Source organism: Esox lucius, chromosome 2 (assembly GCF_011004845.1).
Source record: "Esox lucius isolate fEsoLuc1 chromosome 2, fEsoLuc1.pri, whole genome shotgun sequence".
Taxonomy (NCBI): domain Eukaryota; kingdom Metazoa; phylum Chordata; class Actinopteri; order Esociformes; family Esocidae; genus Esox; species Esox lucius.
The window spans coordinates 36306326-36367273 of NC_047570.1; the positions used below are offsets into that span (position 1 = coordinate 36306326).

The 60948-nt window shown below is 45.2% G+C and overlaps 1 protein-coding gene across 1 annotated transcript; it reads left to right on the forward strand.

Annotated features, from left to right (window-relative positions):
• Nucleotides 1–18210: 18210 nt before the first annotated feature.
• Nucleotides 18211–60406, forward strand: otud7a (OTU deubiquitinase 7A). The gene is made up of 15 exons (XM_034296267.1): nt 18211–18263; nt 19308–19447; nt 28259–28441; nt 28665–28883; nt 31628–31723; nt 32113–32240; nt 36492–36583; nt 39315–39442; nt 39856–40005; nt 47914–48028; nt 51386–51470; nt 51563–52528; nt 52688–53433; nt 54534–55230; nt 55375–60406. The coding sequence occupies exons 1-15, from the start codon at nt 18211–18213 to the stop codon at nt 56215–56217; spliced, it is 4641 nt and encodes a 1546-aa protein (XP_034152158.1). The 3' UTR covers nt 56218–60406.
• Nucleotides 60407–60948: the final 542 nt, after the last annotated feature.

Sequence of the window (60948 nt, forward strand, 5' to 3'; positions counted from 1 at the left end):
TTGTGGATTGGGAGTGTTTTGGGTGTGTGTCTGGTGGATGGTGAGTGTTTTGGGTGTGTGTTTGGTGGACGGGGAGTGTTTTGGGTGTGTGTTTGGTGGATGTGGAGTGTTTTGGGTGTGTGTTTGGTGGATGGTGAGTGTTTGGGTTGTGTGTCTCTTTGGTGGATGGTGAATGTTTTGGGTGTGTGTTTGGTGGATGGGGAGTGTTTTGGGTGTGTGTTTGGTGGATGGGGAGTGTTTTGGGTGTGTGTTTGGTGGATGGGGAGTGTTTTGGGTGTGAACAACATCTGTTATTGTTCAACCTAAAAACTCTACCTCGCTGTAATTGTTCTACCTCCCTGCACTATCTTGTTGTTCTATCGCAAAGCACTACTGCAGTGCACTACCTTACTGCTCTACCTTACTATTCTACCTCACTATTCTACCTCATAGTTCTACATACTATTTAATAGTACACTAATAAATACTACTCTAATAAATACTACTATTTATTAATACACATTATTAAATATTGCACACTTTTAAATATTAGACATTATTAAATACTATGCAATATAAAATATTACACATTAATACATTTTACACACTGTTAATTATTAAACATTAATTAATACTACACACTAATAAATATTAAACATTATTAAGTTATATACATTACTAAATTCTTTACAATATTAAATGCTAAACACTATTAAATATTACACATTAATACATTCCACACACTGTTAATTATTAAACATAATTAATACTACACACTAATAAACATTACACATTATTAAATAATATATTTGACTAACTCCTGTACACTATGAAATGCTACACACAAATATTAAACATTATTAACTACTGCATACTATTAAATGCTACAAACAATTACATAATACACATTATTAAATTCTAGACACTTAAATCTTACATTACATGCTATTAAATAAATAAATATTATCCACTGTGAAAAGTGACAGAATTTTAAACGCTACACATTTAACCGTCTGTGTGTTTGGGTTTGGCTACATCACCCCCTGAACACCCCTCTGGGTTCTCCCGTCACCCCTGGGCTGTAAAGAGACCAGCCCTACCACGACAGGCCTGTCTATTCCTCCCACACCGTTAGACAACTCCATTTGTGTTAAAGCAGAACACTAAAGAGGCATTGAAGCCCACTCAATTTATAACCCACACCACAGTAGTTAAAGCTAGGGGACGAGTCTGAAGAATTGTCCTCTCGGATGTATCGTATACAAGGAATGACTCTTCCAAAGGCGTGTTGGTTGAACGAAGAAAAGCTCATGTTTATGGGTTAGGCAATGAATCTGAGCTCATTGGGTATTTGTGGTAAACATAAATACATAAATTGTTTATTTAAATGGTCCAAAAAGGCCTTTGAAGATCGAAGTGTTTCCTATTTATGTATCCAATAGCCAGGTGAAACTGGAGACAGAGACTGAAAGAGAATGGAGGGGAGAGAGATGGAGGGAAAGATAGAAAGCGAGAGAATGAATGAGAGGAGAAGAGATGAGAATGATGGAAAAAGAGTCAGTGATAGAGAGTAAGGAGACAGAAAAGAATGTAGACCGAGGAAGAGAGGTTGAGAGAGTTGGAGAGGCTGACGGAATGTTACTGAGTTTATTACTCGACAGATCTAGGCAGGCGTGAACGTGACCTTTGTCCCTCTGTCTTTCATTCCACCTCTCTCTCTTCTACCTTCCTCACCATATCTAGCTGTCTAGCTGTCACTTTTTTCGTTTGAGTGTCGGAAAGTTTGAATCAGACCGCTGATGTGTTGAGTATGGGCCTGTACCAGAGACTGTGAACAGACCTGAGAGGCCGTTTTGTTGTATTTCCAGACCTGCTTGATAACCTCAGAAACCCGTATCCTCTGACCGAGCTTCCTACTGCCTCCCTGCTAGAGCACCATGACTCATGGAGGGGAAACACCTCGCTCCGATTCGGGAAGTTACACCTCGCAAAATGAGTTGACTGCTCAGCATTTTCACAGCGGGCACAATCTTTTGCACATTGTGATTACGTCCTGGTGTATGTCCGGGCACTTTCCTTGGAGAATCAGTGTGTGTGTGTGTGTGTGTGTGTGTTCATCAGCAGACTCTGTCCTTCCCCCATACTGCACTCAGCTTTTTCCTAACTAACTAACCTACTGTATTAGCTACCTACACACTGCTGAAAGTGCTTCCTGTACGAAGAGTACAGTGAGTGTGCTTCTGTGCATGCTTATTTGTGTGTGTGTGTGTGAGTGCGTGTGCGTGTGTGTGTGTGCTGAGTGCTTCCTGAATGAGTAGTACAGAAGGCTTTATAGTACTTTTAAGGAAGGAAAAGGAAGATGGAGAGACTGGAGAGAAGAGGTTTGAAAGGCCTTACTCCGTGTGAAGAGCTGTGGACCAGGAAGGGTTGTGGCGTGTTACCTAGACAACGCTGTCATTGACACGTCTGCTGTCGGCATGTTGTCATCGTTGATTACATGAACATTTCAACACGCATTCGCCAGCGTTGTGCGAAGAAGCAAAAGCAGAGGTCTCTAAACGGTTTGTTGTTGTGTAGTTAGTGTTCGGCACCCGTTAATGAGTGCAGGTGTGTGTGCCCCTCCCTCCTTTTACATACCAGCTTAACTCCCTCCCCCTCTCCCTCTTCATCCCCCTCTCCCTCTTCATCCCCCTCTCCCTCTTCATCCCCCTCTCCCTCTTCACCCCCCACTCCCCTGCCTGTCTTCCTGGCTGTGTGTGTCAGACAGAGCACAGGAGTGTGGAGTCCTAGCCATCCCCTGGGAGCCTCGCTGCTCAGAACTAGGACAGACTGAGATTGGATGGTGGAGTGTCTTTATCTCTCTGATCCCTGCTGCGTGTTACAGGGCAGCGAGCCCACCTCTCTCTTTCTGCCCATCCGACCGTCTGCTCTGAGGGCTTTCTAAACCTGGGGTGTATTTGGGTCGTAGCAGGTGAAATGTAACCCATTTTCCCTTATAGTCTCCACTGGGAAAAAGTCACTTTAACAAAGGTCAACCATGAGGTGCCGGTTGCTTTTCATTGTAACCAAACGACACTGAGATTACAGCTGTAGCTGGCCACAGCATGACTGAGCTGGACTGCAGAGGAGAGGAGGGGAGAGGAGAGGAGAGGAGGGGAGGGGAGGGGAGAGGAGAGGAGAGGAGAGGAGAGGAGGGGAGGGGAGGGGAGGGGAGGGGAGGGGAGGGGAAGGGAGAGGAGAGGAGAGGAGAGGAGAGGAGAGGAGGGGAGGGGAGGGGAGGGGAGGAAATGGAATAACAGGGGAGGACAGAACAGGAGGGAGGACAAAATGAGAGGGGGAGGGGATGAATGAGTAGAGGAGGAGCAGATGTCTCCACCACTCTGAGGACTTTCTGTCCCTGTAGTGATGATGCTGTCACAAGACACTGGACCAAGAAGAAAAACCCCTTAAACAGTTCCTCTGTCCATCTTTTGGAGTCTCTCTCTGTCTGCCTGCCTGCTTGTGTTTTTCTGAAATAGAGATGTGAGCAGTCCCTTGGCTCTTCCGAGGTGATCCAATTCAATCTGAGGCTAGAAGACAGTGTGATTGGATCTAGGGCAGTCAGTGAGTAAGACAGAGACAGGATGGAGTGATTTGGAAAGAGAGAAAAGAAAAAGAGAGAAGTAAAATAAAGAAAAATAAGACAGGATAGAGAAAAAAGACAGTAGAATAAAAGCAAGGGGGGCAGACAGGATGAGGTGATCGAGATAGAGAAAGTGTCTTTCCTCTATTCCCATGAGCATATCTGGATTGTAGTTTGGCTAGATTCATTGGGACATTTCCCTGTGCTATTTCCTGACCCTCTCATCCATTTCTGTACCTGTTTCTCTTGAGGAAATAGACAGAGAGAAGCTTCCAGAGAGAACCAAATTACCTGCTCCCCCAAGATGTTGAAGTCAGCACCTCCTTTTGTCTCCATTCTCTATTGTTTGGGATGGTGTGCATTAAGTGGGTCATTCATCTTCATATAGTAACTTACAAGTGCATTAAACTAACATTCCCTGCTGAGATGCAGGATGCTTTCTTTAGTTGTTAAACTTTAATACTTTGCAAGAAATTAACATCTCCTGAGGACCGTAACTTATAGAAATCAAGAATTCTGGAGTGCGTGGAATGCTCCTTGGGGTGTGGCTTGTTGGAGTGTGGCTTGTTGGAGTGTTGCTTGTTGGAGTGTTGCTCCTTGGAGTGTGGCTTGTTGGAGTGTGGCTTGTTGGAGTGTTGCTCCTTGGGGTGTGGCTTGTTGGAGTGTTGCTTGTTGGAGTGTTGCTCCTTGGAGTGTGGCTTGTTGGAGTGTTGCTCCTTGGAGCGTGGCTTGTTGGAGTGTTGCTTGTTGGAGTGTTGCTCCTTGGGGTGTGGCTTGTTGGAGTGTGGCTTGTTGGAGTGTTGCTCCTTGGAGTGTGGCTTGTTGGAGTGTGGCTTGTTGGAGTGTTGCTCCTTGGGGTGTGGCTTGTTGGAGTGTTGCTTGTTGGAGTGTTGCTTGTTGGAGTGTTGCTCCTTGGAGTGTGGCTCCATTGTTCCAATTTCTGGGCCTTGTCCCCGCCCAACGACGTTGGTAAACAAATATTGCAGAGTGTGGCTTTATTAAGAAAGTGTGATTTCATCTTGGCCATGATCCCATCTGGACTTCCAGACCACAGAGATTCCTTTGTCGAGTGCGGCCAGAATGGCTCCCATCGAGCTTGTTTCAGAAATGTGACACTGTACACTATTCCCTGCATAGTGAGTCACCTTTGACCTGGGCCCAAAATGCTCAGAAGTAGCGCACTACACAGGGAATGCAATGCCATTGTGGACGGCTAGCGCCATTTGGGACGCACATGCCTTAATTCCAGTTGGCATTGTTAGTGTGTGTTAGTGACGTTCAGCCCTCGTCTCATACGCCGCACGGCATTATGGTCACCAGAGACACATGCTGCTTTGTTGTTTCAGGCGATTTTTAAATCCCAATTTTTATTAAGTCATCAAAATGTTCAGAATGCGCCTGATGCCGTAATGTATATATTTCTCTCAGTGGTGAACGGTAACTTTTAAGTATTTACTTCTGCACAGATTTCATTTTTCACAAATGGGAACAATGTACAAATAACACAGCAAAAATTTTAATATCAGCTTTTTCACAGAAGGTTCCATAACTACACAGCTCAACACAGCGCTCCAGCTGACCTGTCAAAGAATAATGCATCCCTAAGGTCCCTACAGGCAGCCATGGACACCTTTCCACCTCAGTAGGCACATTCCACAAGGAGAGAGAGCGAGTGAGAGAGAGAGAAAGACAGAGAGGTAATGGGGGAGAGAGAGGGTGAGCGATCACAGATGCCCTGTTATTTTTGTTGTTGTTGTTGTTTGTTCACATCCTTGGTGGACATTTTTGCAATTTCTGACATAGAAATAACACACTGAAAGAAGTCACGTCAGCTCCAGTTAAAGCTTAGAAAGAGCCTGGCCTACAACACAGGTTTTATTAGGAAGTATTGTTTACGTAACCTTGTCCACAGTTCCAAGTTGTCCAAAACCATCCTCTATTCACTTTCTACAGTATGAGCGTCAATTGAGTCTTTATTACCTGCTAGGTTGTGTGTGCAACTATTGCTGACTTGGACATTGGCTAAAATGTATGCTACCGTGAATAAGTTGCTCCTTCTTTCAAGGACAAGGTCGTTGATAATGTCTTTTGTCTGATTAATCTGAGGTACAGTAGGACGCCACACCTCCAGGAAGACAGACTCGATCAGTCATTTTTTATGCAATTTCCTCCGACCTGTGATTCCAATTATCTGCCCGTTCTGTGTCGGTTCACCTAAAGCCCCCTCTGGTGTTTATATCCATGGATATTTTATCCATGTTACATGTTTATTCGTTAAGTTTGCATCTCTGTTACAAAACAAGATTCAGCACAGACAGCATGTATATTCCCTAAAGACAGGATTTCTATTTTCTTGTAAAAAGTTTGAAGCTGCTGCCAGTTGGCTTATTTGACAGCCCAGTTCCAGGTTTCCTACGACGCGTCTCTGTGGTCCTCCCCAGTGTTTGCATGTATTATATGATGTCACTCTGTCTATAATTAACAATGATCTCAGGGCAAACAATAACCGACAACACCAGACCGGATACAGCAACTTAAATAGGATCCCCAATTAGATCCAATTAGATCCCCAAACAAAGGCCAGCTGCTTCCAATTGGGGACACCTAGACAACACTGATATGCCTACAGGCATCTGTCTCTGTCAGGTCCTGACTATGACCCCAGACCAGCGCAGAGATGGCTAGGGGCATCCCCATAACCAGGACCTGACAGCAGGGGATCTTTGTTTTCTCTCTGCCTCACACAAATGAAAAAGGTGTGAAATAAAGGATAGAGTCTGTTCACTGAAAAGAGGTCCTTGATTCATCACTAGTTATAGACACTAAGAAAACCACAGGGGCTGATGTGCTCGATCCACGCTTATTGGTTAGTGCTGTACCAATGATCAATTACTTCATTTTTGGGGGATATCCCATATGTCTGGAAAACCTCTCATTCGCTCCCACTGCATAAGGGTGGAGACATTAGTGTCCTTTATAACTATCTCCCTCACTCTACATTGTCAACCCTTTCTAAAATCCTGGAGGCACTGATAAATAAACAGTTGCATTCCTTTTTATCAGAAAACTGCATTTTGAACAGATTTCAGTCTGGTTTTAGACCTGGGCAAAACACTATCGCAGTAACTACACTGGCTGTAAATTATACTGTCAATGCCTGTGATGAGAAATTAAGCAGTGTTTCTCTGTTTTCTTGACCTGTCGAAGGTGTTCAATGCAGTGGATCACTCAGTCTTATTGAAATATCCGTCTTCATTGGGCCTGGTCAAGTACACTTGACACAAAATTATCTTAGTGACAGAATATAGTGAAGTCCACAAAGGAGTTCCACAGGGTTCAATTTGCAGTCTTATATTGTTCACTACATTAATGAAATCTGTCACTCTTCAAGAAATTGTGAATTTCATTTTATGCTGTCAATAAATCACTTATGGACTGTAGATTGGTACAAACTGCAAATAAAACGAAGTAAATGCGATTTTGTAGATAACAGAACCTCACAGAACCTTGTTCTTTACGGAATATAGATGCTGTCTGTGCTGAATATTGTTTCTGGAAGGAGTTTTGCAACGGAGAAGCAAACTTTGCTAAAATCCCTCTGTTAATTGGTTCTTTTATGGAATGTGTTGCTTCTTATAAATACTTGGGATTTGTTTAGAGGAAAAGCTGCATTTTAAAACGCATGTTACTGATTTGGTGAAATTGATAAAGATTAAATATTTTTTCTTATTATTTTGTAGGAATAAATCACGTCTGTCATATCAGTATAGAATAGATATTGTGCAAGCACCTTTGAAGTCACTACTAGATTATGATGATATAATATATATGCATGCCTCAGCTTCTGTATTCAAATTTGAAGGCAGTTTATCATTTGGCATTTCATTACTGGCGCAAATCTTCACACTCATGAATGTCTGTTATCTGCTACAGTTGGCTGGGAGTCTTGAAGGGCCAGACATTCGTTAATGTGTTTATATGAGGCAGTCATGCAAGAACGTCCTGATTATTTAACAGAGAAAAATAGTTTGAAGAACAGAAGTTACCAAACATGCTTTTAAAATGGGACAGTGCTGGAGATACTGCGGGCCTAATCAGAACTGGGTAAAATTGCTTTTGAATACTTTGCCCCACACTTGTGAAATACCATTCAGAGTGATCGTAAGTTAAATGTTTTAGTCACTAATAGACATTACACTTCTTATCAATTATATTTTTATTATCAATTGTGATTTGTGCTGTCATTTTTCCTGTTATCCATCTTTCCCTCTCAATCTGATCCACAATTGGGCCACAAGCCAGTTAAAATCTCAGCCCCTAGTAGCGCCCTACAAAGTACCCTATAGAACAGAGCCTAGTATAGTAAATAGGGAGTAATGTGCCATTTGGAACAAAAATAATTTCTACTGTTAAATGTTTGGGACCAGGAATCCAGTCTAAAATCTGCCATTACATGCTGTGATTTAAACTGATCTGAAAGTTTATTCTCAGCTCCCTCTTGTCCGTAGCAGCAGCTGGGAGACAGGGAGACCAGGAGGCAGGGAGTTAGAGAGACAGGGAGACCAGGAGGCAGGGAGTTAGAGAGACAGGGAGACCAGGAGGCAGGGAGTTAGAGAGACAGGGAGACCAGGAGGCAGGGAGTTAGAGAGACAGGGAGAACAGGAGGCAGGGAGTTAGAGAGACAGGGAGACCAGGAGGCAGGGAGTTAGAGAGACAGGGAGACCAGGAGGCAGGGAGTTAGAGAGACAGGGAGACCAGGAGGCAGGGAGTTAGAGAGACAGGGAGACCAGGAGGCAGGGAGTTAGAGAGACAGGGAGACCAGGAGGCAGGGAGTTAGAGAGACAGGGAGTCCAGAAGAGAGGGGAACCGTGAGACAGGGAGATCAGGAGACCAAAAGACAGGGAGACCAGGAGACCAGAAGACAGGGAGACAGGGGAGACAATGAGGCAGGGGAGACAGGGAGACCAGAAGAAGGGAGACCGGGAGACAGAGAGGCATGAGAGACAGGGAGACAGAGAGAAAGGGAGACAAAGGGACTGGGGAAACAGAGATGCAGGGGAGACAGAGGAGACAGAGAGGCAGGGGAGACAAAGAGATAGGGGAGACGGGGAGACAGAGAGACCAGAAGACAGAGAGACCGGGAGACAGGAGGACAGAAAGACAGGGGAGACAGAAAGACAGGGGAGACAGGGAGACAGAAAGGCAAGGGAGACAGAGAGACAGGGAGGCAAGGGAGACAGGGAGAGACGCCATTGGGCCCGTCGTCAGTGAATGAATGTTTTATGAGTCACACTGGTCAGAGGAAGATGTTCCAAGAAGACGTCATGAGTCAAGGATTCTGTCCCAAATGGCACCCTAAACACTGCACTATGTTTGGCCAGGCTAGGGGCAATGAGTACTGGACCATCTAGGGAATAGGGTGTGATTTGGGATGATGACATGCAGTGTTTCTGGTCTGGACTCATCCCTTCAGGATGCGGGATGTCTTCCAGGATCTCTCGGGGCTGTATTCATGTGTGGCGTACAGGACACAGCGGAATAGGACGGACGTGCCGTGCTTCACACATTACACCTCTCAGATGTCAGTACATTCTCCATACTATCAGCGCCACCATCCACCTGGCGCTGTTTAAATGACTCTCTGGCGGAGGGGGGCAATCAGGAGAGTTACATAACAAAGGAAACCAACTGGAGCATACCTCACATCCCTGACCTTTCACTTCCGGGTCAAACCATCATTGACATTAACCCAAGGATACTTGGTAAATCATACACCGAAAGATGTACATTTCACCCACATAGAACCACAAGTAAGAGGAAGTACTAATGCCACCACTGATTGCTTCCTGGATCTTATGTCCAGTCTTTATTCTTGAGGACTTCATCCTGTTTCTGTTCTCATTCACACTATTATTGCATTTCTATTATCACACAGTTCTTATCCAGAAAATTACACCTGTAAGTCTATTTACAGTGTCATACAATTTTTCATTGTTCTCATGGAATCAAACCAAGAACTGGCATTGCTCGAAAAATCTTGCTCTACCAACTGAGCAAGATGGGACCCAGGTCTGATGAGACTAGGATGAATAGATGGGTAAAATCAATATGGTAGAAACTAACTGTTGCTTAGGTACACCTGCTGGTTTTCTAAGATCCATGAAGGGTCGTTAAGGGGGTCAGAAAGGAAGGGACATTTGTCTAGAAGGAATAACAGCACTTTTCCCTATCTGACAATTAAAACTATCACATTCAGCAATAAGTTAAAGGAAGTGAGTATTCTAAGAATGTATGATTCAGACCAGGCTGGTGAAGGAAGCCTGTATTACGGACATAGATGTTAAGAATGCTGTCACAGTGAAGCACCCCGCTCAACATTATAATATTGCACCACCTGAATCATACTGGTCATTCTGATGATGTGTTTTCTTCTCAACAGGATAAGATGGGATACGGCGTTCCACTGTGAGATTGTGGGGCTTTATGGCCGGTCTCTGGAACCGCTGACAATCCCAAACAACCAACACATGGTGAGTAGATAGATGATGTTGTTATTGTTGGCTTATTGTTGTTGTTGTTGGTGGCGGTTGTCTGCATGCAGGATGTCACCCTGCTGTTTATAATATAGTCATGTCGTTTTTGGTTTTGTGTTGTTCTAAACCCTCATTTTACCAGGCAAGTCACTTGACCACCAATTCTCATTTTCGTGGACAGTTGAATTGAGTTTACCTTTGACTTGTACATCAGTGGACCCCAGGAAGAACTTCTGTATTCACCTGAAACGTGAAACACTGAGTTCTTTGTGATCTGTCCTGGTGAAGAATGACCCACAGAGCAGACGGAAGCACATAAGACTATATTTGAGTTTCATCTTGTCTCCAGTAATGAGGCAGAATGTCTGCAGTGGAGGCAGAAGGCCTGTAGTGGAGGCAGAAGGCCTGTAGTGGAGGCAGAAGGCCTGTAGTGGAGGCAGAAGGCCTGTAGTGGAGGGGGTACGCCTGTAGTGGAGGCAAAAGGCCTGTAGTCAATCAATCAATCAAATGTATTTATAAAGCCCTTTTTACAACAGCAGTAGTCACAAAGTGCTTTTACAGAAACACTGGGCCTTAAATCCCAAGAAGCAAACAACAGTAGTGTTGAATTTCACAATAGTATAGCAGCGTAAGACCTTGGAACTGAGACGGGGGGGTCCGGCGACACTGTGGCCCTACCCTGTGGAGGCCCCGGACAGGGCCCAACAGGCAGGAAATCAATCCCACCCACATTGCCAGGCATCAACCAAAGGGACACCCACCAACCGCAACCACCCTGAATGAGGGCAGAGTATTGCCAGCAGAATACAGCCTAATTGCACAAGTGTGCAACAGAGACAACAACAAGCCAGTGACTTGTAGTGGAGGCAGAAGGTCTGTAGTGGAGCCAGAAGGCCTGTAGTGGAGGCAGAAGGCCTGTAGTGGAGGAAGAGGGTCTGTTGTGGAGGTAGATGGTCTGTAGTGAAGGCAGATGGTCTGTAGTGGAGGCAGATGGTCTGTAATGCTCCGGGAACAGATGGTGTTTCAGGTCCTTAGCTCTTCCCTACTGTGTGAAATGAGAGCTTTAAAAGCTGCATGTCTGCTGACAGAGTAAGAACTCGTTGTCAGTTGAAGATGTGCACCTCCGACTGCGAAATGCATGACCCGGTTAGGGAGCTTGGTTAGCAAGCGGCCGAAAGAGACCACACTTTTTAACGTAACACCATGACCAGCGTCAACACTGTAATGGTGAACCTTGGTATTTGACAATTTGGTGATTACTTTGTCGCTTGGCATTGGTGAAGATTCTGGAGTGGACCAACTGTACGTGTAAAATATTAAAGCTGAATCTAATCTAATGACACCAAGTTGGATATGCGGACCACACGGGCAGATACACATGCATCTTTCAGTCCAGTTTCAGCAGTATGGCTGGGCTGGTTCATTTTGCTCCGCTGAGCTGATTTTCAGTCTGCCTTGGAACCGAATGTGTCTGTCTTTACTTTGTACCTGTTGGTCTGAAGATTCTGGAAGATTCTTGCTCTTTGTTCACCCTCTGTCTCTCACTGGCTTGATGTCTGTCTGTGTGTTGCTGGCTGCCTGTCTTTTTTTAGGACTGGCTGACTGCTTGCCAGATGACTGTCTGTCTGGTTTTCTGTCTTTCCTTTTGTCTTGCTGTCTGTTTTTCTGTCTTTCCTTTTGTCTTGCTGTCTGTGTCTATTTAAGACTGGGTTCAGACGGTTTGTGGACCTTTTACCGGAGAATGGCTTTGTTTTCTACTTTTCTGTGTGTCTGTATCAGAGACTTTCTATCTATATGTTCATCCAGTTGTCTGACCCGTGCCAGGCAGACTGTTGGTAACCATGCCAACCAGCTCGAAAAACGAATTCACAGCAGTTGACAGTTTTTCTCAGTCACTTCGGTACATTTGTCGTCTTCAAACCAGTAAGTGCATTTCTCAAAACAATTCCTACAAACAGCACCACGCAATGCATTACCTGCAAAAGCCTGGAACTCAAAATCCTCAGTTCATCTCTCAAAAGTATTTAAGTCAATGAACATATCAGTGCCATCAGAATGACATGTCCTTGTGTCATTGTTCACAAACAAGACAGTGAAAATGCTCAGCCATGTTGTCAATACACCATGAACTCTGTAAGTATTTTCTGGTGTGAACTATGGCTACGATGTTGTTTGAAAATGCACAAGGCTGCACTTTCAACAGCTACATACAGTGGGGAGAACAAGGATTTGATACACTGCCGATATTGCAGGTTTTCCTACTTACAAAGCATGTAGAGGTCTGTAATTTTTTTATCATAGGTACACTTCAACTGTGAGAGACGGAATCTAAAACAAAAATCCAGAAAATCACTTTGTATGATTTTTTAATAATACATTTGCATTTTATTGCATGACATAAGTATTTGATCACCTACCAACCAGTAAGAATTCCAGCTCTCACAGACCTGTTAGTTTTTCTTTAAGAAGCCCTCCTGTTCTCCACTCATTACCTGTATTAACTGCACCTGTTTGACCTTGTTACCTGTATAAAAGACACCTGTCCACACACTCAATCAAACAGACTCCAACCTCTTCATAATGGCCAAGACCAGAGAGCTGTGTAAGGACATCAGGGATTACATTGTAGACCTGCACAAGGCTGGGATGGGCTACAGGACAATAGGCTAGCAGCTTGGTGAGAAGGCAACAACTGTTGGCGCAATTATTAGAAAATAGAAGAAGTTCAAGATGACGGTCAATCTCCCTAGGTCTGGGGCTCCATGCAAGATCTCACCTTGTGGGGCATCAATGATCATGAGGAAGGTGAGGGATCAGCCCAGAACTACATGGCAAGACCTGGTCAATGACCTGAAGAGAGCTGGGACCACAGTCTCAAAGAAAACCATTAGTAACACACTATGCCGTCATGGATTAAAATCCTGCAGGGCACGTAAGCCAGCGCATGTCCAGGCCCATCTGAAGTTTGCCAATGACCATCTGGATGATCCAGAGGAGGAATGGGAGAAGGTCATGTGGTCAGATGAGACAAAAATAGAGCTTTTTGATCTAAACGCCACTCACTGTGTTTGGAGGAAGAAGGATGAGTACAACCCCACGAACACCATCCCAACCATGAAGCATGGAGGTGGAAACTTTGGGGATGCTTTTCTGCCAAGGGGACAGGACGACTGCACCGTATTGAGTGGAGGATGGATGGGGCCATGTATCGTGAGATCTTGGCCAACAACCTCCTTCCATCAGTAAGAGCATTGAAGATTGGTCGTGGCTGGGTCTTCCAGCATGACAACGACCCAAAACACACAGCCAGGGCAACTAAGGAGTGGCTCTGGAAGAAGCATCTCAAGGTCCTGGAGTGGCTTAGCCAGTCACCAGACCTGAACCCAATAGAAAATCTGAAAGTCCGTATTGCCCAGCGACAGCCCCGAAACCTGAAGGATCTGGAGATGGTCTATATGGAGGAGTGGGCGTTAATCCCTGCTGCAGTGTGTGCAAACCTGGTCAAGAACTATAGAAAGTATGATCTCTGTAATTGCAAATAAAGGTTTGTGTACACATTACTGTATGTGAGAGATTGATTTCAGAATTGGCCAGGATTCACATTTACCCTTTTACTGTTGGTCTGTCAACAGGTTACAGTACAATGTCATAGCGATGCAGAAAAGAAAAAGACAAGACTATTTCACAGCACAAAGGGACAAAAACTAAAAACTATAAAGGTTAACATAGGAAAAACCCATTAGGCAGAACTGTACATCCAGCGCTGTATGGGAAATGACAGTGCAGTCTTTCCACACCTCCTGGTGCCCTGCTCTATATGTTTCCCAACTGAAGGTTCATAAGATGCACCTCTGAGTTATTTTAGAGAACCGGTTGATTATTGGTCGATCCACTGCTTCAGACATTCTCCTTCATGAGTGAAAATCAAGTTTGACTTCAGACCAATTAATCAATTCAGGACACATTTACAAAATGTCTAACGGAACTGTATAGACAATATGCTTCACAGATTATGAATACTGGTTCAACCATTTCACATTTAATTGCTTATGCAATGAACTGCCTAGATGTTTTGGGGGGTAAGAGTGTTCAACAGAGAACCAGTACAATATATTTTGGTCAACATTACATGAGCAATTGATAATGTAGGAAACAGCAGGCAATTGTACAAAATCAATGGCGTGAATGTAACTGGGCATTGGCAATTTGTTCAAAAGAACGAGAAATTGCATTTCTCATGTGCCCAGGGACTAGATGATGTGGAGGGTGAACAAGTAGTTTTAAGAATTTCAGCTGTGATCTGGCGAATGTACCAAAGCCAATGAGAAAAACTGTATTATACATACATAGACCCATTCCGGTCCTACTGTCTGGCCAGGACGTTAGGTGTGTTTTGCATCCTGTCTGTGTGTTTACGGTAAATGGTTATTTACTTGTGACTGCATATGGTGCATGACTGACTGAGAGTTACTGTGCTTCTTGCTATTGCATGGGGTGTATTTTCCACCTCAGGGAAAAATGACACAGTGTTATTTGTGTGCCGGTCGTGCTTTCATCTTTAGTGTGCTGGGGTGGGGGTGGGGGTGGGGTGATGATGTTCATGTTGTTTATGATGATGATGATGATGAAGTTTATGTTTCCGGCTGTGTTTTACAACCTAAAAAACACACACTCGTGAATACGGAGTAATTCTTCCCCAGCTGCATAGGGTGAAAGGAATAGTGTTTGTGTATGTGTGTCTGTGTGGTTGGTACACAGTGTGATAGAAAGACTTATTAAATAAAATCTCCACTGTGCATTAAAAGGCTGTCAATCTTTTAGGCTTTTATGTCTGTCTGTTTATCTACCTTTCTGTCTTTCTGTCTTTCTGTCTGTCTGTCTGTCTGAGGTGTCTGTCTGTCTATCTATCCATCTACCTGTCTGTCTGTCTGTCTATCTGTCCCTTATTTTCTCGTTCTTGTCTGTCTCCATCCAGACCCGTCAGTAACCAGTCGTCTGTCCGTCAGGTCTTCCCAGAGAACCATGGACTAACAGGAGTGTGTTGAGTGTGGGACATCTGACTCAAGCATGCCTCTGAGAGGGTATCCAACCACCTCACTGTGATCAGCTGGAAAGTAAGTCAGACTCTTCCAATTCATTACTGTAAAATACTGTAGTATGCAGAAAAAGGATATGCACATTTGTTTGTATACAGTAAATTTTGCAATGTGCTTTATCTATACAGAAAATGTACATTTGCATGTCAATTTCTACATATTTCTTACATACCGTATGTGACAGTGAGCAGGGAAAGAAATACTGCGACACAACAATGAAAAACCTGCTGTAGTTCTTTGAAAAAACAATAAAATGTTCCTCCTCACGGTACGTAACACTACAAGTTCCCATCATCTTGGTGGACATCCTTTCACTCTTGTTGGTCTGGCAAGAGATTTTCGTCAACATTACATCTAATATTATCCCTTACAAAATGTTTTTATCTCCTGCCGATTCCTATTTCATTACCACGTCACCTGGCAGGTAATTTGCCAATTTAGCAGACATCACAAATATTCCATATCATAGATATTTATGGAATATACATTATCTCTGACAGATGTTGATAATTGAATGGATCATTTTCCATGTGATGGCTCACATGATGAAAGAATGTTTAGAGGTGGTGGAGAGTAAGACAATTTCACTGAGAATCAACTCTTCAGTTTTGATCAGCTGGCCATGTGCATGTACCGGTAGGTATTGTGCCTATTGTAGACAATTGTACTTTCTCCTTTGCACACATGTTCCATAACCCGTGTAATTGGCTTAAATGAATAAGATATTCAAATTTGGTGTGAGCCAGAAACTAGTTGTTCAGAGATTTGAACAGAGATTATATAATTCAAGAATTGAGCCAAAACAACAAAAAGCTGTAAATGTAATGACAATTCACGTTTCCTGTTGCTACTGGATGGTTTTCCAACTGTAATAAACTTGCTCACATTAAGATACGCGCCGCAAAACATCTTCAGGACACACAGGATTTTAAGTATAGAAACCCCTCACTGGATGTCCATTAATATGAACGGAGAGAGCATGGTCAGACTGGACTGGAGGCAGGTTTCCTTTCCTTTTACAACTATTCAGCTCTGAAAGCCTGCTACATATCTAATGAGGTGATGTGGAATTTAAGGGAGGCGGATGAGTGAGTGGTTTGTTATTCTGGGTTGGTTCTCCCTCCCTCACAACGTTTCGGTGAAATTACAAGACATCATGCGAACCTTATTTCACGAAACATTGTTTGAGACGTTAATCATGAGCTACATTGGAGAGAGGAAGTCTCCATGGAACCCTTTACATTTCCCCGACAGGGAGACAAGCACCCTAAAACATGGCCACCGTTTTCCACATCCCAACCGTAAGTCACCTTGAAAGACAGACGGCGACACGGAGGGAGACAAGAGACTGAGAAGGAGAGAGAAACCAACAGAGAGAGAGGCAAGGAGAGAGAGGGGGGAGGGAATGAGACAGGGAGAAAGAGGGAGTGTTGGAGAGATAGAGAAGAGTGGGGGAGAGATGGAGAGGGGAGAGACAGGGAGACAGAGAAAGAATGTAGTACACGACCTTTGACCATGTAGCACACTATAAATGTAGTACACGACCTTTGATCATGTAGCACCCCATAAATGTAGTAAATGACCTTTGATCATGTAGCACACTATAAATGTAGTACACGACCTTTGATCATGTAGCACACTATAAATGTAGTACACGACCTTTGATCATGTAGCACACTATAAATGTAGTACACAACCTTTGATCATGTAGCACACTATAAATGTAGTACACAACCTTTGACCATGTAGCACACTATAAATGTAGTACACGACCTTTGATCATGTAGCACACTATAAATGTAGTACACAAACTTTGACCATGTGGCACACTATAAATGTAGTACACGACCTTTGATCATGTAGCACACTATAAATGTAGTACACAACCTTTGATCATGTAGCACACTATAAATGTAGTATACGACCTTTGATCATGTAGCACACTATAAATGTTGTACACAACCTTTGCCCATGTAGCACACTATAAATATAGTACACAACCTTTGACCATGTAGCACACTATAAATGTAGTACACAACCTTTGCCCATGTAGCACACTATAAATATAGTACACAACCTTTGACCATGTAGCACACTATAAATGTAGTACACAACCTTTGACCATGTAGCACCCCATAAATGTAGTAAATGACCTTTGATCATGTAGCACACTATAAATGTAGTACACGACCTTTGATCATGTAGCACACTATAAATGTAGTACACGACCTTTGATCATGTAGCACACTATAAATGTAGTACACAACCTTTGACCATGTAGCACCCCATAAATGTAGTAAACGACCTTTGATCATGTAGCTCCCCATAAATGTAGGGAACGACCTTTGATCATGTAGCACCCCATAAATGTAGTAAACGACCTTTGATCATGTAGCACCCCATAAATGTAGGGAACGACCTTTGATCATGTAGCACCCTCTCAGGCCGGACATTCAACAAGGCTTAACTATTCTGATTAGCTGTTTTGAAGTTGCAATTAAAATGCCTTTCTTGTGATTTTTGCCTTGTAAGCATCTCAGTTGAAGACATTTAAAGGCTTCACACTGAATAATGTACATAATGACTCATTCATCGATGACGTTTCAACACATGCTTCCATGTGTTATTGAGAGACTCTCAAGTCGTTTCAGTGACATTGCTGTAAAATGCAACGCCCGACGTGGAGGAGACGGCCATTTGTGTTGCCTGTGTGATGTAGGAGGAAATGCACAGCCCCATCTCAGTGTGTCTGCATGTTGCTCAGGTTTATGCTGCAGTTTAAACAAGATGACAAGTTCCTCTGGTTGTGTGAGGTCATCCTAGAAGAAGTCATCTGACGTTTTCTCACCCCCTACACAGAGAGAGGAGGGAGGGAGGAGGGAGACAGAGAGAGTGAGGGAGAGAAAGAAGGAAAGTGAACAGACATCTCACCTTGTTGACACCTTGTTGACACCTTGTTGCTCCCAGGTTCTGCCGAATCATGAAGGTCAAGATGAACAAGACAGGAAAAGCCCAGGACATACTGACAGACTGGTGCTGCTCCGCACCAGTGAACACACACACACACACACACACATGCACGCATGCACACACACAAAGCACACCTTTACTGGAACAGGAAGACGAAAACTCTACGTCTTAAACACGACGAGTGTTACTGAGTGTGACTGATCTGTCTGTGTTGGTGAAAGACCGAGGAGAAGATGGAGGACAGTGGTCGTTTTAGTAACTCACTATGTCTTTAAGCTGTTATTCAACTAAATCTCTGAACAACAGGTGTTTTGCAGTTGGAAATATTCATGGTAAATAAGAAATCATTCAAATGTGGGTTAGTTCTAGCTGACACTACATTGAGAATGACCCCTTCACTTTGTTGTGTTACTGACTTTGTTTCTAATTGATAAAACAATTGTCATCAATTTACACACAAAACCCCATCATTTCTTTATTGAACGTGGAGACAGAGAGGAGACATGGTAGACCTCTCTGCTCTTCACACAGTACCATTAGTGACCTCATCAGTCATCCTGATATTACACACACATGCACACACACATACAAACACCCACACATACAAACACACACACACACACATGCACACACACACACATACAAACACACACACATACTGGGAAAATTGTTGAGTTTCTGCACGCACTCTCAAACACACCCGTCCACCCACACAATGAGGAAGAGGCATCTAGATTTCATTGTACACTCCTACACACACACACACACACATAAACACAATCCAAAACACACACACACCTACAAAAACACAATGCAACGCACACATACCCCTATGCACACTGCAACACACAAACACACACACAAACATACAAACACAGGTTGACACACTCATCTAAACATACTCAAACTTTCCAAAACACACACACACACACATTAAAGATCCTCTCCTATTTTCTTTCCTTTTATTTTGGGGGTCTGTGTGAAGTCAGTGGAAATATGTCAGGTTCCTGTAATGTCCTGACTGAGTTTTCTCCGGTGAACTCATGAAAGTGCATGTGTGTGTGTGTGTGTGTGTGTGTGTGTGTGCTCCCAGATGACAGTGTGAAGGCTGGCGTCGACTAAGGTGACCGCTGCGGCTTGGCCCGCCCATCCCCATGATCACATGACTCTGGACATGGACGCGGTCCTGTCGGACTTCGTCAGGTCCACGGGAGCTGAGCCGGGCCTGGCTAGAGACCTGCTGGAAGGTAGGACCAGAACCGTATCTGGCTGGGGTGGACCGGGCCGGCGGTTTGTCGGGTGTGACTAAAGGGCACTCCTAAATGCAGTGGATATAAAAAGTCTTCACACCCCTGTTATGAAGACAGGTTCATGTGATGTAAAAGAATGAGACCAAGATAAATCATGTCAGAACTTTTTCCACCTTTAATGTGACCTACAACGTGAATAATTCCATTAAAAAACAAACTGAAATCTTTGAGGGGGAAAAATAAAAAACCCACAATAACTTGGTTGCATAGGTGTACACACACTTAAACTAATACTTTGTTGAAGCACCTTTTGATTTTATTACAGCACTCAGTCTTTTTGGGAAGGAGTCTATTACTATGGCACATCTTGAAGTGGCAATATTTGTCCCCTCTTCTTTGAAAAAGTGCTCCAAATCTGTCAGTTCTCCTGTGCACAGCTCTCTTCAGATCACCCCACAATTGGATTCAGGTCTTGGATCTGGCTGGGCCATTCCAAAACGTTAATCTTTTTCTGGTGAAGCCATGCTTTTGTGGATTTGGATGTGGGCTTTGGGTTGTTGTCGTGCTGAAAGGTGAACTTCTTCTTCATCTTCAGCTTTCTAACGGACGCCTGAAGGTTTTGTGCCAAAATTGCCTGGTATTTGGAACTGTTCATAAGTCCCTCCACCCTGAGTAAGGCCCTGGTTCCAGCTGAAGTAAAACAGCCCCAAAGCATGATGCTGCCACCGCCATGCTTCACTGTGGGTATGGTGTTGTTTTTGTGCCAAACATACCTTTTTTTATTATGGCCAAAAAGTTCAACCTTGGTTTCATCAGACCATGCAGAACTCAGTTTGTGTCACCCGGGAATGGGCTGTATGGAAGGCAATACACATCTTATTGTAAGTACCAAAACAGCTTCAGGCAGTATTAAAATTTCATCTTTACATCTCTCTCTTTTTTTTAATGTTTTTTTGTAAATGACTTAATCAAGCAGACTGGAGAATTGAGCTTTGAAAAAGGTCAAGTCGCTGGCGGAAACCAAGGGCGGTGTTCCCCTCAGGCCAGTGGGATTAGGCTGTAATCTAGACCGCCAGAATATACAGGATGTATTCATTTAACTGCAGTTCAGTCCAGGGCACATTTCCTTATGCTGGTCATGTTTACTGGCAGTGCAGATGTCTGGTTAGGGAGTGTTTCATGCACCCTACAGGGTCAGCCCTCTAAGTCTTTTGGTTTTTACATAAAGAGATGTTTCACTGCAGTATCCCTCGGTTACAGACAGGGTTGTCTACAGATGCCGTATCTTAATCGGACGGATATTGTAGGAAATGCTAAGTTGCATTTCCTACAAGTTCACAAATGTTTCCAGAGTTTTCTATTTCCTCTTGAAAATTACTTTATTATTTGAAGGGAAAATGTGTGTTTGTATATTCCATACAACAAATCATATTTCCTGTTGCTCTAGGAAGATTTTGAAACAGGGTGCGTGAAACAGGGTGTACTCATTCTGTAATTGTTCCACCTTCGCAGATGGTCATCAGTTACGATCATATTAACCAGTAGAAGGAGGTGGAAATTATACATGTATAGCATGGAAATAACTATCCCCCCATCCAACCAGTTTGAGGAGCTAAGCAAACATGTCTGTGTTCAGGGAGTGGTTAATTTCACAAGACCACTGTGTCATTTTTGATTGAGGAAACACAAAGCCATAACACAGCCCTGCAAGCTGAAGGAGAGAAGAGGTTTGAGCTGGCTCTTTCTTTTCAGGACCCTGGTCTTGGATCAGCCACCATAATGCACTTCTTTAGAGCTGAGGTGGGAAGGATTCATTTCCTGGGCCATCTGTGGGTTGTGTCATCAGTTTGTGTCTAATACTAGTAATGATAATTAAAGCTGCGAGCAGCGTTTCAGGGGGTCAAGCGGGGCCCAGGAAGCATCTCACTGCATGCTCTCACTAGAGAAATGTTTTGCTATTTAAAAATGCCCAATGCCGCTAGTAGTCAGGATGTCCAATCAAAGAAGAGGAAATCAAAACAAAAGACCTCGAAACCAGAAAAGGAACCAGGCAATTCTAGTTCAGCCGATTAGGAAGGATGAATATTGTTGTCGCTGGCAGGTTTCAATCCCTGGTTTTCTATGTGACAGACTTTCTTTAATCATTATGCTATTTAAACAGCAGAATGCAACTTTTACCTCAGCCATTACATTTTTGCTGAAATAACATGGACAACAGAACATTTATTAACGGAACTAAAGAGAAGTCTTGCACAAAGACTATATATATAATAGCTATACAGCCTACTTATAACAAAAACAGTAACTCCAATCACTCCATGGCTGATTTGTCTCTTTGGAAAACAATAACATTATATAAGGGTCAGGTAAAAAAATTATTCTCCTAAATATATGAGAATCATGGTATTACAGAGGGAATATATCTTGTTGTGTGAAGGCTGAAAAGCACCTAGTGGATAAACATTTATGACATAGAGAATTTGCAATGTCTGAGAAGGGAATTCAACTGGGGTCACAATATTGAAGGACCGGGATGTTCCCACTACACCACAGGGCTTGCTGGCTGTCCAAATAGTCTGAATGGATTGTGATCTATAATATCCGAAATAGCATACACAGGGGCATATTTTGAAAATCCACCAGAAACATTTACAATATAAATAACCGTAAACAGTTTTGGGCATACTATAACACAGCTACTGAAAGTTGCAGCCAGCGAGGTTTTTGTCTATTCTGAACAAATCTTAATATGTAGTTTTGTCTGCAGCGAGGCTGGAACAGCAGTCGGCTTCATGGCAGTCTGTGTCTCTAACCACTACGCTTTTTATCAAGGGATAGCATATCACTCCCTCACTTACTCAGTAAGAGACATTTGCTCTTCTTGGGCAGCTTCACTTATGCGGTCTGGCAAAAACCATATAAAGTGGAGAATGTGTGTATGTGTTATGTGTAGAGATATGGGACATTGTGCTTGTGGGGGTGGAGGCGGGTTTCTTGGATGAAAATAGGAATGTCTGTTTGCTGAGTGACAGGAGAATGTGTGTGTCATTGTATGTGGAGATATAAGAGTGTGTAAAGAGAGACAAGAGAAAGTGTGTTTGGAGGGAGGGAGTAGAGGGTAGGGTAGGAATATGTGTGTGGAGCAAAGAATGTGTCTTGGTGAGGAGTCGGGGGAGGAGAGTGTGTATTGTGTGTGAAGAGAGAATATAATGTGTGTGTGATAGTGTGGAGGGAGGAGTGCATATATTAGCCATCTTGTGTTAGCCACCCTGCGTTAGCCAGTGTGAAATGTCACCCTGGCTTGATTCCTAATACCATTGACTTTGAATGGGAAAGGGTGTAGCTTGTTAAGCTGGAGAATGTTTGGCTCAGTTACCTCATTTAGTGATTAACATCTCCAGAAAGTTATGTCTCTGACATATTTGGCTGATTTTTTTTTATGAATTTCGTAAAATCAGTGAGGTTTGTAGCACCACCATGAGAGCTAGCTGTTCATACCTTTCAGGGTTAATTCCTGGCCTTGGTGTTTATCTGTAAAGCAAGTAGCATCTTTCTTGGATAATCGTTTTAGGATTTATAGCCTTATATAAGATTTGCCACAACTATGTCAAATTAAATTGCGCATTGTGGCCACATTGTTTGAGTTATCAACTTTTTTACAGACTTTTAGAGATAATGGTCCACAAATCCTTCACAGCAAACAGCATGCCAATCTATTCAACGGTCTCAGAGATATCATTTAAGATGTCAAAATAACGCAAAACACTGGTGAGGTTTATAGCGTACCCATAAGGTCATTCTATACTTGACCTCTGCTGTCCATTTATGGCAGAGATGTTAATGGGCATTATTCGTTTGGTAGCTGTTGAATATTCCCATGAGGATTTATGGCCTTATATAGTCATAAACCCGCCCGCATCAATTTCGGTCGCTGATTTTAAGCCATATTGTTTGAGATATAAACTTTCTTCATATAACTTGAAAAGAGAATGGTTCAAAGGTCCATCACACCCAATAGCATGCAAATCTGTTCAGCAGTCTCAGAGGAGATGTCGTTAATGAGGTTTTCACAGATGTCAAAAAGGAGGCCATATTGTTTGAGAGATCAACTTTTCTTATATAACTTTTAAAGACCAGTCGTCCTTCACACCAGTTATCATCCAAATCCATTCAGCTGTTCGGAGGAGATGTTGTTTAAGTGTGTTTTTATCAACGGCAAAATCGTGAGAAACATTGGTGATGTATGTAGCGCCCCCAAGCGGTATTTTTGTATGGGACTTTTCCTGTCCATTCCTAGCAGACACATTTACGAGTATGATTCGTTGCGTAGCTGTTTGATGTTCCGTTTGGGATTTATGGACATCTAAAGTCATAGACCCGCCCAGCTCAATTTCATTCGCTGATTTCGGGCATATTGTTTGAGATATCAACTTTCCTTATATAACATTTAAAGATAATGGTTCAAAGGTCCTTCACACCAAACGGCATGCAAATCCGTTCCAGAGTCTCGGAGGAGATGTTGTGGAGAATAATAATAATAAATATAATAAAATGTACAAACAGAACAGGGTTCCAGCAACTTTGTTGCTTGGCCCCCTAATAACTAATAGTATTAGCTTATTTCTAGCAGAACGATCACTATAGCTGTAAAATATACACTATGGTCCAAACCTGTCTAACTGCCAACTCATCCGTATGAGTTTCCTACAGCATCTCAGTGATATCCTCATTACTCTTCCTACAGCATCCCAGTGATATCTTCATTATCCTTCCTACAACATCCCAGTGATATCTTCATTATCCTTCCTACAACATCCCAGTGATAACTTCATTATCCTTCCTACAACATCCCAGTGATATCTTCATTATCATTCCTACAGCATCCCAGTGATATCTTCATTATCCTTCCTACAGCATCCCAGTGATATCTTCATTATCCTTCATACAACATCCCAGTGATATCTTCATTATCCTTCCTACAACATCCCAGTGATATCCTCATTACTCTTTCTACAGCATCTCAGTGATATCTTCATTATCCTTCCTACAGCATCTCAGTGATATCCTCATTACTCTTTCTACAGTATCTCAGATATATCCTCATTACTCTTCCTACAGCATCTCAGTGATATCCTCATTACTCTTCCTACAGCATCCCAGTGATATCTTCATTATCCTTCCTACAACATCCCAGTGGTATCTTCCTTATCCCCTCCTACAACATCCCAGTGATATCTTCATTATCCTTCCTACAACATCCCAGTGATATCTTCATTATCCTTCCTACAGCATCCCAGTGATATCCTCATTACTCTTTCTACAGCATCTCAGTGATATCTTCATTATCCTTCCTACAGCATCTCAGTGATATCCTCATTACTCTTTCTACAGCATCTCAGTGATATCCTCATTACTCTTTCTACAGTATCTCAGATATATCCTCATTACTCTTTCTACAGCATCCCAGTGATATCTTCATTATCCTTCCTACAGCATCTCAGTGATATCCTCATTACTCTTCCTACAACATCCCAGTGATATCTTCATTATCCTTCCTACAGCATCCCAGTGATATCCTCATTACTCTTCCTACAACATCCCAGTGATATCTTCATTATCCTTCCTACACCATCTCAGTGATGTCTTCATTACTCTTCCTACAGCATCTCAGATATATCTTCATTACCCTTCCTAAAGCATCCCAGTGACATTCATATTCTCCTCATCCCTGTAACATGAAGGTCATCTAAAGGTCACAGTAAACGTCCCTTCTGCTGGGGTATACACATATTATGGCCGGATCTAACACTCTAATAACAAACACGCACACACAAACACACACACAGAGTACAAACAGTTTTTGAGTAAACTGCTCTCTCGTTCTATTTGTGAGTGTATATGCATGCATGTGTGTGTGCATAGGTTTGTGCTTGTGTGCAAGACTTTATGTGGTTATGTAATGTATGTATGTATGTACGTGTATATGTGTCCACTTGTCCAAAGGGAAAGGTGTGTGTGTGAGTGTGTGGTGGGGGCTCTCAGCTGGAGTGGGGAACATCTCTATCTGCAAGACCATGGCCCAGCCTGGTGTTTGTGTGATTTGTGTAATAGAGTTGGGAGGCGCTGGAAAAGTGGGAGGGGCTCTGGAGAGGTGAGAGTGACTCTGGAGAGGTGGGAGGGACTCTGGAGAGATGGGAGGGGCTGAAGCCATTTCAAAGAGACCCATATGAAAAGGCTTGAATTTTCAAATGCACACACTCTCACACAAGTGTGCATATGCACACACACACTCACACACACACACACTCTCTGTCTCTCTACTCCTCCTTCTCTCTCTTCCTCCCTCCCCCCTCTTTCTAAACATTGCTGTGAGGTGAGCCAGGCATCAAAGCAGAACGGCTGAGCTGAAGAGAGGCTTTCAGGAATGAGGGGGAATAATCTGTGGGAGAGATGGCTGACTACCGCCAGAAGACTGTGTCTGTCCCAAATGTTCCCTGTGTGGAACACTTCCTTTTAAAAGTGATGAGCACTGCGTTGTAGGCATTAGGGTCTGGCTTGGGGAACCGTTAGCGTGTTCTGTAGGTTGGCGCTACAGAGGAGGTCCAATTAGAAATGCATGAGCTAGCATTTTTGGGGAGGCGCACACAGTCTTTTAACTATTAGCGTTTCTCCTCATTCTCCTCCCACGTCTCTTCTTCATCCTCCTCCGTCTCTTCTTCAGCCTCCTTCTCCTCTGCGGTGTATTCCTGACTTTAAGTGTTCTGTGGATGATGTATGGAAAAGGGAGGGATGATGCACTGCTTAGTTAAGTGAATACCTCAGACTGAGGGCTGGACAGGGTTACAGTTACAGAACAGGTACTGTAGCTCTGTCATCCTCTCACTCTCTCCCATCCTCTGACTCTCTCATCCTCTGACTCTCTCTCATCCTCTCACTCTGTCTGATATTCACCCTCCATGTCTTTCCCTGTCTCTCTCCCTGGTACCACTTCCTTTCTTCTCTTTGTCTGTATTTGCTGTATTTCATTACATCAAGGCAATTTTTGAGCATAAGTTAATTTGCTTAATGATTCAGAGTGATTTGGACTGTGATGATTCTCTCAGTCCCTTTCTCTCTCTCTTTTACCTCTCTGTTAATCTCTCTGTACTCCTTTCCCTCAGTAACTCCTCTCAATTCAATTTAAATGTCATGAGCTTTATTGGCATAATGCATTTTGTTAACATTGCCAAGTCAAGTGGAAAATAAGAAAAATATATTAAAAAAGATAAATATGTTAAGAGGTGTATAATCTGTGTGTATGTCTCTGTCTGTCCATTTGCCCTCCACCAGTCATCATTTGACCCATTTAGGGGAGGATGTGCCTGGACAGCTGGGTGGATCCTGTCTGCACACACACAAACACACACACACACACATCGGCTTGAGTCAGGAAGCCGGAGGAAGCTGTCAATCACAGATCAGTCAAGGACACTCAGTGGTGACCATGGCAACCACAGCTGCACTGCTCGAGATTCAAAGAAAGAGAGACAGACAGAAAGACAGAGAAACATACCGAGACAGAGAAAGAAGGACAGACAGAGACAGATAGAAGATGGCATAAATCAGAGCCTGTCTTTACTAGAACAGTATTGTAATGACGGGGCATTATTCATTTATATGGAAAAAAGTTATCATCCAGATGTCAGGAAAATATATATAATTTCACTGTAGGAGGAAGCACCCTGAGACCCTTAGACCCTGAGACCCTTAGACCATGAGACCCTTAGACCATGAGACCCTTAGACCCTGAGACTCTTAGACCCTTAGACCATGAGGCCCTTAGACCATGAGACCCTTAGACCATGAGACCCTGAGACTCTTAGACCCTGAGACTCTTAGACCCTTAGACCATGAGACCCTTAGACCATGAGACCCTTAGACCATGAGACCCTGAGACTCTTAGACCCTGAGACTCTTAGACCCTGAGACTCTTAGACCATGAGACCCTTAGACCATGAGACCCTTAGACCATGAGACCCTGAGACTCTTAGACCCTTAGACCATGAGGCCCTTAGGCCATGAGACCCTGAGACTCTTAGACCCTGAGACCATGAGACCCTTAGACCCTGAGACTCTTACTTACCTTGTTCTGACTATGAGTTCATCTGGATGTTTTGTCATGGCCATAAAGACTCTAACAGATACAAAGCACTAAAAATGTTTTGCAGTTAGAATCACGCTGTAGAAACTTAACCCATCAATTACAGATTATCTTAAATTATTAGTGTCGACCAAATGTAACATTGACGTGTCATATTGTACTAAGCAGGCAGTTCAAGGTGCTAACAAACTAGCGTGTCTCGCAGGGGTTTCCTGTTTCCTTTTTGAACCTGGTGTACTGTATACTTTTGGTTTGTATTGTGTCTGCTATGATCTATTGTTTTTCTCCTCTTTTACATTCACTTCTTGTTTTGTCATGTAGCTACTCTTAACCAGAGCCATTTAAAGTAGCTGTGTGGGTCAAGTACCTTGTTCAAGGGCGAATTGACAACAGTTTTTCAGTAGCAGAACAAGCGGTCCAACCACAAGTTTGTCTGGTGTGACACTCGATGTTTCCCTTGGTTGAGGGACAAGACAGGAGACAGGAGAGAGGAGCTGATGGGATTGTGCTCCCCTTGCACCCAGAGACAGGAGAGAGGAGCTGATGGGATTGTGCTCCCCTTGCACCCAGAGACAGGAGAGAGGAGCTGATGGGATTGTGCTCCCCTTGCACCCAGAGACAGGAGAGAGGAGCTGATGTATCGATATGTGTGTGTGTGTTCTCTACAGGTAAGAACTGGGACCTCAGCGCGGCCCTCAGTGACTACGAGGAGCTCAGGCAGGTCCACACTGCCAACCTGCCCGCTGTCTTCAACGAGGGCCATTACTACCGGCAGCCGGACCATGACACCCCCCAGCACCTCAGCAAGGTGGATCGGCCCAGCGTCCAGAGGCAGGAGGATAACACGCAAGGTGGGCCAAACCACCCGGAGAGACGGGGGGGGGGGCGTCATGTAGAACAGTTGAAAGCCCTGGAGCCGCCATTTTTGTTTGTTCACATTATGTTCTTACTTTCTCCACACCCCCACCTCACTCTTCTCGCTCTCCACCCTTTATCTCTTCTCGCTCTCCACCCTTTACCTCTCTTTTCTCTCTCTCCGCCCTCTCTCTCTCCGCCCTAACTCCCCCCCTCCAGAGAAGCGTCTGTCCAGAGGCATCTCCCATGCCAGCTCTGCCATTGTGTCGTTGGCACGGTCCCACGTGGCCAGCGAGTGTATCAGTGAGCAGTTTCCTCTGGAGATGCCCATCTACACGTTCCAGCTCCCGGATCTCAGCGTCTACAGCGAAGACTTCCGGACCTTCATCGAGAGGGACCTCATCGAGCAGTCCACCATGGTGGCCCTGGAACAGGCTGGTTGGTGCAACACACAAACACACACATACACACACACACACACACTGAAACAGATATCCACATGAACGCACACACACACAGAACCCACTTGCACGGGTTTTTACTGAAGTTTACTGCATCTGAAGTTCGGAATTCGTTTTTTGCCCTAACTACAACTAACAATTTCTTAGGCCCTGAAGCTTCTAAAACATGTTTTTTGGCCCAGAATCATTTCAAACTCCTTATTTGGTGTTGTCTGATATTTGAGCCACTCCCATGTTTCCTCCTGTAGTATCTGAGGCCACACCTCCAACGGAGCATGAGATTACAGGCTGTCGGCTCTGTGGGAGAGCAATATGGCCTCCATGATTAACAAACAGAACAGGATTTTTGGTCCTTCATAGAAAACTGGCTTTTATGGGACAATCTGAAATTGTTACATAAATCTTTAGACTTTTGACATACACTGAACAAAATTATAAACGCAACACTTTTGTTTTTGCCCCCATTTATCATGAGCTGAACTCAAAGATCTAAGACTTTCTCTATCTACACAAAAGGCCTATTTCTCTCAAATATTGTTCACAAATCTGTCTAAATCTGTGTTAGTGAGCACTACTCCTTTGCCGAGATAATCCATCCACCTCACAGGTGTGGCATATCAAGACGCTGATTAGACAGCATGATTATTGCATAGGTGTGCCTTAGGCTGGCCACAATAAAAGGCCACTCTAAAATGTGCAGTTTCACTGTATTGGGGGGGTCCGTAAACCAGTCAGTATCTGGTGTGACCTCCATTTGCCTCACGCAGTGCAATACACCTCCTTCGCATAGAGGCAATCAGGTTGTTGATTGTGGCCTGTGGAATGTTGGTCCACTCCTCTTCAATGGCTGTGCAAAGTTGCTGGATATTGTCAGGACCTGGAACACGCTGTCATATACGCCGATCCGGAGCATCCCAAACATGCTCAATGGGTGACATGTCCGGTGAGTATGAACTGGGATGTTTTCAACTTCCAGGAATTGTGTACAGATCCTTGCAACATGGGGCTGTGCATTATCATGCTGCGACATGAGGTGATGGTCGTGGATGAATGGCACAACAAGATGGGCCTCAGGATCTCATCACGGTATCTCTGTGCATTCAAAATGCCATCAATAAAATGCACCTGTGTTCGTTGTCCATAACACACGCCTGCCCATACCATAACCCCACCGCCACCATGGGCCACTCGATCCCAACGTTGACATCAGCAAACCGCTCACCAACATGACGCCTCGGTGAAAACCGGGATTCATCCGTGAAGAGAACACCTCTCCTAAGTGCCAGATGCCATCGAATGTGAGCATTTGCCCACTCAAGTCGGTTACGACGACGAACTGCAGTCAGGTCGAGACCCCGATGAGGACAACAAGCATGCAGATGAGCTTCCCTGAGACAGTTTCTGACAGTTTTTGTAGAAATTCTTTGTTCATGCAAACCAATTGTTGCAGCAGCTGTCCGGGTGGCTGGTCTCAGATGATCTTGGAGGTGAAGATGCTGGATGTGGAGGTCCTGGGCTGGTGTGGTTAAACTTGGTCTGCGGTTGTGAGTCCGGTTGGATGTACTGCCAACTTCTCTGAAACGCCTTTGGAGATGGCTTATGGTAGAGAAATTAACATTCAATTCACAGGCAACAGCTCTGGTGGACATTCCTGCAGTCAGCATGCCAATTGCACAGTCCCTCAAAACTTGCAACATCTGTGGCATTGTGCTGTGTGATGAAACTGCACATTTTAGAGTGGCCTTTTATTGTGGCCAGCCTAAAGCACACCTGTGCAATAATCATGCCATCATGCCACACCTGTGAGGTGGATGTATTATCTGTGTTAGTGAAGTGCTCACTAACACACATTTAGAAAGATTGGTGAACAATATTTGAGAGAAATAGGCCTTTTGTGTACAACGAGAAAGTCTTAGATCTTTGAGTTCAGCTCATGATAAATGGGGGCGGTTATAATTTTGTTCAGTGTAATTATACTTATATAACCATTGGTCCTTAAAGAGTATAAATTATAAAAGCCTCATTAGCTTAGTTTAACTGTTGTATCCGTTTACAACAAAAAAGATATGCTTGTTCTATTCCATTTTTTGTAAACGATGTACCTCAGTCTTTAAAAGACAGTTCATACTACATCACATAAGATACTACCAAGCCACTATTTCAGACTGTTGGCATGTTATTGATACACTGCATGTAGATTGAACCTTACTCGATTTCAGTATTAAATAAATCCACCATTTTATTACAATAGTATCAAAACATATTTTAGGAGGAGAGCTACTCTGAGAATTAATAGAATGGTACGTTCATTTTGTAATGTGAAGCTACAACGCTGGATGTTAGGGTGGAGTGATACCGACCTCTGACACAGAACAGCGCCCCCTGTCCTCTCCTCCTACTGTCACAATCTCTTCATGTCCCCCTGTCCTCTTCTTCAACTGTCAGGCCCTCTTCATGTCCCCCTGTTCTCTCCTCCCAACTGTCATGCCCTCTTCATGTCCCCCTGTTCTCTCCTTCAACTGTCATGCCCTCTTCATGTCCCCCTGTTCTCTCCTCCCAACTGTCATGCCCTCTTCATGTCCCCCTGTTCTCTCCTCCAACTGTCAGGACCTCTTCGTGTCCCCCTGTTCTCTCCTCCAACTGTCAGGCCCTCTTCGTGTCCCCCTGTTCTCTCCTCCCAACTGTCATGCCCTCTTCATGTACCCCTGCCTTCTCCTCCAGGTCGTCTGAACTGGTGGTCCACTTCTAGCTGTAAACGTCTCCTTCCTCTTGCCACTACTGGAGACGGCAACTGTCTTCTTCACGCTGCGTCTTTAGGTGAGTCTGTCCTGGCCTGCGTGGGAAGGGAGGGGGGGTTGGATAGATAGACAGAAGGGACAGATGGAAAGAAAGGGCAACATAGATGATAGAAAGATGCGGACAAGAAATTCCCATTTGCCAGGAATCAAGGAGTTCATGAACCCAGCAATATGGGGTGCTGAGGTGTTTGTGTGGAAAACTGTTGAGGAGACTCTAGGAGAGGGAGAGGGGCACGTGAATGTGCTTACGAGGCGCGGAGAAGGGAAGAAAAAACACTCAGCACATCTGGAATGCCCCTAGTCCTATCATGAATCATGTTGACAATGTACAGGCCTAGGGCTTCCATAATGAGGGCGTGTCTGTCTCTCCCTCCCTGGGCTTTATGCTCATCCATCTCTGTGTTGTAGGTATGTGGGGCTTCCATGACAGAGACCTTGTTCTGAGGAAGTCCCTGTATGCCATGATGAAGAGTGGAGCGGAGAGGGAGGCCCTGAAGAGGAGGTGGAGGTGGCAGCAGACCCAACAGAACAAAGAGGTACTGTACCGAATACTCTCCACACACACACACAAACATAGAAATACAGACACACACAGAGACACGGGACTTCCAGGAGTCCACCATTGTGTCTTCTGTAGTGTTTCCTCTACGTACCCATTTGACCGTGGATGTTTCATGATCTGAAAGTGAGCTGGAATCAACATAACAGCATCAGAAATGCAACAAGTGTTTATGTGGTAGAAGGTGTGAAAGTGTGTCTGTGCGTGGGCTGTTTATTTGCATTGTGTGTGTGTATGTGGGTGTGTGGGTGACCTGCTAATCTATTTCTGGCTTGAGCTCCACCCAGGGCAAAAACCTCAGCTGTTCCTACGCAATTAACACTTACTTTCCACAACTTAGTCACATCAAATAAATGTAAACTGCGAAACAGTCGTCACAACAAGGTCTGATGACATCAATTTGTCAGGAAATTTTAATTCCAATAGTATTACTACAATTGCCTCCACAAAAAGTATACCTTACAATAATAGTTATTATTATTTAGTAATTATTATTACACAAATGCTTTGTTGGTGGGGAAAGTGGTGAGATTTAGCTGAAAGGGCAGTCGGAGGGATTCAAACCCACACTGCAGCAGAACATATGCACTGGAGGCAGTCCTCTTCCTCGGGGCTCTATTCCTCTGGACAAACCTCCCAGAGGTCAAAGGTCAGGCCAGACACTCAAACCGCTTCCCCCCGATGCTACGCCTGCGCTGGAGGCGACCATGTCTCTCGGTTTCCTTCGCCGCTCGTCTGATGCGTGTTGTCCTCGTTGACGCCGACAGTCAAGGCCAGGGTGGGGTCCTTCTGCCCCCCCTCACCACCCGGGAACGTACAACTGCATGCTGTGGCATTAAAACTGAGGCCAAATGATTCCTGTGTCTTTCTGCAGCGACTGGTGCCATCTGCTCCCTCTGTGCCAGGAGGGACCAAACGTACATTCCGAACTACCCTGATCTCTGTGTAGTGAACTAGTTTACCCTGATCTCTGTGTAGTGAACTAGTTTACCCTGATCTCTGTGTAGTGAACTAGTTTACCCTGATCTCTGTGTAGTGTACTAGTTTACCCTGATCTCTGTGTAGTGTACTAGTTTACCCTGATCTCTGTGTAGTGAACTAGTTTACCCTGATCTCTGTGTAGTGTACTAGTTTACCCTGATCTCTGTGTAGTGAACTAGTTTACCCTGATCTCTGTGTAGTGAACTAGTTTACCCTGATCTCTGTGTAGTGAACTAGTTTACCCTGATCTCTGTGTAGTGTACTAGTTTACCCTGATCTCTGTGTAGTGAACTAGTTTACCCTGATCTCTGTGTAGTGTACTAGTTTACCCTGATCTCTGTGTAGTGAACTAGTTTACCCTGATCTCTGTGTAGTGTACTAGTTTACCCTGATCTCTGTGTAGTGAACTAGTTTACCCTGATCTCTGTGTAGTGAACTAGTTTACCCTGATCTCTGTGTAGTGAACTAGTTTACCCTGATCTCTGTGTAGTGTACTAGTTTACCCTGATCTCTGTGTAGTGAACTAGTTTACCCTGATCTCTGTGTAGTGTACTAGTTTACCCTGATCTCTGTGTAGTGTACTAGTTTACCCTGATCTCTGTGTAGTGTACTAGTTTACCCTGATCTCTGTGTAGTGAACTAGTTTACCCTGATCTCTGTGTAGTGTACTAGTTTACCCTGATCTCTGTGTAGTGAACTAGTTTACCCTGATCTCTGTGTAGTGTACTAGTTTACCCTGATCTCTGTGTAGTGAACTAGTTTACCCTGATCTCTGTGTAGTGAACTAGTTTACCCTGATCTCTGTGTAGTGAACTAGTTTACCCTGATCTCTGTGTAGTGAACTAGTTTACCCTGATCTCTGTGTAGTGTACTAGTTTACCCTGATCTCTGTGTAGTGAACTAGTTTACCCTGATCTCTGTGTAGTGTACTAGTTTACCCTGATCTCTGTGTAGTGAACTAGTTTACCCTGATCTCTGTGTAGTGAACTAGTTTACCCTGATCTCTGTGTAGTGAACTAGTTTACCCTGATCTCTGTGTAGTGTACTAGTTTACCCTGATCTCTGTGTAGTGAACTAGTTTACCCTGATCTCTGTGTAGTGTACTAGTTTACCCTGATCTCTGTGTAGTGTACTAGTTTACCCTGATCTCTGTGTAGTGTACTAGTTTACCCTGATCTCTGTGTAGTGTACTAGTTTACCCTGATCTCTGTGTAGTGTACTAGTTTACCCTGATCTCTGTGTAGTGTACTAGTTTACCCTGATCTCTGTGTAGTGAACTAGTTTACCCTGATCTCTGTGTAGTGTACTAGTTTACCCTGATCTCTGTGTAGTGTACTAGTTTACCCTGATCTCTGTGTAGTGTACTAGTTTACCCTGATCTCTGTGTAGTGTACTAGTTTACCCTGATCTCTGTGTAGTGTACTAGTTTACCCTGATCTCTGTGTAGTGTACTAGTTTAAACCAGGGCCCTATTTCCTATCTAGGGCACTTCTTTAGACCACAACCCAATGGGCTTTAGAGAGGCAGTGTCTTTGCTTTTAGCTTTTGTCAGCAATGTGTGTGTCCTTCGGTCCTCACTACAACAGTAAAATAATGAAAATCATGCAAATGAAAAAAATTATAGGAAAACCTGTGTGTGCGTGTGTGTTTGTGCATGTGTGTGTGTTTGTGCATGTGTACGAGTGTGTGTGTGTGTGTGTTTGAGTATGCGTGTACGTGCGTGTGTGTGTGCATGTGTGTGTGCGTGTTTGTGTGTATGTTTGTGCATGTGTGTGTGTGTGTGTGTGCGTGTGTTTGTGCACGTGTACGAGTGTGTGTGTGTTCCCCCGTGCTGACATGGGAGTAGGAACATATGTGTTTGACGAGCTCTGTAAAAACAGCCTCCAGCAGGCAAGTTAATGAAAATGTGATTAGGATTTGAACCCAGGTCATTTCAGGAAAACAGTGACTGGTCCTTCGTCTGTGACCTCTGAACTCTAGGAAGGGAAGGAAGGTAGGAAGGGAGTGAGGCTGGAAAGGTGAGGGAGGAAATGAGGGAGAACGGAAAAGTGAGGGACGGAGGGGTGTTCTACTTGGCCAGTAATTTATTTCTGTGACTTGATTGGATATATTACTCCCCATGAATTAATTAAATATACCACTCCCCCTGTGACTTGATTCAATATACCACTCCCCCGTGAATTTATTAAATATGCCACTCCCCCTCTGACTTAATTAATCATGCCACTCCCCCTGTGACTTGATTCTATATGTTTGTGTTGATCCATTTGAAATATTTATGCACTTATTACCTGTAGACCCTGGCACCTTATTACCTGTAGACCCTGGCACCTTATTCCCTATAGACCCTGGCACCTTATTCCTTATAGACCCTGGCATCTTATTCCCTATAGACCCTGGCACCTTATTCCCTATATACCCTGGCACCTTATTCCCTATAGACCCTGGCACCTTATACCTTATAGACCCTGGCACCTTATTCCCTATATACCCTGGCACCTTATTCCCTATAGACCCTGGCACCTTATACCTTATAGACCCTGGCACCTTATTCCCTATATACCCTGGCACCTTATTCCTTTTAGACTCTGGCACCTTATTCCTTATAGACCCTGGCACCTTATTCCCTATATACCCTGGCTCCTTATTCCCTATATACCCTGGCACCTTATTCTTTATAGACCCTGGCACCTTATTCCCAATATTCCCTGTAGACCCTTTCACCTTATTCCCTGTAGACCCTGGCACCTTATTCCCTGTAGACCCGGGCACCTTATTCCCTGTAGAACCGGGCACCTTATTCCCTGTAGACCCTGGCACCTTATTCCCTGCAGACCCTGGCACCTTATTCCCTGTAGAACCAGGCACCTTATTCCCTATAGACCCTGGCACCTTATTCCATGTAGACCCTGGCACCTAATTCATTATAGGCCCTGGCACCTTATCCCCTATAGGCCCCTTCAGACTGTAGGGGACAGGATGCCATTTTGGCGCTCCCTAAATAATAAGTTCTGTGTACATGTGTGAAAGGAGTCCCAGGACCGTGTCTGGAGCTGCAGGCTGAGCAGAGCTCTGATGTCAGCCCTGTCCCCGCCGCCCTTCACCCCCACTAGGCCTGGAGGTGGCAGCACAGCCCGTCAACACTTTCCAAACACCAGGCACACAACACCCCCGTTGGCAGCACACATATGTTTTCAGCCTGTGTGTGTGTGTGTGTGTGTCTCAGTCAGGGCTGGTGTACACGGAGGAGGAGTGGGAGAAGGAGTGGAACGAGCTGTTGAAGTTGGCCTCCAGTGAGCCGCGGATACACACCAGCAAGAACAACAACACCACTGGAGGGTGAGTAACACACACACACACACACACCAGCAAGAACAACACCCCTGGAGGGTGAGTGGAACACACACGAGCATGAACAACAGCAGCCCTTGGGGATTGGTAGACACACACACACACACACATACCAGCAAGAACAACACCACTGGAGGGTGAGTGGAACACACACGAGCAAGAACAACAGCAGCCCTTGGGGATTGGTAGAACACACACACACACCTAAAGGATTATTAGGAACACCTGTTCAATTTCTCATTAATGCAATTATCTAATCAATTATCTAATTATCTAATGAACATGGCAGTTGCTTCAATGCATTTAGGGGTGTGGTCCTGGTCAAGACAATCTCCTGAACTCCAAACTGAATGTCAGAATGGGAAAGAAAGGTGATTCATGCAATTTTGAGCGTGGCATGGTTGTTGGTGCCAGACGGGCCGGTCTGAGTATTTCACAATCACAATTTCTAGGGTTTACAAAGAATGGTGTGAAAAGGGAAAAACATCCAGTATGCTGCAGTCCTGTGGGTGAAAATGCCTTGTTGATGCTAGAGGTCAGAGGAGAATGGGCCGACTGATTCAAGCTGATAGAAGAGCAACTTTGACTGAAATAACCACTCATTACAACCGAGGTATGCAGCAAAGCATTTGTGAAGCCACAACACGCACAACCTTGAGGCGGATGGGCTACAACAGCAGAAGACCCCACCGGGTACCACTCATCTCCACTATAAATAGGAAAAAGAGGCTACAATTTGCACGAGCTCACCAAAATTGGACAGTTGAAGACTGGAAGAATATTGCCTGGTCTGATGAGTCTCGATTTCTGTTGAGACATTCAGATGGTAGAGTCAGAATTTGGCGTAAACAGAATGAGAACATGGATCCATCATGCCTTGTTACCACTGTGCAGGCTGGTGGTGGTGGTGTAATGGTGTGGGGGGATGTTTTCTTGGCACACTTTAGGCCCCTTGAGCATTGTTTCTGACCATGTCCATCCCTTTATGACCACCATGTACCCATCCTCTGATGGCTACTTCCAGCAGGATAATGCACCATGTCACAAAGCTCGGATAATTTCAAATTGGTTTCTTGAACATGACAATGAGTTCACTGTACTGAAATGGCCCCCACAGTCACCAGATCTCAACCCAATAGAGCATCTTTGGGATGTGGTGGAACGGGAGCTTCGTGCCCTGGATGTGCATCCCACAAATCTCCATCAACTACAAGATGCTATCCTATCAATATGGGCCAACATTTCTAAAGAATGCTTTCAGCACCTTGTTGAATCAATGCCACGTAGAATTAAGGCAGTTGTGAAGGCGAAAGGGGGTCAAACACAGTATTAGTATGGTGTTCCTAATAATCCTTTAGGTGAGTGTATACCAGCAAGAACAACAACACTGCTGGAGGTGGAGTAGAGCACAGGGAAGTATCACTGTTCCCATTTGTTCATTCAAACTACAACTCTTCTCTTAGATTCAAATCGCCGGTTTCTCTGGAACATTTCATATAACCTCATCTAACCTCGGCAACTCAGAACGCATCTGAACATTTCCACTACACCACATAGCCCTGCACTGACACGTCATCTCACACAAGTAGTCGAAATTCTGCGTGCGCCCAAATGGGATGACCTAGTGAATTACGATGTTTTCGAGTGACGTCTGTGTAAAGCCCTGATTATGGGGCCTGGAGGACAACACTGAACAGACCTGCTAGAGCGGAATTTGTAATCCTTGGCTTTACGTGGAAAGGCGGTGGTCTCTGAGTTTTAATATCCCAGGATTCACACACACACACACACGAGCACCCCAACCCTACTTCTCAAAGAACTTTCTGTTGTTTTTTTTTTTGCCTGCAAAGTTAAATAATGAACACAGACTCCTGAGCAGAGAGGCGGGGCTACAACTGGCTACGTGAATGAGCACTTTTCAGAATAGAAGACTCTAGCTAACTTTGTCTGCTCCCTCTAGGTAGCCTTTGCCCTACTTAGATATCGTGTCACATTTTATTGCCGGTGACCTGAGAGGCGGAGCGGGCGTTTTAATGTGCTGTGTGGGTGGTGTCTGCAGGGTGGATGAGTGTCGGAGCGGGCGTTTTAACGTGCTGTGTGGGTGGTGTCTGCAGGGTGGATGAGTGTCGGCGCGGGCATTTTAACGTGCTGTGTGGGTGGTGTCTGCAGGGTGGATGAGTGTCGGAGCGGGCATTTTAACGTGCTGTGTGGGTGGTGCCTGCAGGGTGGATGAGTGTCGGCGCGGGCATTTTAACGTGCTGTGTGGGTGGTGCCTGCAGGGTGGATGAGTGTCGGCGCGGGCATTTTAACGTGCTGTGTGGGTGGTGTCTGCAGGGTGGATGAGTGTCGGAGCGGGCGTTTTAACGTGCTGTGTGGGTGGTGTCTGCAGGGCGGATGAGTGTCGGCGCGGGCATTTTAACGTGCTGTGTGGGTGGTGTCTGCAGGGTGGATGAGTGTCGGAGCGGGCGTTTTAACGTGCTGTGTGGGTGGTGTCTGCAGGGCGGATGAGTGTCGGAGCGGGCATTTTAACGTGCTGTGTGGGTGTTGTCTGCAGGGCGGATGAGTGTCGGAGCGGGCATTTTAACGTGCTGTGTGGGTGGTGTCTGCAGGGCGGATGAGTGTCGGAGCGGGCGTTTTAACGTGCTGTGTGGGTGGTGTCTGCAGGGCGGATGAGTGTCGGAGCGGGCGTTTTAACGTGCTGTGTGGGTGGTGTCTGCAGGGCGGACGACTTGGAGGACCCGGTGTATGAGAGCCTGGAGGAGTTCCACGTTTTTGTCCTGGCTCACGTGCTGCGCAGACCCATCGTGGTGGTGGCCGACACCGTGCTCAGAGACTCTGGAGGGGAGGGTGTGTACACACACACACACACACACACACATATACACACACACACACACACACATACACACATACACACACACACACACTACTGTGCTACCGTGCAGTGATGGTTGAATCCCTGCTCAGACGGAGATGGGAATTTATTTAAATTGATGTACATAGCGGGGGTGCAGTCGGACGCATAATCACTCGCCAAGAAAAATGTATTACCACTTTTTTTACAACTGCAAAAGTAATTACAAGTTTGCAGATCTTTTTCACGAGTTTGCTAAGCTTTTTTATGCCTACAATAACATGTTGTTTTACCTTTATAATAAACACACACTGTATTGTTTTCCAAATGGTGAAGAATAAAGAGGTGTTGACAGCCTTGTGACTTTGAATTGAACGCCCATGCCCCCTGCTTTAATCCTCCCCAGCGTTTGCCCCCATCCCGTTTGGAGGTCTGTACCTGCCGCTGGAGGTGCCCCCAAACCGATGCCACTGCTCCCCGCTGGTCCTGGCTTACGACCAGGCTCACTTCTCCGCCCTGGTTTCTATGGAGCAGAAGGAGCAACACCAGGAGCAAGGTATGAGACTGAGGATGTCCGAAAATGTATCCCGTTAGCTTTTGAGGTAACTGGTTAGGTCCGAAAATGTACTCTGTGGTTTTAACCATGATTTTAGTCCAGAAATGTGTGTCCACAACGGAGAACAATGGTGTTCTAACATGGACGACCACATCTAAACCCTGGTCTCCAATAACAGAAAGGACCTTCAGCAGATGCAGGCCATGTGGGATTCATTTTAGGAAATCACAACAGGAAAACGCATCCTAATTCCAATACTAATTTAAGTGTAGTCTGATTGGTTGGCCGAGTTTTTTTTTACCAGAGAAATCATGTTGAACGAGGAGACAACCAGTCTGTTAGGAGTGTACAGTCTTGTAGTGTGTAGGACTTGTTTTTGTTAGTTTAAGTAAATTCCGGACTAGTTTGTTGGTAGATTTACTCAATTCGCATCTTGGCAGTCTTTTTTGCCATGTTGTGCTCTAAGAAACTATTGGTGTTGCACGTAGCTATTTTAGCAAACATATAATAATATATGTGGCAAGTGAGCAATATTAAAAAAAATTGGCCTCAGATCTGCTTAGTTCTCTCACTGCTAAATGCCTATGAATTTTTGGGCAAAAATATTACACTTCATTTCCCATAGTGCATCATGTAGAAAGGTCAACCAGGCCTCAGTCCTTAAACAAATGTTCAGAACAGTGTTGTGAAGGAAAGTCCAACTTCTGAATAGCTACCAGCTAGAGCTGTCTAGGGCAGAGAGTACCCTGTGTTAGTCTTGGCTGGTTCCTTGTCACATCCAATCAGACTGGACGGGCCTAACAGCCCAGGGCTGGCCACATGAGGCCGAGCCCCCCCTCCAACCCACACACACACACACACACACACACACAAGAAACTGTTTTTTGAGAGAGGGGTGAGAGAGGGGGAGTTTCTTAGAGGGAAGGAGAGGGGGAGAAATGTTGGGAGGGGGGAGGGTATGAGAAAGAAGGGGAGGGAGGAGTGAGGGGTGACAGAGGGGAAGGGAGAGTTCCACTATAGGAACTCACTCACAGTATGGTTCCTAAACACACACATCCATGTCAAACACACACACACACACACACACACGCATCCATGTCAAACACACACACACAGCCATGTCAAACACACACACACATCCATGTCAAACACACACACACACACACATCCATGTCAAACACACACACACACACAACTCCATGTCAAACACACACAACTCCATGTCAAACACACACACACATCCATGTCAAACACGCACACATCCATGTCAAACACACACACATCCATGTCAAACACACACACACACATCCATGTCAAACACACACACACAGCCATGTCAAACACACACACACAGCCATGTCAAACACACACAACTCCATGTCAAACACACACACACATCCATGTCAAAAACGCACACATCCATGTCAAACACACACACACATCCATGTCAAAAACGCACACAAAGCCATGTCAAACACACACACACAACCATGTCAAACACGCACTCACACACACAGCCATGTCAAACACACACACACAACCATGTCAAATACGCACTCACACACACAGCCATGTCAAACACACACTCACACACACAGCCATGTCAAACACACACTCACACACACACAGCCATACACTAATTTTCTCTCTCTTATAATAATAGTATGTCATTTTGGCCTTCACGTCATTGCTGTTTTTGTATGCTTGTTTTTATTGCTGTGGTTGAGCAGATGTGACTAAAGCCACTCTATATAAACAGCTACAGTTATATTTAGAATCACTCCTGTATTTATGTATTTCCTGCTTTACAGTAATTTGGACCAATCAGCATTTCCACTGTCTTCCACCAATATGAATATATTACATCCCTTTCCCATTTAACCCACAACGCCTTTTATTATTCAATGGTCTTCCTGATGTTCCTTGCTTGAGAGAGAGAATTAAGTGTTATTATACCTAAGTGTGTCATCATTTTGGCTGTATATTTGTCAGCGCCCTTTTCATAGGAGCGGTACATTACTCCTGCACTCCACCAGAGGGCAGTGTTGACTGGCTGAATGAAACACCATTGTTCATCCAGGGAGAGAGGGACTGTAGCTCTCAGTACAGATGACGTGTCTTAATCTGAGCCCCTTTTTAAAACAGAAGGAAAATAATTCAGCAGCAACTCAAAATGTACATTGTTATGTGCATATAATGAGTAGGCATTTTGTAGGGTTTGATAACTTGAAAACTTGAAACTAAATATTTTGGGTTGTATGCTCAAGTCTGACATTTAGAAACCTTTTTGAACCCACAGGTTAGCTTTTTCTGTTGTGCTTGAACATTCTCGCAACAAGATGATCAGTTAAGATACCGACATTGACACACTTGAATCAACAAATCACTGACAATCCTGGATCAACAAATTAATTAATCACTGACCATCCTGAATCGACTAATCAACTCATCACTAGCTCACGTGATTTAACCTCTTAACTCACCATCAAACCATTGTTTAGCTACGGTTGCAATTCATTCGAACTCCCATTAGGGTTCTGCCAGAGCAGGAGCTCTTCCCGTTGTCCGGTTGACGCTGAACTGGAAGAAAATGTGCGCTTCTTTTGGGTGCCATCCAGGACCAGAGCTGAATGAGGACTGCTGTGTGGTCGCCATCCGATCCCAACTGATGTGTTCGGAGAAGGATTGCTTGCTTGCATGTCTGAGGTCCCTGTGTGTGTCAGAGGGTCATACTGTATGAAAGCCCACAGCCTCGCTTGTGTTCTGACCTCTGAAGACTCGGTTTGACTGCTGATGATGACCGTGGTTGGCCTCGTAAAAAACAACAACAACAGCATTCTATGGGTCTATCTAGACTGCCTGCTGGCTTTCCCTTAACCCCCCCGTAACACAATCAAAGGGAATGTGTGTATATTTTGGTCTTCCACAGATTTGCTGAACTGTTGCGGTGATCTTCATGTTCAGTCCAGGTCTCTGTTTACTGAAGAACTGAGCGCGTCAGGACACGCCCTAGTGAACCAGCTCCCAGGCACCCTGCGCGTGCGTCTCAAACCATACCCTATTCATTAACGCTAACACAGAGCCCGCTGTTCCAAATGGCACACTCTTCCCTATTCCGCGGAGAACTACTCTCCACTCAGACCCACAGGACTCAACTTCCAAGTATTGCCCTACTAGGAGCGCAGGGGACCAAGCTTGGATGTCCTTGTTCCAGTTTTCTTCTCCCATTTTTGCACATCATTTGGTTTGGAACCTCTGTAAGCATTCCACATTCTAGAACAGCCTCCAAAACAGCTCCTGGCATACAGCCCTTGGTCAACGGGGGGGGGGGGGGGGGGGGGGTCATTCAGGGAAATGAGGGGAGTGAATTAGGGGGAGGGAAGGAGTGATGGGAGCATAATTCAAGAGGGAAGCTGGTTATTCAGGGGTTGGGCAGTGTTCAGAATCATTGCGCTGTAAGAAAGTTTCCATCAAGCCAGAAAAACCAGGTCCAAGTTTCAGAACTGTAGTTTTGGCACCCCTAATAAAATGAGGGAAAGTGGATGAAAAGAATACAGAAACAAGACACAACACAAACAGGGAGTCATATTTTATTTTGGCCTTAAACACAAGGGGGAGGCCTCATACTTTCATTACAACACCATCATTTCAGAACACAAACACTTTCTTATTGAGTAGTGTATTTTCTTTCTGTAAAACACAGATTCAGAAAAAAACATGGAAACCCCCAAAGAATACCAAACAAAATGGCGTCTGTTATGAAATGCAATGCATTTTAGTTGGTCTCAGTCTCCAGGAACTATATTGATTCCTTTTACCTCTTTCTGTTTCCCTGTTGTATAAGTATGAGGTTGCACGCATGCAAAACACCTTTGTCAGTCATCAGCATAGCTAAAACCAGCTGAAAGGAGACAGATGGTAGTTGACCGACACAGATCAGGTGAAGGATATAACAAATGATATAAACAGTCGAAAATTCCACTAAGCACAGCCAGGGCGATAATCTAAAATTAGAGTCTGGAACAGTTGCAAATTTGCGAAGAAGAGGATGTGTATGCAACTTGCCCCCCACATACATACAGACTGTGAGGGAGGCAAAGAACAATACAAATATCACAGTTTCAGAACAACACATTCTAGTGGAACCTTGAGGTTCTCAAGTCTCAAAATCAACAGTGACTGTGGACACAACCTTCACGTCACCAAGCTGCGTGAAAGGGGCTGTCTGAAAGAAGGCCTTACTTGAGCCCAATCCACAGAAATGTAACTGTTTAGCATGATTGGCATGTTTGGCGAACAATAAGAGACTGCCTGCAATGAAAGGTACCTGAAACCCACAATAAGATATGGGGGGGGGGGATCCTTGATGCTTTGGGGCTGTTTTCCTACAGTTCTAGTGATCCAGGGGCTTATGTTCTAGATCTCCTCCTTTATAGGATGTTCTCAGGATGTTTTTCTAATCCTTAAAATGTGGTGTGATTGTCCAAGGGGATTGTTCACTTTCGGTTCTTTGTCTACTTCCCTTGAATGTTCCCAGTATGCCACAGAAGACCCCAACACACTGCTCCAAGAGCGTCCCTGGGACATCCGTGTAAAAATATCCAGAGTAACCTTGGGAATATTGGGAATTTGAGGGAACCATTTAAAAATGAGGTTCAAGGGTACACGTCACCTTAGGCTGTTTTAGTATCCTGGATTTTATTCAGAAGGTGGGCGGAGATCTGGGCTGCAGAAGGAGGGAGGCTGTTCGGTGTGGGAGGCGTTAGGCTGTTTTAGTATCCTGGATTTTATTCAGAAGGTGGGCGGAGATCTGGGCTGCAGAAGGAGGGAGGCTGTTCGGTGTGGGAGGCGTTAGGCTGTTTTAGGACAACCCCTGGGGTAGTTGCCAAAACAGTTTGCTGAGGCAGATAGGGGGTGGGGGGCGGAGCAGGAATGGCGACAGGATTCAGAACCCTGGCTGACTCCCAAATGCCACCGTAGGGTCAATCCCTTCACAGGCTTCTGCTCTAAAGTAGTGCACTATATAGGGAATAGGATGCCATTTGGGACTGGTGCTCTGAGCGGCCAACAGCACTGATCATGAAGATAGGATGCATCCATACCAGCTGTGAACCCTTGATGAACCGTGTCCTTACACAGGCGCAAGGAACGCCATGGTTACACACACACACACACACACACACACACACACACTGACTGACTCTGTGTCACCTCCTCTGTCCTCCTTCCTGGTGTTAACATTTACACGCCTGTTACCAGGTTGACGCTCACGCTTGCACACACGCGTACACAAACAAACGCGCACACAAACGTGCTCACGCACTTGTTCCAGTTTATGCTGAGTTTACAGAATACTGACCTATAGCTTTTCTTTCTCACCCTCTATCTTCCTGTCTGCCTCCCTTTCTCTATCTCCATCTTCCTGTCTGCCGTCGGTTCCGTCGGTTCCACTGCAGCTCAGTACTCAGTCAATACTGTCAGTACTCATGAAACAATTGTGAGACATGGCTGACCCAAGAGGTGAGGTGAGACTGTGACTCTCTCTCTCTTTGTCAGAAGGGTGTTATGACTTTGATGATGATGATGATGATGATGATGATGTGGACACGGATCACCGAAGAGCAATGAACATTCCTGCGTCGACGATTAGGTTTTCTGACATGTCCAGCTCCACTTCCTGGTGTGTAATTTAGCGCCTCTACACTCAGTGGTGTAGTTTGTGACAGCACGTCTCCATGTGTTGGATTGACTGAATTATTTTCCAAGTCCAACTGAGAATACGTGGAAACAGTTGAAAATGGCTGTTAACCGAAGGTCCCCAGCCAACTTGACAGTAAGTGCTTTTCTGTGTTGATCCGTGGCCCCGGCTCTTGACTCAATCCATTTTGATGTCTTGTTGCAACAAAATAATATGCGGTAAAGGTCCAAGGGGCGTGAATACTTTTGTAAGGCACTATAAAGTAATTGTAACCTTGAAGCCAATTTTAACTTTTACCCTAAACGTAACCCCTAAAAGAATATTTTCCATCACTTGGATGGCGGAATGTTCATATTTAGTAAGCTGTTACCTGTTTTACTATCCTTTCCCTGTTTCTGGTCCCTAAAAGGATAAGTAAAACCTGTACACACATGCACACACAAACACACTCGCGCACACACACACACACACACACACACACACAGTTTACTGGAGACTTGTGGGAGGAACCCTTGTTATTACAACACATTTGTACTTCTCTTCTACCATCTCTCATTCTCACCCACATATACACGTGAATACAAGTGAATACACGTACACACACACACACACACACACACACACACACGTGAACTGAAACACTCCCACACACACGTGGGGCAACTTTCTCTCTATTCTTGAGAGTTACAACTTAACCTTTTTGAGAAGAACTGAATGTCAGAAGCTGACGTACATACAGACACAGACAGACACTCATGGTACAAACTGTCCTCTGTCTGAACAAGCTCCCTTCAGCCGGTTCAATCACTGCCTCTGTGCTGCATAAATTAAGTGGTTGTGGGTGGGAGGAAGAGGAGTTGAAGACATGCCTTTTCTCTTCTGATGAATGCTGATAAAGTCTGCAGCTGAATGAGGTTCCTCTGGGCACAGACATCAGTTCAGCATCAAGTCTGGATTTACATTTGAATATGAATTAAATGTGAAAGCAACCCAAAGATGCCCAAAAAGTCACTGGGTTTTGCCAGACGTAGGTGAAAGGAAGTATTAAATTCTCTTCCGTTCAAGACTTCAAATCCAGCTAGATTTTTGACATTGATTCGGCATTATCACACTTCATTGGGTTGGTTTGCGCTCAAAGCTAATTATTTTTACAGTAAAAAGAAGAACCTTGTAATATATCAACCTCCTTTGTACTCAAGGGTGGATTCATTTTCCTGCATGTTTTAAGAAGACCAGTCCATTCATTCTAGGTTCATTCTAGGTACTACTTTGGAGGTTAGACTGTGAAAGAAATAATTAATTTTCCACGTGCTGTTTTGGAAACAAAGGACTGCCAGACTATGTGGCAGACATGGGAACAAACATTTCTCTCCTAGGTGTAGCTGGGGTCTTGCTTTATGTTCATACTGACAACCTCAAAAACAGAGTGAACCATTTGTCCAGGATTTAACTCTTTAATTTCAGTACTTTATCTGGGACTTAACTCTTACATGTACATTTTAGTAGTTTTGCTGTCCCTTTTACATTTCAGTAGTTTAGCTGGGGCTAATCTCTTACATTTACAATATAGTAGTTCAGTTGTCCCTATATAGAGACATTTAAAGTGAATCATAAGGTGTGAAAGACAGATATGACTCATAAGTACTCTAAAGTTATTAGTGAAGTCAGAGCTAGTTAATGATAGGCATTTCAAGTCTTCTCAAGGTGTCGGCTTATTTGGCTCCCAAACGGCTATCAAAACATGGGCTATGATTAGTTCAGGTTGTTAAATATACAGCCAAATATTTGTTAAGATATTCCGCAGAAGAAAACAAAAAGAAATTGCTTGTACAAGAATGATTTGCCCTCCTTATTTTAGTTTCTTTGGTGATTCAGTGACACACAGTTCACGTGTTTGCTTATCTGATCATTTCTGCCCATGTGTTGCATTGACATTTCAGTCAACTAATCCCACTCTCTGTGTGTTTACCTGTGCTTTGTATTTTATAGCTGTATGTGTATGTGTGTGTGTGTGTTTGTGTGTGTGTGTGTTTTTCAACAACTGGGAAATCATACTACCTTTTAGGATGTCTTTATATGTGTCCCCATAAAAACAGAATGAATTGATTCGATACATCCTTATCTCGATGCTCGTACCATTCTATGGGACCATGTGTTTGGTGTTTTCATCGCTGCTGATCTGACCTGACGGCGGGTTTGGTGTTTTCCAGCGGTGATCCCGCTGACCGACTCCGAACACAAGCTGCTGTCTCTCCACTTCGCCACGGACCCAGGGAAGGACTGGGACTGGGGGAGAGATGACAATGACAACACCAAGCTGGCGAAGTGAGTTACATTCAAAATAATGACACAACACCAAGTTAACAAAATTAGTTACCTTAATTATAACAACTCCAAGTTAACATAATGAGTGCCTTCATTATAACAACACAACACCAAGTTAACTAAATGAGTTACCTTCAATATAACGACATAACACCAAGTTAGCTAAATAAGTTACCTTCATTGTAACAACACAACACCAAGTTAGCTGAATGAGTTACCTTCATTATAACTACTCAACCCCAAGTTGACAAAATGAGTTAAATTCAATATAACGACAAAACACTGAGGTGGCCAAGTGAGTTACCTTCATTATAGCCTTTTAAACCAGGCCTATAATGTCGCTAGGTCTGGGGAATTCCGATAGGACCTTTTTGGGGAAAAACTTTTTTTTAGTCACGTCGTAGTAGCTAATTGAAGATTGCAGCAAAATCACACAAAAAAGCCAAAGCTAAATATATGGATGTATGTCAAGTTTGTGGTGAACTATATCAGTCTTTGAGAAACTAACAACCTTTTCCTAGGTAAATTGTTGTTACAACCGGACCACACACCTGCTTTAGAAGATGATATAATAGGATCGGTAATGCTGAATTATGGGTTTTCTAAAGAGGTCTGTGGCTGCTGTCGCAATATTCTGCTAAAATATAAAAGTGTGGATGAGGTAGAAAGAATTAGCAGTTTTGTGAAGGAAAAAGCTCATTCTAAACTCTGAACAAGAAGAGACTGCACGGCAGTCTCAACCCCCAGATGTGCCAAAAGATGTTCGCCTAACAAGCGAACCAACAGTTCCAGTATGATTGACCTGTCCATTTTCAATTTCAATAAATCGCAGACTGTCGGCCGTGCTTGATTAATTAAACTTTTACCATAGTCTGAAGGAAGGCACGCCAAAACATAATTTTTTTTCAGAACAGCATTTAACAGCATAAAAGGTTTCAGGAAATGTGTTCTAACCAGTTCGAAGAGATATTGAAATCACGATAAGCCCCCCTTTTTTTGAACATCCAATAGAAATCTTCCCACTGAGTGTCAGCAGCAATTTTTTTTAATAGGTAACTTTCCCGACCTCCAAGGAGACTATACGAGATTGGAGGTGTGGCCTCACGAGACTACCTTCATTATAACAATATAACACAAAGTTCGCTAAATAAATTACCTTGATTATAACAACACAACACCAAGTTAACTAAATTACTTTCCTTCATTTTAACAACACAACACTAACTTAGTTGAATAAGTTTCCTTCATTGTAACAACACAACACCAAGATAGTAAAATGAGTTACCTTCAATATAACAACACAACACAAAGTTAGCTGAATAAGTTACCATCATTATGACAACATCAAGCTAATCAAGTGAGTTACCCACATTTTAACAACACCATACTGGTCAAGTGAGTTACCGTCCTTTTAACAACACCTTGCTAGCCAAGTAAGCTAGTTACCCCAACAACACTAAATTTGCTTTGAAAACGTGTTAGCAACCAAGCTAGCCAAGTAAGAGTTAACATGACACACCGAGGTGGGCTGGAGGGGAGGAGGGAAGCAGGAGGGGTGTAGGGAAAAAGCTTTCAAAGGCACATGTGGTAGAGGGGTAGTGGTGTGAAAAGAAGGGAGGAGCAGACTAAAAGCCAAAATTTGGAGAACAATAAATAAAGCCAAGCGACAGACATTAGTCGTAAAACCTAGCTTCCTCTCCCATCTGTGGGAGGGGGATAAACACAGGGAGGGAACAGAGGGATGGAAGGAGATACCCCACTAATCATAGTCATTATCTCAGTGCTTCGTACTTCATTATCCTAACATCTTGACGCTGCTTCAGACAGAAACGTTTATCTGTGATCTAACATTGAATGGCACGGTGTGTCTTTCACTCAGGATGAAAGAATAGTGACAGGACGCTGGTCTTCTAGTTTTGCTGAGCATTTGTGAGATTTGACTTTAATTACTTCCAACCGGGATTTGGGGTTCTTTTAAGAGAAGTCTTGGATAGTTTAGAATGTTATCCTGTGTTAAGTGAGTTCTAGATTAGATTGTTTGGTAAATTTATATTAACTTATTTTCATTCTTTGCTACTGGAATTTCATCTATATTACATCTATATTCCCATTTCTATAATAAGTTTAATACAGTTGGAGCTGCTTGTGAATTTGTGTCCTTGTGCTGTAGATCTTTGGTGTGACAGGATTTTTAAGGTAATTTGCGTACTTGAAAGCCAGTCTAAGGTTTTCCAGTGAAGTTGCTAGTGAAGTTAGATGAGGAACCACGAGGGAGTATGCTGCAGGAAGACAGGCTGTCAGAGGTCCTTTAAGGAACCATGAGGGAGTATGCTGCAGGAAGACAGGCTGTCAGAGGTCCTTTAAGGAACCATGAGGGAGTATGCTGCAGGAAGACAGGCTGTCAGAGGTCCTTTAAGGAACCACGAGGGAGTATGCTGCAGGAAGACAGGCTGTCAGAGGTCCTTTAAGGAACCATGAGGGAGTATGCTGCAGGAAGACAGGCTGTCAGAGGTCCTTTAAGGAACCATGAGGGAGTATGCTGCAGGAAGACAGGCTGTCAGAGGTCCTTTAAGGAACCATGAGGGAGTATGCTGCAGGAAGACAGGCTGTCAGAGGTCTTTTAAGGAACCAAGAGGGAGTATGCTGCAGTAAGGCATGCTGTCAGAGGTCCTTTAAGGAACCATGAGGGAGTATGCTGCAGTAAGGCATGCTGTCAGAGGTCCTTTAAGGAACCATGAGGAAGTATGCTGCAGGAAGACATGCTGTCAGAGGTCCTTTAAGGTCCTGTTCCCCTGCAGCAGCTGGGTTGTCTATCAGTGATCCGTTTGCCAATATCTACTTGTCAAGTAAGCTTCCAATGTATTTGCCAGACAAAACAGAAAGATATAGGGCCCAAGGGAATAATAATATAACTGAAAGAGCTATCGTGGAGATGCATGAATTTAATAAAACAATGTTTACGACTTTTTAAAAAACGATGGTGAACCATAGATGCATTAAAACAGATCCCTGGAATGCAGACCATGGGGAATTAATGAAGGACGATGTCAACCGCACGTAGTCATTAAATACCATCTACAACAAGCACTGTCTTTCGATTTTTGCCTCAACATAGTCTGAAATACACATACAAACAATAGGCTAAATCTAGACTACTTTTGCCGTGGCGCAATGAGGAAATGTAGGATCCTTAACCAACAGCGTCATTGCCCCACGCATTTTTCTATGGCTTTTCTATCGTCATGTTCCAACTCAGGTCTACAGCCTAGCTGTAACTCGAAATTCCTAAGCTCCAATCTCAACTCATAGCATTTGTAATCCAGATTTAACACTGACATCTAAGCTTCACCCCCACAGTCTAATCCTGTCTTTGGAAGCCAAGCTGAACCTGCTGCACAACTACATGAACGTCACATGGATCCGGATCCCGTCAGAGACCAGGGTAACTACCGTCTTTCACATTTCACGCCGGTCGGAATGCTGTGTGAGAAAACAGGACCGATGTGCCTCATCCCCGCCCCTCCCTCTTCCCAGGCTCCCCTGGCCCAGCCGGAGTCGCCCACGGCGTCCCACGGCGGCGACGACGCCCAATCCCTGGCCGACTCCATGGACTCCGACCGCGACTCTGTGTGCAGCAACTCGAATGTCAACGGCGCCAAGGCGCCCGGCAAGGAGAAGGACCCCAAGGAGAAGGCCGAGAGGCAGCAGCGACGGAAGGACAAGACGCGCACGGACTCCGTGGCCAACAAGCTGGGCAGCTTCAGCAAGACCCTCGGCATCAAGCTGAAGAAGAACATGGGAGGCCTGGGAGGCCTGGTGCACGGCAAGATCAACCGCGCCAACTCCGGAGGCAACGGGAGGAGTGGTGGGACGGCGGCCAACGGGGGAGGCGCAGAGAGCAACGGCGAGAAGAAGAAGGAGAAAAAGGAAGGGAAAGGCCGGAAGGAGGGAGCCGCAGGGGAGAAGGAGGCGCAGTCCGGACAGTCCGCGAGCACGTCTTTCTCCTCCGATAAGACCGCCAGCCCCTCGCCGACCGAGCGCCCCCCGGGCATGCCCTCTCCTCCCGGGGAGAGAGACAAGGACAGGGGGGGCCTTCTGGCCAGGCTGGTGGGGGATAAGGCCATGTCGGAGCACTGGAAGTACAGCACAGACGTCAAGCTGAGCCTGAATATCCTCAGGGCAGCCATGCAGGGTGAGAGGAAGTTCATCTTCGCCGGCCTCCTCCTCACCTCCCACCGTCACCAGTTCCACGAGGAGATGATCTCCTTCTACTTGACGTCCGCTCAGGAGCGCTTCTCTGCCGAGCAGGAAACGAGGCGGAAAGAGGGAGAGAAGAAGGTTGCAGCCAGCAACGCCACCACCGCCACCACCGCAACCACCGCAACCACAACTACAACCAACGGGCCTTCTGCTCTGAAGAGGCCTGAGCAGGAGAGTGCCCCTCAACGGGAGAGGGAGAGGGAGAGGGAAAGAGAGAGGGAACGAGAGAGGGAACGAGAGAGGGAGAGGGAGAGAGAGAGGGAGAGGGAGAGGGAGAGAGAGAGGGACAGAGAGAGGGAAAGAGAGAGGGAGAGGGAGAGAGAAAGGGAGAGAGAGAGAGACACCTCGCCCCCTCCTCCTCCTCCCTCCTGCCCTCCACCTGCTGCTCCCCTACCCCAGGACCTCCTGTCTTCCCCAGCCAGACACCACCAAAGCCATAACCCCCACATCCCTCCCCAGCTGGCCCTGAAGATGCCGGGCCGCCACAGCTCCTCGCCCCACTCCTCCCCTAGTAACGGTGCTACCAGGCGACCCGGCTCCGTTCCCCCGGGCCCAGCCCCTGCCACGGTCCCTGTGTCGGCCCACTACAGCCATACCCCTCCCATCCAGAGATCCAGCGTCATCCACCTCAGAGACGTCAGCGTCCAGGCCCTACGGACCTCCCTCCAGCCGGAGGAGCCCCAGCCGAGCTACAAGCCAGCCCTGTTGGGCACCCTGAAGACCTGCGCCACGTACCCACAGCAGAACCGCTCCCTCTCCTCCCAGAGCTACTCCCCCGCCCGCTTGTCGGGGGTGCGTCTGGGCGGCGGGGTCAATCACGTCACCCCGGAGCCCTACAGCATGCCCGGGGAGCTCAAGTCCCACACGTACACCGACGGCTTCAGTGCCAGGGACATACAGGACTGCCTGGAGTTCGCCGACACTGACCTGCCCCCGACCTGGGGGAGTGGCGGCGGGGGCGGCGGAACCGGGTCGGAAAAGGTTAAAGGTCGGGTCACCGGCTTTGGGGGGTGCCCTGTGTACTGCGTGCAGCAGAGGAGGTGCAAGAGGGATAACTGCTCCTTCTACGGCCGACCAGAGACGGACAACTACTGCTCCTATTGCTTCAAGGAGGAGATTAAACGCAGGGAGAGGGAGACAAAGACGCAAGGCAGGCCCGGATAGCCCCTGTCACTGTGCCAGCCCCAAGTAGTAGGACTGTAGCATGAGGTACTACCATGAGGTACTACCATTAGGTACTACCATGAGGTACTATCATAATGTAATACCATGAGGCACCACAATAAAGTGCTAACATGATGTGCTATTATGAAGTACTACCATGATGTGCTGTTATGAAATACTACCATGAGGTACTACCATGAAGTACTACCATGATGTGCTATTATTACATACTGCCATGAAGTACTATCATGCTGCAGGTACTGCGAAAGGTGCTGGACAGAGCAGAAGAGTGTTCATAGAAGCAAAGATAAAATAGATCTATTGTATCTACTGTATGTGGACAAATAATTATACAGCAACAAACAGAGATAAACAGAACGAAGACAGACAGACGGATGGAAATGCTCGGAGCAAGGCGATCTCCCGCTCTGTTTAAGTCTCTGGATTCCTGTCCCTTCTCTCTCTGTGTACAGTACAGTAGGTTACTGTAAGGGACGCAAGGACTTCATGAGAAGCAGAGTGGATCTCTTTCCTGTTAAGATCTTTGGCCAGAAATGTGTAACATAGTGGGGGTTTTCTCATGTGGTTCCACTTCAACTTGAGTTTTGGTAGGGACATGTTTGCGCTTATTGCCCAGAACTTGTAAGAAATAATTTCAGGCACATACAAATAAAATAGAAAAGTTAATTGTTGTGCTGTGGACACATCTGCAGCTGTATTTTATAAAGTGTAAACCCAAATGCAATATGCTGCTTTGATCTTAAAACCTTCGACCATCCAACCTGAAGGCACATATTGATGTCTGAAATGTTTTTTTCTTCCCTAGCCACTTGTCTAAACCTTGTCTTTCGTCTATGCATTGTGACTTCAGCAGGGAGTTCACACAGCCCAGATACAGATCCTCAGAAGGCATCATAGGTAGATGTTCAATAAATCGCTAACGGACACACACATTGGAAAATTGCTCGTCCTGTGTGGTCAAAATGCACTTTCGTAAGTTAGGTCTATGTACTTTAAATAAATACAGGGTTAAATAACGAAAATCAATTTGGTCTAAATGACTCATACTGCAAGTCACTAGTGTGGAAGGGGGTTGCAGCTTCAGCAAGACCCTCGGCATCAAGCTGAAGAAGAACATGGGAGGCCTGGGAGGCCTGGTGCACGGCAAGATCAACCGCGCCAACTCCGGAGGCAACGGGAGGAGTGGTGGGACGGCGGCCAACGGGGGAGGCGCAGAGAGCAACGGCGAGAAGAAGAAGGAGAAAAAGGAAGGGAAAGGCCGGAAGGAGGGAGCCGCAGGGGAGAAGGAGGCGCAGTCCGGACAGTCCGCGAGCACGTCTTTCTCCTCCGATAAGACCGCCAGCCCCTCGCCGACCGAGCGCCCCCCGGGCATGCCCTCTCCTCCCGGGGAGAGAGACAAGGACAGGGGGGGCCTTCTGGCCAGGCTGGTGGGGGATAAGGCCATGTCGGAGCACTGGAAGTACAGCACAGACGTCAAGCTGAGCCTGAATATCCTCAGGGCAGCCATGCAGGGTGAGAGGAAGTTCATCTTCGCCGGCCTCCTCCTCACCTCCCACCGTCACCAGTTCCACGAGGAGATGATCTCCTTCTACTTGACGTCCGCTCAGGAGCGCTTCTCTGCCGAGCAGGAAACGAGGCGGAAAGAGGGAGAGAAGAAGGTTGCAGCCAGCAACGCCACCACCGCCACCACCGCAACCACCGCAACCACAACTACAACCAACGGGCCTTCTGCTCTGAAGAGGCCTGAGCAGGAGAGTGCCCCTCAACGGGAGAGGGAGAGGGAGAGGGAAAGAGAGAGGGAACGAGAGAGGGAACGAGAGAGGGAGAGGGAGAGAGAGAGGGAGAGGGAGAGGGAGAGAGAGAGGGACAGAGAGAGGGAAAGAGAGAGGGAGAGGGAGAGAGAAAGGGAGAGAGAGAGAGACACCTCGCCCCCTCCTCCTCCTCCCTCCTGCCCTCCACCTGCTGCTCCCCTACCCCAGGACCTCCTGTCTTCCCCAGCCAGACACCACCAAAGCCATAACCCCCACATCCCTCCCCAGCTGGCCCTGAAGATGCCGGGCCGCCACAGCTCCTCGCCCCACTCCTCCCCTAGTAACGGTGCTACCAGGCGACCCGGCTCCGTTCCCCCGGGCCCAGCCCCTGCCACGGTCCCTGTGTCGGCCCACTACAGCCATACCCCTCCCATCCAGAGATCCAGCGTCATCCACCTCAGAGACGTCAGCGTCCAGGCCCTACGGACCTCCCTCCAGCCGGAGGAGCCCCAGCCGAGCTACAAGCCAGCCCTGTTGGGCACCCTGAAGACCTGCGCCACGTACCCACAGCAGAACCGCTCCCTCTCCTCCCAGAGCTACTCCCCCGCCCGCTTGTCGGGGGTGCGTCTGGGCGGCGGGGTCAATCACGTCACCCCGGAGCCCTACAGCATGCCCGGGGAGCTCAAGTCCCACACGTACACCGACGGCTTCAGTGCCAGGGACATACAGGACTGCCTGGAGTTCGCCGACACTGACCTGCCCCCGACCTGGGGGAGTGGCGGCGGGGGCGGCGGAACCGGGTCGGAAAAGGTTAAAGGTCGGGTCACCGGCTTTGGGGGGTGCCCTGTGTACTGCGTGCAGCAGAGGAGGTGCAAGAGGGATAACTGCTCCTTCTACGGCCGACCAGAGACGGACAACTACTGCTCCTATTGCTTCAAGGAGGAGATTAAACGCAGGGAGAGGGAGACAAAGACGCAAGGCAGGCCCGGATAGCCCCTGTCACTGTGCCAGCCCCAAGTAGTAGGACTGTAGCATGAGGTACTACCATGAGGTACTACCATTAGGTACTACCATGAGGTACTATCATAATGTAATACCATGAGGCACCACAATAAAGTGCTAACATGATGTGCTATTATGAAGTACTACCATGATGTGCTGTTATGAAATACTACCATGAGGTACTACCATGAAGTACTACCATGATGTGCTATTATTACATACTGCCATGAAGTACTATCATGCTGCAGGTACTGCGAAAGGTGCTGGACAGAGCAGAAGAGTGTTCATAGAAGCAAAGATAAAATAGATCTATTGTATCTACTGTATGTGGACAAATAATTATACAGCAACAAACAGAGATAAACAGAACGAAGACAGACAGACGGATGGAAATGCTCGGAGCAAGGCGATCTCCCGCTCTGTTTAAGTCTCTGGATTCCTGTCCCTTCTCTCTCTGTGTACAGTACAGTAGGTTACTGTAAGGGACGCAAGGACTTCATGAGAAGCAGAGTGGATCTCTTTCCTGTTAAGATCTTTGGCCAGAAATGTGTAACATAGTGGGGGTTTTCTCATGTGGTTCCACTTCAACTTGAGTTTTGGTAGGGACATGTTTGCGCTTATTGCCCAGAACTTGTAAGAAATAATTTCAGGCACATACAAATAAAATAGAAAAGTTAATTGTTGTGCTGTGGACACATCTGCAGCTGTATTTTATAAAGTGTAAACCCAAATGCAATATGCTGCTTTGATCTTAAAACCTTCGACCATCCAACCTGAAGGCACATATTGATGTCTGAAATGTTTTTTTCTTCCCTAGCCACTTGTCTAAACCTTGTCTTTCGTCTATGCATTGTGACTTCAGCAGGGAGTTCACACAGCCCAGATACAGATCCTCAGAAGGCATCATAGGTAGATGTTCAATAAATCGCTAACGGACACACACATTGGAAAATTGCTCGTCCTGTGTGGTCAAAATGCACTTTCGTAAGTTAGGTCTATGTACTTTAAATAAATACAGGGTTAAATAACGAAAATCAATTTGGTCTAAATGACTCATACTGCAAGTCACTAGTGTGGAAGGGGGTTGTGGTTTGTGTGATTCATGTGCTCAGTATTTTTTATCAGCAAGCGATTGTCTTACTGGGTGTTTCTTCCATTCTGTTTCACATTTAAATGTCTTTCTAGTGTTGATTACCACACTGATTGACACTACATCCCGGCCAAAGATGTTACTGGGGTACAGAGGACGCTCTGCGAACTCACTGCAGTTTGTGTTCCTTTTTATGTGACTGGTTCATGGACTGTCACCATTTCAATGTAAAATATTATTTTGTATTCGTTTGAGAGTTTTACACAACTTAAATTATTAATTTGCACATTAGATACCAATGTACAAAGCAAAAATGAGGAACAAAAAAAGATTAGTATATTGTTAAAAAAAGAGAGAGTTTTTGTGTGTGGACTAGAGAATGTTATGATTATATTGGGAATTTACAAGCCAAGGCTATAAAAGTGTAATATAGAAAATATTTTTATATGATTTTCACAAAATGCCATGAAGCAATATTTTGCGCTTTTTCTTAGGGACACCGTTTTCACTTTGGTAAGTTACTTTAGGTGCACGGCCATTTGGGGCAGGATGGGGGCTTCTGTGAGACCCAGATTTGAAGGGTATACGTTGTTTGGTCAGTCGGGCGGTTGCTCGGTTGGTTGCGGGAAATAATTACCAAGGGAGGGGAGAAAACACCGACATTAGGGGTATTCAAATATGAGCCCGGAGGTTTAGATTACTGCTGATTTTCTTTTCTACCTCATCATCAGTTGCACCTCCTGGTACACCGAGAATATAAATCAGTCCCTGATTAGAATGGAGGAATAAAAAAAATCTGCAGTGAGGCTTCAAGGTACATCTCCTATATTATTGTCATTATTGCTTCAGTCAATCTCGCGTTGAAGGTCGAGTGGGTGTTTCAAAAGTACTTACAATTGCCTGGACTACAGGTGTGTACCGGACAGCCTCCGTGAAGCTCCACCGGGCTGCGTGTTACAGGCAAACTGTATCAGGATTCACCCAGCGTCTAAATACCAACAGTGACTCTAGTCTGACTCACGCTACGTATGAGGTAAAGTCACAAGTGGAGGGTGGATGCGATCAGATTAACATTTCAATATGTAAAAGCACAGCATTTATATACTTCCACTGTGTTTTTTCTAGCCTGACCATGTCACTAATTGTCTTGTGCGTGGAAACAGTGTAGATTCAGGGCCAGACTGTGTTCCAAAGGGGTGTAGATTCAGGGCCAGACCGTGTTCCAAAGGGGTGTAGATTCAGGGCCAGACCGTGTTCCAAAGGGGTGTAGATTCAGGGCCAGACTGTGTTCCAAAGGGGTGTAGATTCAGGGCCAGACTGTGTTCCAAAGGGGTGTAGATTCAGGGCCAGACCGTGTTCCAAAGGGGTGTAGATTCAGGGCCAGACCGTGTTCCAAAGGGGTGTAGATTCAGGGCCAGACCGTGTTCCAAAGGGGTGTAGATTCAGGGCCAGACCGTGTTCCAAAGGGGTGTAGATTCAGGGCCAGACCGTGTTCCAAAGGGGTGTAGATTCAGGGCCAGACTGTGTTCCAAAGGGGTGTAGATTCAGGGCCAGACCGTGTTCCACAGGTGGTGCTGATCAGAAGGTACTACACCTTCCTGTCAGCCAATTTGGTACAGCAGGAGTTAATTCCGCAGCAACATAAAATGTGAAATATTATGTGAATTCTAATTAATGGATAACATTTTTTTTTAGGTTTTTCATTAGGTGGGAATTAAATATGCATTCCGGGATTTTTCTGGCTTCCGTTTTGGGCTGGGTGTGTAATGTTGTTTTCTATGTGCGTAGTCTATAAGTGGAATCGCTGTCATACCTCATTTGAAATCCAAGTTTGAAATCGAGTGGTTTTGATGACACTGGGCACGTATCAGCCCATACGTGACAGAGTCACAAACAGTTGCGCTGGACAGGGCCCACAACCAGTGGTAAAAAATCCCAGAATGCATCTTTAAGTGTGACACCCCAAAGTGGAATATCCTGTCTTCAGAAGACATAGCGGATCTCAAAATTACAGAAGTTTTAAAAAGCCCTGCATTGCAGAAATCCTGTCCTAAGACAGTGATCACTCCGATGTCCTAATATATCTGTATGATCCATTGTCTAAACCATTGAAGACCCAGTGGATCCAGGATGAGCAAGCCCACTTCTGGAGTCTTCATGGATGCAGCCCCTTGGAGACGGATATTTAGAGGCTCGACTTTTAGAATTCAAGATTTGGTTCTAATTCCTGACATTCGGTTACATTTGACTGTTTGAATATTGCCCATGCAGTGTCAACAGGGCTTTAAATGGCCGCTGTGCACCTTGGCAGTTTGATCTAAATGCAGTAGCGGAAGTCGCGCTGGGCCAACTCTCTAAACGAATGACTCTGGTGACCCCGGTGGCTTGCCGTAGAGAGAGAACCCACCGTTGAGTCCTATGGAGGTGTTGGTGTGGAGCAGATATCCACTGTCATCCCTTGTCTTGTCCTCACCTCGCCCAGTTCACGGTAGGCATATCCCAGCTGAGTCCTAGCGTGTCCATGGCGACGTGGCTCGGTGTGTGTGTGTGTGTGTGTGTGTTTGTCCGTTCTTCTGTTTGTATGTGTGAGACTTGTGTGTCGGTCAAATCTGAAATACCCCAGAGTTGTCCTGGTCGGGGTACGGGGCTTGTCAACAACGGTTTGAAATCTACCTTCACGTTTTTGATTTGCAATAATAACGAATTGTCCTTGATTTCCTGTTGTCGGTTTTGCCCGCCACCTATTGTTTTCAGTCAGCTGTGTTCCAGTACAATGTCCCTGTGGTTGAAGTGTAAAAGAAGCCAAATTTAAGTGTCCTAGTTTGCCCCACATTGCAATAAAAATAGAGACCTTTGAAAAATTGGAATATCCAACCCTTTATTTAAAAAGAAAGCACTGTTGTGATATTTCAAAAAAATCTATAAAAAAAGAAGCTTTAGCGCCAATACTTCCCAGTGAGTGTATGAGGTGATTCTGCTGTTTGTTTTGTTTGGTCTTACCTTGTGAGAGGTATTGTGTGGTTCATGTAGCCCATGAGCAATGGGATTGTATGTGTTCATATCAAAAATAATAAGAATAACAATCATTTATACCCGTCTCATGTTTCTTTTCTCTTGTTTTTTTTGGGGTCTGGAAATATTAATATCTGAATACCCCATATGTGTCAATATGGTTGTCTGGATACCACCAGCACCGTCAAGGAACTGGAGAATTCCAGGATGCCATCGCTGTAATTACCAGGTTTGCTAAAAAAATATATTGTTAGAGAATTCTCCTCTGATAGCAGTAATATTCCAGTTGGAATTTTAGGAAATCCTGGTACTCTTGGGATTGTTAATACAATGTCTCACTGATTGTGCTATTGCCAAGCCAGTAGCTCTTACTTTAGCCTGTCTCACTGAACCAACATCAGTTCCAGGAGTTCTGCTGAAGAAGTATCTCCATCCTAGGATGACCCAGAGGCAGTAAAACTCTTTGTAAAACCATCTTTGCCAAGGAGGGGATTATATCTGTTGGCTGGTCTGTCTCACTCTACTTCCAGAATATGCCCCTGCGTAACGAGGTTGAGAAACTGCACTGTATAATAAACTGTTCCAAAAGCTTTCTTTGGCTGTCTGTGTGGGGAAACCCT

Coding starts and splice junctions, on each gene's coding strand:
- otud7a (XM_034296267.1), top strand. CDS start 18,211: ATGAAGGTCAAGATGAACAAGACAGGAAAAGCCCAGGACATACTGACA. Junction 31,724..32,112: donor TCTTCACGCTGCGTCTTTAG/GTGAGTCTGTCC, acceptor TCTGTGTTGTAG/GTATGTGGGGCTTCCATGAC. Junction 36,584..39,314: donor AACAACAACACCACTGGAGG/GTGAGTAACACA, acceptor TGGTGTCTGCAG/GGCGGACGACTTGGAGGACC.